Consider the following 72,089-nt stretch of genomic DNA (forward strand, 5'->3'; position numbering starts at 1 on the left):
GGAATGATTCCAAGATACCCGCGTGATCCTAAAAAAAATTAGTGAAATTTGAGAAGAGAAGAGTCCAAACTCTATGTCAGGATGCCTCACCAGAGCGACGAAGGGACTGGGGAGTAAAAAGAATCCTACTCTCTGATATATATAATACTATAAGACTCAAAACATTTTTATAGACTCAACAACGCCAGCGATTCGATCAAGCAGGGGGCTCCTAAGTCGGGGAAGGCTCTGATTACCAACTTGTAACGCCCACGATGCGGCTATATCTCCCACGTGTCGAAGCACGACTTAGAGGCATAACCGCATTGTAAGCAATGTCGCAAGTGGAGTAATCTTCACACAGTCCATGTACTGAATAAGAAAAGAGGTACATAGTTGGCTTACAATCGCCACGTCACACAATAGCACAAAAATAACATTACAACCATCCAGATATAATCAAGGTCCGACTACGGAACCAAAATAAAGACAACCCCAAATGCATAATGTCCCCGATCGCCCCAACTGGGCACCACTACTAATCGTTTAGAAAAGAAACGTAGTATCGTCCTGAGTCCTCATCGAACTCCCACTTGAGCTCAGTTGCATCTCCTGGAACGGTATCATCGGTCCCTACATCTGGTTTTGGAAGTAATCTGTGAGTCACGGGGACTCGGCAATCTCACACCCTCGCGATCAAGACTATTTAAGCTTATAGGTAGGTAAAAGGTATGATGTGGAGCTGCAGCAAGCACTAGCATATATGGTGGCTAACATACGCAAATGAGAGCGAGAAGAGAAGGCAAGGCACGGTCGAGAAACTAAGATCAAGAAGTGATCCTAGAGCAACCTACGTTCAAGCATAACCCGAGACCGTGTTCTCTTCCCGGACTTCACCGAAAAGAGACCATCACGGCTACACACATTGTTGATTCATTTTAATTAAGTTAAGTTTCAGGTTTTCTACAACCGGACATTAACAAATTCCCATCTGCCCATAACCGTGGGCACGGCTTTCGAAAGTTCAAATCCCTGCAGGGGTGTCCCAACTTAGCCCATCACAAGCTCTCACAGTCAACGAAGGATATTCCTTCTCCCAAGACAATCCGATCAGACTCGGAATCCCGGTTACAAGACATCTCGACAATGGTAAAACTAAACCAGCAAAGCCACCCGAATGTGCCGACAAATCCCGATAGGAGCTGCACATATTTCGTTCTCAGGGCACACCGGATGGGCAAGACGTCGGGTTGGCATAGACCCTGGTTGTCCAGGGGGCACCGGACATCGCCCAGTTTGGACCAACACTTAGAGAAGCACTGGCCCGGGGGGGTTAAAATAAAGATGACCCTTGAATCCGCGAAACCCAAGGGAAAAAGGCTAGGTGGCGAATGGTAAAACCAAGGTTGGGCCTTGCTGGATGAGTTTTATTCAAGGCGAACTGTCAAGGGGTTCCCATTATAACCCAACCATGTAAGGAACGCAAAATCAAGGAACATAACACCGGTATGACGGAAACTAGGGCGGCAAGAGTGGAACAAAATACCAGGCATAAGGCCGAGCCTTCCACCCTTTACCAAGTATATAGACGCATTAAAATAGACAAGATATAATAGTGATATCCCAACAATAAACATGTTCCAACAATGAACAAACTCCAATCTTCACCTGCAACTAGCAACGCTATAAGAGGGGCTGAGCAAAGCGGTAACATAGCCAAACAACGGTTTGCTAGGACAAGGTGGGTTAGAGGTTTAACATGGCAATATGGGAGGCAGGGTAAAGCATGTGGTAGGTATCGTAGCATAGGCATAGCAATAGAGCGAGCATCCAGCAAGCAAAGATAGAAGTGATTTCGAGGGTATGGTCATCTTGCCTGCAAAGTTCTCCGAGTTGACGTAAGCTTGATCCTCGTAAACGTTCTCAACGGGTTCCACGATCACGTACTCGTCACCCGGCTCTACACAAAGCAAGAACACAAGCAAAGGGAGACACAATCAACCACGGTGCAATGCGCAAGCAACATGATGCAAAACATGGCATGATATGTGGCATGTGATATGCAATGCATATGCATGCTTTGGAAAGGAAAGATTGAACCAGGCCTCCACTTGGAAAACCAAGAGTGCCGCTGGAAATATGATTTGATTTCGGTCGAAATCGATATAAAGATCACCGGAAACGGATGCACGGTTTGCAAATGGCAAGCAAAACAAATATGGCACCGATCTGCGATTAACAGCAGAAGGCCATCTAAATGCATCAAGAACAACAAGCTACTGCACTCTAACATAACAACAAAACACATGGAAGTGATCCACTCAAGATGCTTGACAAAAGATGAACACTGAGTTACGGCCAATTCACTCAATAGCAGGTTCAAACAAGAATGGCAAAAGTGCAAAAGATATCAGGTTAAAGACTTAGTGAAAAATAACATGTCAGGAATTTAACATCAGGAAGCAATGTTTAGAGTAAGATAACAACATGCTACAGGAACATATCATGGCAAATCAAAGCATGGCATGAAGCTACTCAAAGCATACAACAAAAGTCTCTTACTGACCATAAGCCAAAAGGGCTCAGAAAATACAATGGCAACCATGTGAACATAGCAACTATCGTTAACAGATTCACACTTAGAAGAAAACTGGAACATGGCAAAACAGATTCACGTAGGCATGTTTACGAGTTCGATGCACTCACCACAAGGCATTGCATGACAAACTAAGCATACACCCAGCAAGTAGACATGGCATAGAAGCTAAACATGGTAAGAACAACCTCATAGCATGCACGGATCAACTACAACAACCTCGGCAAAATTGCTTAACCAGTAAACAATCTGCCAGGAACATTTTATAGCAAAAGTAGAGCAAGATTGAGTCATGCTAGGGTGCTCCATAATTGCAAACAAAGACATGGATGGATAGAGCATAACAATATCTCAAAATGATCCTTACTGAACATTCTCAAAAGAGGCATGGATCACTCTATAGCAACAAGAATACATGGCCTAAAAATATTATCAGGGCAATGACTTAGAGAATTCTAAGTCCCTAAAATCAGCAACATCACGAGAGCTACTTTGCATGCTTGTGCTAGTCACCACAAAGATCACAAAAATACATGGAATACACCCCTTTAAAGATGGCATGGCATACTTCAAAACACATGTAGGGCTCAAGATCATAGGAGGCACACATTAAACATGGCAAAAAAAGACAAATGTCCAAATTCTACTAAGAATCTGAAACTAACATTACATAGCACTCTTGCAACAACATTTAGGGCATCAAGATGAACTCAAATGAACATGAAGCAATGGAATGAAATGAAGTACACATCGAGACGAACAATTTGATATGCTACACACCCAAAACGGAGCCACGGATGATGAGTTATGATGCAATGAAAAATGCTAAAAGTTACTGGGATGTAGAAAAACGACCTCCCAGATCTAGGGTTCGTGCACGCGGATCGGAGTTCGACAATGTAACTCGCCGGAGTCGGAGGGGAGCTCACCGGAGAGAGTAGCCGGCCTTGGATCAGGTGGCCGGAGTGGGGAAGGAGGCCGGACTCGAGGAGGCGCGATCGACGAAGGAGCTCGGCGACGCCGGCGGAGGCGGAGGCGCTCTGCGGCCGGCGCACGACGGAGCCGGCGAGGTGGCGGAGGCCGGTGCCAGTGAAGGGCGGCGGCCGGTGCGGGCGAAGGGCGGCGGCGCTGGAGGGCAGGCGGCGGGGCAGAGCGGATCGAGGGCGCGGGCCGGGAGGGCCCGCGACGGGCTTCGGCGGGGCGGCGGGGCGGCGAAGTGGGCGCGGCAGCTTGCCCCGTCAGGGAGCGACACGTGGCGCGGTGAGGGCGGCGGACATGTCCGGCCGGTGGAGAGAAGCGTCCGGCGGCGCGAGGAGAGGGATAGACTAGGGTTTCGCCCAAAAATTTCGGAGGAGACACATATTTATAGGTAGAGGGAGCTAGGAGGCTCCAAATTGAGCACGGTTTGCGGCCACGCGATCGTGATCGAATGACCGAGATGATGAAGGAGGTTTAGGTGGGTTTTGGGCCACTTAGGAGAGGTGTTGGGCTGCAACACACACGAGGCCTTTACGGTTCCTCGGTTAACCGTTGGAGTATCAAACGAAGTCCAAATGGCACGAAACTTGACAGGCGGTCTACCGGTAGTAAACCAAGGCCGCTTGGCAAGTCTCGGTCCAATCCGAGAATGTTTAACACCCGCACACGAAAAGAGGCAAAAGGGGACACTGGAGGGTATAGGAGCGCCGGAATGCAAAACGGACAACGGGGAAAATGCTCGGATGCATGAGACGAACACGTATGCAAATGTGATGCACATGATGACATGATAAGAGATGCATGACAAATACACAAGCAACATGGAGACAAAAACCCAACAACGAGGAATCTCATAACTTAGTGTCGGAAATGGCAAGAGTTGGAATACAAATATGGCATGTTACATATGGGGCGTTACAAATATGGCCTCGGAACACTGAGACCAAAAGGTCGAACGTGAATCATATAGTAGATATGATCAACATAGATATGTTCACCATTGAAAACTACTCCATCTCACGTGATGATCGGACATGGTTTAGTTGATTTGGATCACGTGATCATTTAGATGACTCGAGGGATGTCTATCTAAGTGGGAGTTCTTAAGTAATATGATTAATTGAACTTTAATTTATCATGAACTTAGTCTTGATAGTATTTGCAAATTATGTTGTAGATCAATAGCTCGCGATGTAGCTCCCCGTTTATTTTTTATATGTTCCTAGAGAAAACTAAGTTGAAAGATGATAGTAGCAATGATGCGGACTTGGTCCGTGATCTGAGTATTATCCTCATTGCTGCACAGAAAAATTATGTCCTTGATGCACCGCTAGGTGATAGACCTATTGCAGGAGCAGATGCATACGTTGTGAACGTTTGACAAAGCTCGGTATGATTACTACTTGATAGTTTAGTGCACCATGCTTTACGTCTTAGAACCGGGACTTCAAGAATGTTTTGAATGCCACGGAGCATATGAGATATTCCAAGGGATGAAATTGGTATTTCAGTCGCATGCCCGTGTCAAGAGGTATGAGACCTCTTACAAGTACTTTGCCTACAAGATGGAGGAGAATAGCTCAACCGGTGAGCATGTGCTCAGAATGTCTGAGTACTACAATCACTTGAATCAAGTGGGAGTTAATCTTCCAGATAAGATAGTGATTGATAGAGTTCTCTAGTCACTATCACCAAGTTACTAGAACTTCATGATGAACTATAATATGCAAGGGATGACGAAAACGATTCCTGAGCTCTTTGCGATGTTGAAATCGGTTAAGGTAGAAATCAAGAAAGAGCATCAAGTGTTGATGGTTAACAAGACCACTAGTTTTAAGAAAAGGGGCAAAAGGAAAGAAAGGGAACTTCAAGAAAGAATGGCAAGCAAGTTGCCACTCCCGTGAAGAAGCCCAAAATTGAACCCAACCTTAAACTAAGTGCTTCTACTGCAAAGGAAATGGTCACTGGAAGCGGAACTACCCCAAATACTTGGCGGATAAGAAGGATGGCAAAGTGAACAAAAGTATATTTGATATACATGTTATTGATGTGTACTTTACTAGTGTACATAGTAACCCCAGGGTATTTGATACCGGTTCAGTTGCTATGATTAGTAACTCGAAACAGGAGTTGCAAAATGAACAGAGACTAGTTAAGGGCAAAGTGACGATGTGTGTTGGAAATGATTCCAAGGTTGATAAGATCACCATCGCACACTCCTTTTACCTTCGGGATTAGTGTTGAACCTAAAATAAATGTTATTTGGTGTTTGCGTTGAGCATGAATATGATTGGATCATGTTTATTGCAATATGGTTATTCATTTAAGTCAAAGAATAATTGTTGTTCTGTTTACATGAATAAAACCTTCTATGGTCATACACTTAATATAAATGGTTTATTAAATTTCGATCGTAGTGATACACATATTCATAATATTGATGCCAAAAGATGCAAAGTTGATAATGATAGTGCAACATACTTGTGGCACTGCCGTTTAGGTCATATTGGTGTAAAGCACATGAAGAAACTCCATGCGGATGGACTTTTGGAATCACTTGATTATGAATCATTTGATGCTTGCGAACCATGCCTCATGGGCAAGATGACTAAGACTTCGTTCTCCGGAACAATGGAGCGAGCCACTGACTTATTGGAAATAATACATACCGATGTATGCGGTCCGATGAGTGTTGAGGCTCATGGTTGGTATCATTATTTTCTAACCTTCACAGATGATTTAAGCAGATATGGGTATATCTACTTAATGAAACACAAGTCTGAAACATTTTAAAAAGTTCAAAGAATTTCATAGTGAAGTAGAGAATCATCGTAACAAGAAAATAAAGTTTCTATGATCTGATTGCATAGGCGAATATTTGAGTTGCGATTTTGGTCTTCATTTAAAACAATGTGGAATAGTTTCACAACTCACGCCACCTGGAACACCACAGCATAATGGTGTGCTCGAAGGTCGTAACCGTACTTTATTAGATATGGTGCGATCTATGGTGTCACTTACCAATTTACCACTATCGTTTTGGGGTTATGCATTAGAGACAACTACATTCATGTTAAATAGGGCACCGTGTAAATCCGTTGAGACGACACCGTATGAACTGTGGTTTAGCAAGAAACCTAATTAAGCTGTCATTTCTTAAAATTTGGGGCTGCGATGCTTATGTGAAAAAGCTTCAACCTTATAAGCTTGAACCCAAATCGGAGAAGTGCATCTTCATAGGATACCCAAAAAGAAATTGTTGGGTACACCTTCTATCACAAATCCGAAGGCAAGACATTTGTTGCTAAGAATGGATCCTTTCTAGAGGAGTTTCTCTCAAAAGAAGTGAGTGGGAGGAAAGTAGAACTTGATGAGGTAGTTGTACCTTCTCTCGAGTTGGAGAGTAGTTCATCACAGAAATCAGTTCCAGTGATGCCTACACCAATTAGTGAGGAAGTTAATGATGATGATCATGAAGCTTCAGATCAAGTTACTGCCGAACCTCGTAGGTCAACCAGAGTACGTTCCGCACCAGAGTGGTACGGTAGTCCTATTCTGGAAGTCATGTTACTAGACCATGACGAACCTGCGAACTATGAGGAAGCGATGATGAGCCCAGATTCCACAAAATGGCTTGAGGCCATGAAATCTGAGATGGGATCCATGTATGAATAACAAAGTGTGGACTTTGGTTGACTTGCCCGAAGATTGGCAAGCCATTGAGAATAAATGGATCTTCAAGAGGAAGATGGACGCTGATAGTAGTGCTACTATCTACAAAACTCGAATTGTCGCAAAAGGTTTTCGACAAGTTCAAGGTGTTGGCTACGATGAGATTTTCTCACTCGTAGCGATGCTTAAGTCCGTTCGAATCATGTTAGCAATTGCCACATTTTATGAAATCTGGCAAATGGATGTCAAAACTGCATTCCTTAATGGATTTCTTAAAGAAGAGTTGTATATGATGCAACAAGAAGGTTTTGTCAATCCTAAAGGTGCTAACAAAGTGTGCAAGCTCCAGCGATCCATCTATGGACTGGTGCAAGCATCTCGGAGTTGGAATATATGCTTTGATGAATTGATCAAAGCATATAGTTTTATCCAGACTTGCGGTGAAGCCTGTATTTACAAGAAAGTGAGTGGGAGTAGTACAGCCTTTCTGATAAGTACATGTGAATGACATATTTTTGATCAGAAATGATGTAGAATTTTCTGGAAAGAATAAAGGAGTGTTTGAAAGGAGTTTTTCAAAGAAAGACCTTGGTGAAGCTGCTTGCATATTGAGCATCAAGATCTATAGATATAGATCAAGACGCTTGATAAGTTTTTTCAATGAGTACATACCTTGACAAGTTTTTGAAGTAGTTCAAAATAGAACAGTTAAAGAAGAAGTTCTTGCCTGTGTTGCAAGGTGTGAAGTTGAGTAAAGACTCAAAACCCGACAACGGCAGAAAATAGAAAGAGAATGAAAAGTCATTCCCTATGCCTCGATCATAGATTCTATAAAGCATGTTATGCTGTGTACCAGACCTATTGTGTACCTCACCATGAGTTTGGCAAGAGGGTACAATAGTGATCCAGGAGTGCATCACTAGACATCGGTCACAATTATCCTTAGTGAAATAAGGACATGTTTCTCGATTATGGAGGTGACAAAAAGTTCGTCGTATAGGGTTACGTCGATGCAAGATTTGACACTGATCTGAATGACTCTAAGTCTCAATCTGGATACATATTGAAAGTGGGAGCAATTAGCTCGAGTAGCTCCATGCAGAGCATTGTAGACATAGAAAATTTGCAAAATACATACGGCTCTGAATGTGGCAGACCCTTTGACTAAACTTCTCTCACAAGCAAAACATGATCACACCTTAGTACTCTTTGGGTGTTAATCACATAGCGATGTGAACTAGATTATTGACTCTAGTAAACCCTTTGGGTGTTAGTCACATGGAGATGTGAACTTATCACATAAAGATGTGAGCTATTGGTGTTAAATCACATGATGATGTGAACTAGATTATTGACTCTAGTGCAAGTGGGAGACCGAAGGAAATATGCCCTAGAGGCAATAATAAAGTTGTTATTTATATTTCCTTATATCATGATAAATGTTTATTATTCATGCTAGAATTGTATTAACCGAATACTTAGTACATGTGTGAATACATAGACAAAACAAAGTGTCCCTAGTATGCCTCTACTTGACTAGCTCGTTAATCAAAGATGGTTAAGTTTCCTGACCATAGACATGTGTTGTCATTTGATGAACGGGATCACATCATTAGGAGAATGATGTGATGGACAAGACACATCCGTTAGCTTAGCATAATGATCGTTTAGTTTTATTGCTATTGATTTCTTCATGACTTATACATATTCCTCTCACTATGAGATTATGCAACTCCCGAATACCGGAGGAACACCTTGTGTGCTATCAAACGTCACAACATAACTGGGTGATTATAAAGATGCTCTGCAGGTGTCTCCGGAGGTGTATGTTGGGTTGGCATAGATCAAGATTAGGATTTGTCACTCCGTGTATCAGAGAGGTATCTCTACGCCCTCTCGGTAATGCACATCGCTATAAGCCTTGCAAGAAATGTGACTAATGAGTTAGTTGCGGGATGATGCATTACGGAATGAGTAAAGATACTTGCCGGTAACGAGATTGAACTAGGTATGATGATACCGATGATCGAATCTCGGGCAAGTAACATACCAATGACAAAGGGCATGACGTATGTAGTTATGCGGTTTGACCGATAAAGATCTTCGTAGAATATGTAGGAACCAATATGAGCATCCAGGTTCCGCTATTGGTTATTGACCGAAGATGTGTCTTGGTCATGTCTACATAGTTCTCGAACCCGTAGGGTCCGCACGCTTAACGTTCGATGACGATTTATTTTAGGAGTTGTGTGTTTTGGTGACTGAAGTTTGTTCGTTGTCCCAGATGAGATCACATACATGACGAGGAGTCTCGAAATGATCAAGAGGTAAAGATTGATATATTGGAAGGTAGTACTCGGACAAGGGAAGGGTTCCGGAGTGTATCAGGTACATACCGGAGTACCAGAGGGGTTACAGGAACCCCTCGGAGAAAGATATGGGCCATATGGGCCATAGAAGGGAGGCTAACCAGCCCACAAGGGGCTGGTGCACCTCCCACAAGGGAGGAGGCCGAATTGTACTAGGGAAGGGGGCTCCACCCCCGTTTCCTTCTCCTACTCCCTCTCCTACTCCCTCTCCTTCCCCTTTTCCCCATCTAGTAGAAAGGAAAAAAAGGGGGGCCAAATCCTACTAGGACTGGAGTCCTAGTAGGACCCCCCCCCCTCTCCTTGGCACGCCCCTGGTGGCCGGCCTCCTCCCTCTCCCTCATTTATATATGTGGGCAGGGAACCCCTTGGAGACACAACAATTGTTCCAAGCCGTGTAAGGCGTCTCTCTCCATAGTTTGCTCCTTCGGTCATATTCACGTAGTGCTTAGGCGAAGCCCTGCGCAGATCACATCACCATCACCGTCACCACGCCGTTGTGCTGACAAAACTCTCCTTCGACCCTCTGCTGGATCAAGAGTTCGAGGGACGTCATCGAGCTAAATGTGTGCTGAACTCGGAGGTGGCGTACGTTCGGTACTTGGATCGGTTGGATCGTGAAGACGTTCGACTACATCAACTGTGTTAACATAACGCTTCTGCTTTCGGTCTACAAGGGTACGTGGACACACTCTCGTTTCTATGCATCTCCTAGATAGATCTTGTGTGATCGTAGGAAAATTTTGAAATTGCATGCTACGTTCCCGAACACGCCTGATGTACAAAGAACGGGCAGATCGCCTTCATCTACCTCCAGCCAGTCAGTGTTGACGATCTTCCTCGAAACGCCAGCGACCACCGGCCCAGTCCTCTGCCTCCGCCCTCCCCTCGACCTCAGCGCACCGTCGTGCTTGGCACCGCCCCCCAACCATCCCTTCAACCCCCGCCGACCTCCATATCGGGCGCAAGCAGCTCCTATGCCCCACACCCCTATGATAGACACCGATGCGCCGCTTCCCCGGCGAACGGACGGACTAGGTGCTCTGCGCGCCTAAGCGGGTGATGCTTCTTTTAATAGCGATTCAACTGACCCTGAATTAAAATCCAGGCGGGCTACTGACCTCTAGCCAAGGTGAAATAGTAAATGGGAGGAAACCTTGTGCATTTAGTATCACGAAGAAGATGCAGTAAGAAGCTCTCGACTAGTTTCTTTCATGGGATGAATACGGTGTGAGCAGAGACGTAAGATTTGCACGAGTAAGAGAAGAGGAGTACCTCTTTCTGCTGGCAGTGATGTGTCCTCCTTGTGTTTTTCGAACGATCTTCTTGTGGTTCGTTGGAAACGAGAAGTTGTGGAGGACGGTGGAGCCTTGGACGAACCCATGGCCAAGTTGTTGAGTATGGTGCGGTGGCCATCTGTCGGCGGCGGGGAACCAGATCCGAGGCGGCGAACGACGGCGTAGCGGGAACAACTCCGGTGCGGTGGACGGTTGCGATAGTGGAGCAGCAACGGTGAGGCGCAGGACGGCATAGTCGAAGTGGTTCTGGTACGGCGCACATCGGCGTCGGCGTCGTGGAGGCAGCTCTGCCTCGGCTTCAGCTGCTAATTCCTTAAGGGCGTTGCGGTTGCGTTGGACGACGACGTCGGGGTACCGGCTCCAGCGTGATGGAGGAGGGCGGTGGTGGATTGGGCGCGATGGGGTGGAGGACGGAGGAGGCTGGAGTTTCGCAGCTGGTGGAGAGAGCGTTTTGGCGCCCACGGAGTATGAATGGGGAAACGGAGGGAGGGGGAACTAAGGGGGAACATTGTTTCGGTTTGGGACGCACTTGTTTGAAATTTGGGGAAAGTTACAATCTTTGCCCTCATCTAAAATTTCGGACATATTGCGGGTTGGGGGTAGGACAGTAATCTCAGGTGTCCCAAATGGTGGACGGGATAGATTTCGGCCGAGCGCATGGGTGTTTAGGCGCCCACGGCGTATGAATGCTTCTCGGAGGCGGTTGAGACTGGCGTCTTAGTGAAGTTACAAACCTACCCCGGTTTAGACCATTGGACATCAGGCTGATAGGCTACACGGGCGAGAGTCAGGACAGTAATTTCCTACCACCAAACATTAGTCTCGTGCGGGTGACCAGAGGCTTATTTGGCGCTTCGTTCAATATTTGGGAGCAGAAGCATTAACATTTTTGGTTATCTTAAATTGAACTTTCAGGATTTGTCGAACTTCACAAATCTTGACTCTTGAAAATCCTAAAACTACGATTATTTTGGAATGGAGGGGGTACATTTGAATATACATTGTACACGAGTATATATTAAAAAATATGCAACTTACCTCAATTCATGCATGGTTCCAAATATAATCTCCTTGGTTGCAAAAGAATAGTTGGACATGCGTATGAATATATAGCATGTTCAAACGCACAACAAAGATTGATGCCCCCTTTTAGATCTGATTTACAAATGCCATTATCTCGGATTCAAATAGATGAATGCACATCCTATGAATTCGAATCTTCGAAACCCCCTTTATGTTGAATTCAACATGTATTCTATTTCGTAGCTAGCAATTTGAAATGTATCCATGTAAGTGACAAATGTATAAAGTGCTTCACACTAATAACATGGAGTGCACTAATTAATGTTTATATATGAATTGAAAAAGCAATGCATTGTCTGCATTTCAAACCGCTCTCACTCTATGGATCGATATGAAATAAACACATGCACATGTTAGAATTCAATAGAGCATGGGTGTCTGATAGACCGATTTTCGTTCATACGCAACTTGCAAAATTCACGATCTCATTCAAAAATAATAATGTCATTTATATTTTAATTTAATGCATAGAACCGCCTTTTACACGTAGATACACTATGCCTCGGCCCGTTCTCACACACACGCTATATATCTCTCTATCTAATGCATAAGTGCACACACTTTATATACATCGGCATTTCTCTTTCACACATGCTCACAATCTCTCCCGGGGTGTCGGGGTGTCTCATGCACACACTCTCTATATATCTCCCTCTCTTTTTGACTACTATGCACCACTCTTTTCACTAATCTCAGTTGAAAAACACTATTTCTCTCACATGCACATATACACACACGCACGGTCTCTACTAGCCCTCTATACGCACATATATGTGCCTACGTCGTGTCTCCCGCACGCACATTATCTTTAGGCCTCTCTCGCACACATTGCACCCAGACTAGCGTCACCAAGTTTTGTAATGTGGTTCGTCAGCTGGAGGCAAGGTGGCCTTTGCACGCGGCAGAGGACGAGATCGTAAGTTTTTCTTTCTCTTGTTGAACTTGTTGATTAATTCGTTCACTCAATGTTGGTCTACACATTATGTAGCCCGCACGCGCTGTCGTGATGTACCACAGGACAGAGGGACGGCCATTTAAGTACACACTGTTGGATGAAACTGAAAGGAAAGTATGTGTGGCAGGCCATGATCTGTTGATGAAAAACTTGTTGGACATGCGGTTAATCTAGTCGAATTTGAGACATTGTTGTACTAGACTTAATTTACCTACTACGCATGGATGATTAGTGCTATATTTTATCCAAACTTTGATGAATATCGGCCGGTTTGCATGAACTTTATCCGGTTGATTCATAAAGTGTTTGAAATGTACTCCCTCCGTCCAAAATTACTTGTCACAAAAATGGATAAAAATGGATATACCCATAACAAAAATACATCTAGTACATTCATTCCTCCGACAAGTATTTCCAGACAAAGGGAGTATGAGGGCCCGACAAGTATTTCCAGACAAAGGGAGTATGAGGGCAGCGTTCGATGATGGCCTCCCGCGGCTGTGTTGAGAAAATTTGCGGGTCATCGCTGGAGATGCCCTTAAGGTCCCTACATGGAAATCATTCACCATGTCCATGAGTATCTTTTTAAATCAGCTCCCAGAAGTGTTCATAGAATCATTCACCATGTCCATGAGTACCTTTTTAAATCAGCTCCCAGAAGTGTTAATAGAATATGAAGGGAATCCCATCAGGGCCAAGGGCTCCATCAACATACGAGTCAAAGATGGCATTGCTTAACCTCATTTTCAGTAAAGGGCCTCTAGCATTCTAGGCCTCCTTTGGTTCATAGGATAGGGAAATCATAGGAATATGACATTTTCAAAAAGGGGGCCTCTAGTATTCTAGGCCTCCTTTGGTTCATAAGGTAGGAAAATCATAGGAATATAAAAGTCATAGGAAATGAGATGAGAGGCTTGCAGATCTAATGTAGAAAGCCAGATACAAGAGCAATATTTTGTGATGCACTAACTCTCACAAGAACACAAATGACAACTGAAATTCAGTTGTGCACACTTCGCAGATCACTAGTCACAAACCATTCATAATCATACCTGTCTGAAATTTTCACTGGGCACAATGGGGGGAAAACTTTCAAGTCCTTTGCCACACACACACAAACACACATTTTCATTTGTCGACAAAAACAATATCAGTAAAGAATACAACAATAATGTATCTGTGTCCACAATAGTACAGGAGCCGCTGCCAAAAATCAACCCATCCATATCTGCAAACAGTTACGTCGGACGTCTCCTCATACAAAGGAAAACGGCATTGAGGGCAAGCCATGCATCTGCCGGAAAAAAAACAAGCCCGTGCAGCCAAACTGTGAGAAGGACTACTCGCAAACTGGTGATCAAACCTGACAACCGAGTACGAAATGGCATCAACCAGTCAACTCACCCAGTCCTGAGCCAATGCGGTGTCTTCTTTTAGCTCCTTGCTCAGGTCCAACATTACAGGAGACCACAGAAGAGAAACATCTCAAGAAATGCGGTCAAGCTCCTGTAAATTTACTGAGCAGGCAAAAGGCCGGAGTCAATGAGCGATGACCAGCTATCTGGATGATTTCTTCCGGCTAAGGATCTCCTGCTCTTTGAGGCGCTGTTGAAACCTTGAAAGGCGTGCTTGGAGGCTGACCAAGCCTGCAGCCTTGCGTGACAAAAGAAAGCTCAATTGTGTCACATAGTCGTCAATAAGGCTGCCTGGTTGGTCAACTTCTGCCAGAAGGTTCATCTCCTGAGAAAAAAAAATAATGTGCACTTAGTTTATAGCAGCATGGCATAATTTAATGGTATTGTAAACTACCAATATTCAAGGGGAGGGGGGGCAAATTAGCAAAGGGCACACACTCCCCGTAGGCTGATCCCATATGATTAGGTGTGCAAGTCTAGGATTATTGATATACAAAGGTTAGAAATGTTTTTCCATGTATGAGCACAACATTTGATTTATGCTTTAAGAGTATCCAAGTAATCTGAATACCTGATATCCTAAATGACTAATGGTGTAAGAAGGGAACACCAACACTGAACTGAATGAAATGGGTAAGTTTCATGTACACAAAGAGAGTACTGGCACAAGTCTTGAAACGGTTATTTGCAGACAGAACGGCTACTATCAGCATGCTAACGCACTTAATACTGTCCGAGCATGATTAAAGATAACAGAAGTTCTCAAACATTAAACAACTGTCGGAGGATCAAGAAGACAACCTACTTTCAACTTCAGAAGTTCCGATCAAACCATGGTGATCGTAAGCAGGTGAGTACTGATTACAAGGTATGCCACTAAGACTGTAAGGTTTAATAATTTTTTAAGCCCCTACAGGATTACACAAGTTTGTTTTCTTTTCCGATGAGGGGCTAAGATTAGAGCTAATAAAACTAGTTCTCTCTAGAATGATTGGAATTGTGAGTGCTAGATATGGCACCATCTTTATCATAGGAGTACATTAATGTATGTATCCTTACATCATAAGATGGTAGGAACCTCAGTACCATGGACAAAATAATTTAGCAAGGATCTAAAGAGCATGAATTAAACAATAACAGAAAATTACTCAGCACATGAACTGGAACTTACTTCGCGCACGATCTCCATTGTATTCTCGATTTCCTTCCTGTGAGCTGCAATGAGGGCCTCCTCTTCCTAATATACAAAATAAAGATTTACACCACAAGTTCCATTCAGGATAAATAAGACAGAAATACCAGCAAAATATTGTTTACCTCGAGAATGGCATCTATCTCCACATCATCACATGAACTTTCTTTTTCAGATTGCCTTGAAACCTGAGAAGCTGAAGCAGATGTTGGTCGTTGCTGCTGTTGCAACTGCCTTACCTGCTGCACCTTATATCCAGGCCGACTTGCCTCGATTCCACTATCCTTTTTCATGTAGTTCTGCTTTTCAGACTTGTCTTCCCTTATGACCTTCCTCCTGGGAGGTGAGACTCTCGTAACCTTTTCATCCTCTTGTGCATTTGCTGAATTCTGAATTAACTGTGCTTTACTGTTGTAAACAGTTCGGCCAGAACTGAAATCAACCCTCTCCCTATCATTCAAACCAGATGCACCGTTTTCCTCTTTTCCTCTATTAGAATAACTTGGGATCATACTAAAGTTATTCCTGTCAGGCTCCATCGAAGAGTTGGAGGTAAAATTTTCAGCGCCTCTCCTAGATATATCGACAGGTCTCTTCTCCTGGATCTGGTTGGGTACTTCTTCAGCCTCAACAGATAAAGGATAGGATGGAGCAGATGAAGACTCCCTCATGGAAGGAATAGTTGGTGCAGTAGACTGCTCCTTTCTTGTGTTGCCACCCTTTGAAAGACTTTTAACCCTGTCAATTGATCAGCAAATTTACTGAATTAATAGCCAGAAGCAGTCTAAAATGATGATTTACCACATGTGAATTGGACTTTACGAAGTATGTTTCATGCTATTACCTATCGGCATATCTCAACGTATTTAACGTGTGTTCACATGAACCTGCATTGGGAGAAATGCAAGAAATCATCACCGTCCTAGAGTTGCCAACAAATGAGTCACGGAGAACCTCTGTGAGCTTGCTTCCTCTGAAAGGAATGTGTATCTGATCATTGTCAAGGGCCCGGATGCATTCCTTCAGAGCAAGGAGGCTCTTGTTTATCTCTGCACCTTCAATTCTGATATGATAATAACAGATACATGTCAATAAATTATGTAACTGTACCAGGTTAATGTTTGGAAATATAATAGGCAAATGAATCTGGGGGCAAAAATAACACCTTGTCTGCCTATCATTATCTGTTGTATCAGCGCCACGTTCGCTTCCAGCAAGATCAATAAAAGATATTTTTCCCACTGCCTTTGTGTTTTTAGCTTCATTGGCATCCCTGTCCCTTTGTCTCCTAGTTTCAGTTACTATAATATGCTTCTTCACAGCCAGTTGCAGAATGGCATGTGACCTCGATGACTCTTCATTGGCCCCTGTAGACCCTGTGCTCCTTGCTGCATTTCCCCTCTCAATATATTCCCTGACAACCTGGACATCAGAAACCTCAAATTCCTGCAGACCGACTATGCAAACTTGTTTCTTGCCATCCTCCCTCATCAGTAAGTGTCTACAAAAGAAAAAATGGTGAGAATTTTCAGTTTAACTAAATCCTTCAAAAGTATTGTCCCGATCACAAAATCCAAGTCCAGGGTAGATGTCCACAGAGCAGCAGTAAATCTCATATGATAAATGTTCCAAACTTCAAACAGAAATGTGGCTCTGAGATTCAATTTTTAAACCGAAAGGAACTTGCCATTATTTCAGAAGTAGCAAGCAAATATAGAACACAACAAATGCAACTTAAAAAAAAGACTACCCAACATTTTGACTAAGCATTCCTAAATATGGATTTATCAATGAAATGCTTAATGTTAGTATGTGCATGCATCCATTACCAGCCCCAGGAAAGAAAAAGGTAATAGGCAAGTGCACAACAACCAACCTTCTGTCTGATAGAAGATCATAGAGTTTCCCACCATATATCTCGAAGTAGCTGAGCCACAGCTTAAAATTTTGATTCCGGTAGACAGGTTGATGCAAAAGACGAATCATGTCTTGAGCAGCTCTCAGAGGCAAAGGTTGCATTGTGTATGTCTTCCCACTACCTGCTCATGAACCGGAATTGATTAGGAACATCACAAGGGGAGCTAGTACACAATCTAGACGGCTAAAGAAAAGTGTTTAGTTTCCTTTCAGTTAATCACATCAGAGCTACTGTACAGAAGTCAACCAAAGGGAAAATAGTAGACAGTGAGCTATTTCAGAAGTTTGGGATCCCCAGTTCTCAATACTACAATTATTTGCAAAAGAATTGTGCTCTTTTGCATGAGCCTACTGAAAATTGACCAAAAAAATAGCGTTTGGAAGAGAAACAATACTTTAGACACTATTGAAATCACAGAAACCATGACTCTTTGTGCTTAAAGAAATACAATATGTATGTATAGCTTTCGTCAAAAAACACTATTGCCCAACCTGTTTGTCCATAAGCAAAACATGTCGCTTTTGTTCTCTGGAATATTATTGGTATAATGGGTTCCACTGTCTCACGATACACCTGTCCAGAGAATTCAAAAGGTAAATCAATTTACTGAAAATGTAGTGTACACCACATTGACTATGATGGAGAAAAAGAATAGCATTGTGTAGAAAAATGATGGTACAACTATGTAAACTGGAAATTGGTAGTCCCAAATTTAGCACCAGCTAATTGCCATTCCGAAGTTGGACGGATGATGAAGATGCATAACTGCAGAGTAGCCGAGTAACACAGTGATCAACCATGCTCTGAACAAATTTGCTCAAAATAATTCAAGCAGAGCTGCAGCTGCCAAACAAGTGGGCATGCAAGCACTGGTGTGGCGGGCCAAGGCACACAAATAATGGTGATGAGCAGTAACAGAATGTTGTACAGTCAAGACACATTGGTTGGTGAGCAAGTGATTTGAGCAGAGTTGGAGAACAATATGTGGGAATCAAGCTGACACAATGAAGAGCAACTGAGCAAAGAGAGGTATGGCCATATGGGCATATAGGCTAATAAACTTGTGTCAACAGCCATGTTGCTACTTCAGCAATCGAATATGGGGATAGAGCAGTCAAGGCTGCTTTGGCCAAATCTTACATTCTCTTGGCAAAAAAATAATCCAATGTCTTAGTTATAAATGACAGGGTAATTCGTACTCGCGGGCTGATAGGCTCGCAGCACTTTCCTCATATACCCAAGTTCAGGGGTGTACTGGGGGTGGGGCAGCCTCGGCAGCTGCCCCACGCGAATTTTCAAACTCCGTCTGTTTTTCTTCAACAACTGCCAAATCATCATGTGCTCAAGAAACCCCCATGTGTCAAGCTAACTTGTCACCAATTACCAGTTCTGCCCCAAGTTCAAAACAATAGAAGCAAAAACTGAATTTGATGTATAGAATATGCAGTTTTTAATGCCATAGAAAGAATATTTTTTGAGAATAATTATATTATGAAATGGCACTCAAACAAGAGAAAAAATAATACCTCGTCATTAGAAACATCCTCATCCAGGACAGCGTCAAAACAAAATTCATGCTGCTCCACATAAGCTGTCAAGTCGACCTTCCAGTAGAAATAAGATGTTAATGTACATAAAAGGAAGACCATTAAAACAATTACCAGGAGCACTTCAATTCTTGGAAGTTTATAGTCATGTTAATTTATGGCCATCCCAACAAGGAACTAAACACTACTTTGCAGAAACAAATATAAACACAGCAGATAAACAGGAACTAATAGGATTTCAGTTAATTGTGATATTTTATTACAATTATTTTCTGAATAACCATTTTTAAGCACCCTGAATCTGGAATGTGGATTCAATTCCATTTTTCTGAAGAATCTGCCACTTTGAAGCAGTAGAGTACATCCAACATGCGAGTTAATTCACTATTACAGTAGAACTTGTGACATAACTGAAACAAACTTAACTTTACCTGCCCATCACAAAAAAGAAACAGGTAATGTTATCACAAATGCATGCTAGCATCATTGGGAAGCAACACAACTATCTGGTAGCTATGCTGTAGTGGTTATGAAGAAGGGTTATATCAGTTGGCACTTTCAGATTCAAATAAAAAGGTGAAATAGGATCGCCAGCAAGTGACTAGGATATTGAAATTTACATGAGCATGCTAATCCCTCTTGTGTTCATATGCCAGCCCTCTAATGCGTTACAGACATTCAAAAAGTAAAATAAATTGATTTTTATGGAGTAAACTATTAAAGGTTAAATAAAAATAGAAGTAATAATAATGCAGGCATAATAAAACTTCCTGAAGACAAACAGTGCGTACCTTCAGCTTAGGTTCATAAACTGTCAAAGAAGATGAATCATGCACAGCTACAGCATCATCTTCCTTTCGAGATAACTCTTTTCTGTTCAGGGGCCTCTTTCTTACCTGAATATATTGTTAAACAAAGTCAGGTATATCTGTTTAGTGTTGACAAGTCACAAACAACAACCTAAAGAGATTATCATACCACAACTTTGATCTTCGCTACATTATTTTCTCTAGTATTGATCTCCTTTTCACTCGTCACTGCATTATAGTTATCAGCTGGACCTAGCTGGCTTCCTGTTATCATATCATCCTCATCATCATCAATTTCCTTTGGCATAAAGGGTGAAGGCTCAAATGGTTCTGAATCTACATCCTGTAAGGAAACACAATAAGCTGAAATGGACTGCATGAAGATATTTCCAAACCACATGAATCAACATAAAGTACGTACTGCCATTAACTCACAGATGTTAACTAAGATAGCAAACGGGCACTTTGCAGACAAGACTTCGAGACATACCTCAGAAAGAAGTCCAGTGTCATCCATAGCATGGAGATCCAGAAGACCAGCTCCGAGTTCACCTCTAAGTTCAGGTGAATACAGACCCTCTGCGGAAGTCCCACTGCCAAATTTCTGAGCAGTTGGTGTATAGGGCTCAGAGACTGATGCAGGCAAAGATTCTCCGTTAAAATTCAAGTTTCTCAACAGCATATATAGCCTTTGTTTCTCTTCAACTGACTGTGGTCCATAGCCCTGCCAAATAACAAAATGTAAGGTTGGCAATCGCACATGTTGACAGCATTTTGCATTGGTGAAGGCTATCAATAGGAAAACTATAATTAGTAAAGTCCTCGTGTCATGCAATATTTGAAGCAAACTGTTGTAGTTGAAAAAAGGAGATTTCAACGTGCATGACTAACAACGATTGATGCCAGGGTCAGGGCATTTAAAGAAAATTGATCAGGCTCAAAGTTAACTTCCTAATTCAAATTTGGCATCCATCTGCATAAAAACGAAACATATGTCCTTCATGTTTAGCTTAGCTCCCTAGGAACCTAAACTACCGCATGGGTCAAATGGAAGTCCAAGAAGGACGTAATCCAGTTAGGTCAGTGCAAAAGATGACATCTACAATCTAAATTCGAGACAAAAAAAACTGCAGTTCCTCAGACAACAATTCAAGAATTGTGTATGAACAACTTTTCTCAGATTATTCTATCTATAGGAGCATGAAATTCAAAGGCACCAGGTAAGAGATGTATGCCAGCTTATGACATGTGACCATCATCAAGAACAAAAAAAATAATACCCATTTCACTATCTGTAAAACTATAGGAAAACTATAATTAGTAAAGTCCCTCGTGGCATGCAAAACTTGAACCAAACTGTTGTAGTTGAAAAAAGAAGATTTCATCGCACATGACTAATAACTATTAATTGATGCCAAGGTCAGGGAATTTAAAGAAAACTGATCAGGCTCAAAGTTAACTTCCTAATTTAAATTTGGCATCCATCTGCATAAAAATGAAACATATATCCTTCATGTTTAGCTTAGCTCCCTAGGAACCTAAACTACCACACGGGTCAAATGGAAGTCCAAGAAGGACGTCATCCAGTTAGGTCAGTGCAAAAGATGGCATCTACAATCTGAATTCGAGAAGAAAAAAAGTGCAGTTCCTCATCCAACCAACATCAGACAACAATTCAACAATTGTGTATGAACAACTTTTTTCAGATTATTCTACCCATATGAGCATGAACTTCAAAGGCACTAGGTAAGAGATGTATGCCAGTTTATGACATGTGACCATCATCCAGAACAAAAAAATAATAGCCCATTTCAACTATGCACACCTCTACATCAAATTTGTGAAAACTTCAAGCACTACAAATCCATAGAATATTGGAAATGAAGTAAGCTGATGCACCTATCAGTATAATACTCCCTCCGTTCCTAAATATAAGTCTTTCTAGAGATTGCAACAAGTGACTACACACGGAGAAAATGAGTTAATCTACACTCTAAAATATGTCTACATACATCTGTATGTTGTAGTCCATTTGAAATGTCTAAAAAGACTTATATTTAGGAACGGAGGGAGTAATTAGTAAGAGATGCTAGCTCCCTTTTTTATTGGGTTCACGCCAGTTTGCCCCTGAATCAATCCACACTCCCTCCCCAGCTACATGATGGCCCTTCATCAAACAGATGGAACTTGATGAGCACCATTCCCTGCGTATCGATCTTGCGAACCATGGCCTTTCGCGGGTATACTCTTACTGCACTGATCGGATAATGCAGTTTAAGATATCACAAGCCAGTAGCCAATAAATTCTACCAGAAACCAAGTCAATCCAATCTATTCAGCGCAACCCCTGAATCACAAGGTTCGGTCGATCAATTTCTACAAGCAATCGGAAAGACACGGTACAACACTGGAACGCACCAGACGGCGTCTTCCCAATCCGGCAACCGAAGAACTAGGTTAGATCAAACATTTCGACCGAGAAACCCCACCTGCATGAGCAGACTAGGCAGCATGCCCGCTCCTCCGGCGGCGCCTCCAAGGCCCCCCACGCCGGCGCCACGCTGGTCCCCGGCGGGGCCCGCCGACGAGGCCGCGAGGTGCTGCAGCCCCGCGGACTGCAGCCACCGCGCCATGACGGCGTCGCTCGAGTCCCCCATGTCGGCGGCCTGCGCGGACGCCCCTCCAGCACCCGCGGCGGCGGCGGCGGACCCCGCGCCGCCGCCGGCGAGGCGCTGCGACCTCCGCTGCGGCGCCAACTTGGCGACTGGGTGCGGCGGGATCGGATCGCGCGAGTCCCGCGGCGGCGCGGCGATCCGGCGGGGTAGGGTCCCAGATCTGCGGGGGGGTCGGGAAATGCGGGGCGGCGGATTTGAGGGCGAATTGGGGGAAGAGAGGAGAGGGGAAGCTGGCTGGCTACCTGGCAGCCCTCCTTCGCTTTTTTATTTCCTTTTCTCTCCCTTCTTTTTTTTCGAGGAGCCGATGGGGTTAAAAAGGAGAGGGAAGAGGGGCTGGGAAATGGAGCTTTGTGCAGTTTAAAAAGAGGAGATTTTTTCCATTTGGCAAGCAAATGAAATAAACTTAGTTTTCTTTGCTTGGTCAAGGAATTTGAAGAAAAAAAACAAAGCTATGATGTATAAATGTGTGCATGATATTGATATGTGCATCTTGGAAAGAGGATGGCCGGCTATGTCTTATGTTAATATACAAGAGTGCCATTGGCGGTTGGTGATTAGCATGATAGCAACGTTGATTGTGGTGGTAACACCTAGCATCTTGTAGTGATTGGGACTCGCGACCTGAACAACTCTATAAGGCACAAAATTGCAAACCCTGTTAACGACTTATTATGCGAAAATGCGGTTGTAAAGATAGCAAAAGGCACATTTTCAAAAGTTAATAAACAAAGTTGTATGGTTAAATAGGTAGAATGTTACTTTCATAAACCAAAATGTATATTGTCCCGCTTATCACTAAATCTACTGAGAGTAAAAGATAAGCAACATTTCGGTCTGAGGCTACCTTCGAAAATAATGCTACATAGTATACAAATAATGCTACGAAGTACCTTTGAACGATGATGCATAGTATGAAAAAATGCTATGGAGTACCATCGTTGTCTCGGCACTAACTAAGGTTTTATAACATTGCATGAGATATTTTTTAGAGGAAACATCACTTGCATTTCATTATACCTGACAAATGTCAAGGAATACAGACTCAAATAAGAAATAAGAAAAACATTGTAGTTCTCAAAGTCTTTTAACTCCATGTTATTAGCCAAATAAGAAAAACATCGTTGACCGCACCGTCAGACGAACTGCCATCGTAAAGGAGCGAGTGCAAAGACTGCATCATGTTCTTCAGTAACTAGATGATGTCTCGCATGTTGCTGTAAAAATGTTTGCAATATAATTCGATAAAATTTTGTTACATGGGCATGAATATTTATTAGATTAATAATGTACAAACTAGGGCTAAAATACATATTATTATTGTATGATTATTGAATATAAGTGCCATAGCACAATTAAAACATTTGAGCATTTTTTCATGCATAATTGCGTGTTGTCGTGGGCCTTTTCCCATGCATGGTTGCATGTTGAGATGACATGGTTGCATGTGTGAGATAAATATGTTAGTGGAATCACGTACTTAGTTATATACTACTCCCACTGTTTACAAATATAATGTGTTCTAACTTTTGTCTGAATCGGATGTATGTAGACACATTTTTATGTGCTTGTTCATCCATTTCAGTCTGTATATAGTTCATATTGAAATATTCAAAACATCTTATTTTTGTGAATTGGTGGAGTAGAAGATACCCCACGCGTTGCGGTGGAAAATTTATAAAGTAGCTATGATGCATACGAAAATCATAAGCAAATGCAATCTACATAAGAGGAGGGTATAGGGGGGAAACGAGGATCTCAATATTAACATTAGGACCTCAAAATTCGTGTTGAGCTGTTTTCTACTTGCCTCAGGTTGATTACATAAAACAATATAGTTTCCAATTGTAGCAAGTAGAAACTATCTAAGCACAAGTATCAACGGCGTATGTGGAATATGCAAAATTACAGTTCCAAAGAAAGATAGCAAACATATATCATCAGGATTACACATCTTTTAAGTGCATAAATGACTTAAGAGGCTCCAATGTAGAAAATTTAGCCAAACAACAACAACAACAGCAGCAGCAGCAACAACAACAACAACAACAACAACAACATATAGTATGGCAATTGAGGATACATAAAGGGTGAGTGTAGATTTATCACCCTCTAGTTGCAAGTCAACCAGGAAAAATAAAAACATGCCCCTTGATAATCCACGGAAGTATGCACCCGATACATTAGAATAAGAAAATTGTTATGTTATGCATTGTAAAAAATATAGGACAATATGAGTATAAAAACAGTACACCGCTTCAGCCTTTACGCCATATGTAGTTGCATACAACAAAATCAATAAGTATTGGATTAGCAATCCCCTAAGGCGCGGAACATAGTTTCCAATAATAAGATTAGTCTGGTCTTGTTCCGGCATAACTCCAGAACCCACTCATACAATGAGTAATGTAACATGGGTACATGTCATGTAGGTCTAGACAAACTATTAGTATGAAGCTATTAGCTAGTAAAATTGCAACAGGAAAGTACTATCACCTGAGTAGATCCGTGTTGTGTGTGAGAGCAGGAAGTTACCTTATTTTTTAACCATAGATGAATGGCAACACACTTTGTGCATGTTAGGGCAAGAAAGTTTGCATGCATCAAATCCATGCATGTTTCTTAGTCACTCATTCATACATCAATGTACACAATTATTTGTTAGAAACTTGGAAAATAAAGGACATGTATGCCACGTTTGATTAAAAGCAGGAAGAGAGAGAGTTGCAGTCAATCTTACAAATCCTCGATATTCACAACGAAAATATAGATAAACCAAATTAGGGAGGTTAAACCTTCTAACTCACCGCTCCATCAATGTTACCGGGCATGAGACGGTGGCGGTGGAGCCATGCGAGGTGATGGCTTGTGCATGATGGGCAAGGAGAGCCAATATTTCGTTGTGAGGACCGGGATGGGTAAGGATTCACCCTATGGATATACGAAGGACAAGAGAAGATGCAATAAAGGGGAAGAGATATGCATGAGATTGGAACGGGAAGGGGAGAAGACGGCACAAAATGTTGGTCGTGTATGCTTTCATTAGTTCCCTATATGTGTTGTCTCCCATGGATTTGGTGGGCAAATAATAATGGGATGCATGTATGAAGGAAATATGCCCTAGAGACAATAACAAAGATGTTATTTATATTTCCTTATATCATGATAAATGTTTATTATTCATGCTAGAATTGTATTAACCGGAAACTTGATACATGTGTGGATACATAGACAAAACATCGTGTCCCTAGTAAGCCTCTAAGTTTCCTAACCATAGACATGTGTTGTCATTTGATTAATGGGATCACATCATTAGGAGAATGATGTGATGGACAAGACCCATCTGTTAGCTTAGCATAATGATCGTTAAGTTTTATTGCTATTGCTTTCTTCATGACTTATACATATTCCTTTTGACTATGAGATTATGCAACTCCCGGATAACGGCGGAATACCTTGTGTGCTATCAAACGTCACAACCTAACTGGGTGATTATAAAGATGCTCTAGAGGTATCTCCGAAGGTGTTTGTTGGGTTGGCATAGATCGAGATTAGGATTTGTCACTCCGAGTATCAGAGAGGTATCTCTGGGCCCTCTCGGTAATGCACATTGCTACCTCTTGAGCACTGTGTTGGTTTTTCCTTGAAGAGGAAAGGGTGATGCAGTAAAGTAGTGTAAGTATTTCCCTCGGTTTTTAAGAACCAAGGTATCAATCCAGTAGGAGATCACGCTCGAGTCCCACGCACCTACACAAACAAATAAGAACCTCGCAACCAACATGATAAAAGGGGTTGTCAATCCCTTCACGGTCACTTACGAGAGTGAGATATGATAGATATGATAAGATAATATTTTTGCTATTTTTATGATAAAGAGAAATAAATATGCAAAGTAAAATAAATGGCAATAAAAATAGCTAAGTGTTGGAAGATTAATATGATGGAAGATAGACCCGAGGGCCATAGGTTTCACTAGTGGCTTCTCTCAAGAGCATAAGTATTACGGTGGGTAAACGAATTACTGTCGAGCAATTGATAGAATTGAGCGTAGTTATGAGAATATCTAGGTATGATCATGTATATAGGCATCACGTCCGCGACAAGTAGACCGAAACGATTCTGCATCTACTACTATTACTCCACACATCGACCGCTATCCAGCATGCATCTAGAGTATTAAGTTCATAAGAACAGAGTAATGCTTTAAGTAAGATGACATGATGTAGAGGGATAAACTCATGCAATATGATATAAACCCCATCTTTTTATCCTTGATGGCAATAATACAATACATGTCATTTCCCTTTCTGTCACTGGGATCGAGCACCGCAAGATTGAACCCAAAGCTAAGCACTTCTCCCATTGCAAGAAAGATCAATCTAGTAGGCCAAACCAAACTGATAATTCAAAGAGACTTGCAAAGATAAACCAATCATACATAAAAGGATTCAGAGAAGATTCAAATATTGTTCATAGATAAACTTGATCATAAACCCACAATTCATGGGATCTCTACAAACACACCACAAAAAAGATTACATCGAATAGATCTCCAAGAAGATCGAGGAGAACTTTGTATTGGGATCCAAGAGAGAGAAGAAGCCATCTAGCTAATAGCTATGGACCCGAAGGTCTAAAGTAAACTACTCACACATCACCGGAGAGGACATGGAGTTGATGTAGAGGCCCTTCATGATCAATGCCCCCTCCGGCGGAGCTCCGGAAAAGGCCCCAAGATGGGATCTCTCGGGTACAGAAGGTTGCGGCGGTGGAATTAGGTTTTCGTGGTGCTCCTGGATGTCTGGGGGGTACGTGGATATATATATATATATATATATATATATATATATATATATATATATATATATATATATATATACGTCGGTGGAGCAACGAGGGGCCCACAAGCGTAGAGGGCGCGCCCCCCTGCCTCGTGGCCTCCTCGATTGTTTGTTGACGCCCACTCCAAGTCTCCTGGATTACGTTAGTTGAGAAAATCATGTTCCCGAAGGTTTCATTCCGTTTGGACTCCGTTTGATAATCCTTTTAGGTGTAACTCTAAAATAGGCAAAAAAACATCAATTTGGGTTGGGCCTTCGGTTAGTCCCAAAAATGATATAAAAGTGTAAAATAAAGCCCATTAACATCCAAAATAGATAATATAATAGCATGGAGCAATCAAAAATTATAGATACGTTGGAGACGTATCAAGCATCCCGAAGCTTCATTCCTGCTCGTCCTCGAGTAGATAAATGATAAAAAAAGATTTTTTGATGTGGAATGCTTTCTAACATATTTCTAAATGTAATTTTTCTTTATTGTGGCATGAATGTTCAGATCCGAAAGATTCAAGATAAAAGTTTAATATTGACATAAAAATAGTAATACTTCAAGCATACTAACTAAGCAATTATGTCTTCTCAAAATAACATGGCCAAAGAAAGTTATCCCTACAAAATCATATAGTCTGGCTATGCTCCATCTTCACCATACAAAAAATGTAAATCATGCACAACCCCGATGACAAGCCAAGCAATTGTTTCATACTTTTAATGTTCTCAAACTTTTTCAATATTTACGCAAATACATGAGCGTGAGCCATGGACATAGCACTATATGTGGAATAGAATGGTGGTTGTGGAGAAGACAAAAAAGGAGAAGATAATCTCACATCAACTAGGCGTATCAACGGGCTATGGAAATGCCCATCAATAGATATCAATGTGAGTGAGTAGGGATTGCCATGCAATGGATGCACTAGAGCTATAAGTATATGAAAGCTCAACAAAAGAAACTAAGTGGGTGTGCATCCAACTTGCTTGCTCACGATGACCTAGGGCATTTTGAGGAAGCCCATCATTGGAATATACAAGCCAAGTTCTATAATGAAAAATTCCCACTAGTATATAAAAGTGATATCATAGGAGACTCTCTATCATGAAGATCATGGTGCTACTTTGAAGCACAAGTGTGGAAAAAGGATAGTAGCATTGTCCCTTCTCACTTTTTCTCTCATTTTTTTGGGCCTTATCCTTTTTTTATGGCTTTCTTTTTTTCGTCCGGAGTCTCATCCCGACTTGTGGGGGAATCATAGTCTCCATCATCCTTTCCTCACTTGGGGCAATGCTCTAATGATGATGATCATCACACTTTAGTTACTTACAACTCGATACTTAGAACAAAATATGACTCTATGTCAATGCCTTCGGCGGTGTATTGGGATGTGCAATGATGCATGAGTGACATGTATAAAAATTATGAACGGTGGCTTTGCCACAAATACGATGTCAACTACATGATCATGTAAGCAATATGACAATGATGAAGCGTATAACGAAACGGTGGAAAGTTGCATGGCAATATATCTCGGAATGGCTATGAAAATGCCATAATAGGTAGGTATGATGGCTGTTTTAAGGAAGGTATATGGTGGGTGTATGATACCGGCGAAAAGTGTGCGGTATTAGAGAGGCTAGCAATGGTGGAAGAATGAGAGTGCGTATAATCCATGGACTCAACATTAGTCATAAAGAACTCATATACTTGTTGCAAAAATCTACAAGTTATCAAAGCAAAGTATCACGTGCATGCTCCTAGGGGGATAGATTGGTAGGAAAATACCATCGCTCGTCCCCGACCGCCACTCATAAGGAAGACAATCAATAAATAAATCATGCTCCGACTTCATCACATAACGGTTCACCATATGTGCATGCTACGGGAATCACAAACTTTAACACAAGTATTTCTCAAATTCACAACTACTCAACTAGCATGACTCTAATATCACCATCTCCATAACTCAAAACAATTATCAAGTATCAAACTTCTCATAGGGCCAGTTCTTTTCGGCGATTCTCCCAGAATCGCCCCCCTCCCCAGCTTCTTCCAGAATCGCCACTCCATATTTTTTTACAATCCTATCTAGTTAAGGTCTAATTAGTTAGGATTGTAAAAAACATATGAAGTGGTGATTTTGGGAGAAGCTGGGGAAAGGGGCGATTCTGGTAGAATCGCCCAAAAGAACTGGTCCATAGTATTCAATGCACTTTCTATGAAAGTTTTTATATTATTCCTAGAAACAAATTTCCATGTTGTTCTAAAGGACTCTCAAAATAATATAAGTGAAGCATGAGAGATCAATTATTTCTATAAAATAAAACCACCGCCATGCTTTAAAAGGTATAAGTGAAGCACTAGAGCAAAAACTATATGGCTCAAAAGATATAGTGAAGCACATAGAGTATTCTAATAAATTTCAAATCATGTGAGTCTCTCTCAAAAGGTGTGTACAGTAAGGATGATTGTGGTAAACTAAAAATCAAATACTCAAATCATACAAGAAGCTCCAAGCAAAACACATATCATGTGGTGAATAAAAATATAGCTCCAAGTAAAAGTTACCGATAGACGAAGACGAAAGAGGGGATGCCTTCCGGGGCATCCCCAAGCTTAGGATTTTTGGTGTCCTTGAATTTTACTTTGGGGTGCCATGGGAATCCCTAAGCTTAGTCTCTTTCCACTCCTTGTTTCATAATCCATCAAATCTTTACCCAAAACTTGAAAACTTCACAACACAAAACTTAAATAGAAAATCTCGTGAGCTCCGTTAGCGAAAGAAAACAAAACACCACTTCAAGGTACTGTAATGAACTCATTCTTGATTTATATTGGTGTTAAACCTACTGTATTCCAACTTCTCTATGGTTTATAAACTCTTTTACTAACCATAGATTCATCAAAATAAGCAAACAACACACGAAAAATAGAATCTGTCAAAAACAGAACAGTATGTAGTAATCTGTAGCTAACGCAAACTTTTGGAACCCAAAAAATTCTAAAATAAATTTCTGGACGTGAGGAATTTATCTATTAATCATCTGCAAAAAGAATTAACTAAATATCACTTTCCAAATAAAAATGGCAGCAATTCTTGTCAGCGCTAAAGTTTCTGTTTTTTACAGCAAGATCAAAAAGACTTTCCCCAAGTCTTCCCAACGGTTCTACTTGGCACAAACACTAATTAAACACAAAAAACACAACCAAAACAGAGGCTAGATAAATTATTTATTACTAAACAGGAGAAAAAAGTAAGGAATAAAAATAAAATTGGGTTGCCTCCCAACAAGCGCTATCGTTTAACGCCCCTAGCTAGGCATAAAAGCGAAGATAGATCTAGGTATTGCCATCTTTGGTAGGCAATTCTTAAATAATACACCTATAACCCCTAGAAGTTTCTTTCTTTTTATTAATTATCAAACTCCTAGGCACAAAATCAAGAAAATCATTTGTAGCAAACGGTTCCTTAATGATAGCAAAAAGATTGGGATGAACACTTATTGATTTTAAATCCGCAGTTTCCTTACTAGAGGATTCACTCTTATTTTTAGGAACATAAACAATCTTGGCAATTTTGGTAGGAGGATTTGGAGTATTTTTAACGGAAGAAAAAGCGGACCCCAAGTTGGTGATAATTCCCTCAAGTTTATCGATTCTAGTAGAATCTTGATCTATTCTTTCATTGACTATGGGTTCTTTTTCCTTAAAACTTTTCAGAGTAACTCCCACCTTAGATCCATATTGGGTAATTTGGTTGTGAATCTTTTTATCTAATTTTTCAATCAATTCTACAGTAGCAACTTTATTCTCAATAATTTCAAGCCTTTGCATCACATGTTCCAAAGTTAACATAGTTCCATTAACCAAAAGAGGTGGCGAGCCAAACAAATCTATCACAGCATTATAAGAATCAAAAGTATGGCTACCCAAGAAATTCCCTCCGGTAATGGTATAAAGAATATATCTGTACCAAGGAGTAGCGCCTACATAAAAATTGCGGAGAAGAACGGAAGTAGATTGCTTCCTGGTAGATCTATTTTGAGCATTGCAAATTCTATACCAAGCGTCTTTTAGATTTCCCCCCTCCCTTTGCTTAAAATTAGGAACTTCATTCTTGGGAGACAACGGAGAAGATAGAGGACTAGTCATAACGACAAGGCAAGCAAGAAAGCGATGAACGGAAAAGAGAGGGCGAATAAAATGGCAAGGGTGAAGTGGGGGAGAGGAAAACGAGAGGCAAATGGAAAATAATGTAATGTGAGGGATAAGAGTTTGTGATGGGTACTTGGTATGTCTTGACTTGTGCGTAGACTCCCCGGCAACGGCGCCAGAAATCCTTCTTGCTACCTCTTGAGCACTGCGTTGGTTTTCCCTTGAAGAGGAAAGGGTGATGCAGTAAAGTAGCATAAGTATTTCCCTTAGTTTTTTAGAACCAGGGTATCAATCCAGTAGGAGATCACGCTCGAGTCCCACACACCTACACAAACAAATAAGAACCTCGCAACCAACGCGATAAAGGGGTTGTCAATCCCTTCACGGTCACTTACGAGAGTGAGATCTGATAGATATGATAAGATAATATTTTTGGTATTTTTTATGATAAAGAGAAATAAAGATGTAATGTAAAATAAACGGCAATAGAAATAGCTAAGTGTTGGAAGATTAATATGATGGAAGATAGACCCGGGGGGCATAGGTTTCACTAGTGGCTTCTCTCAAGAGCATAAGTATTATGGTGGGTAAACGAATTACTGTCGAGCAATTGATAGAATTGAGCATAGTTATGAGAATATCTAGGTATGATCATGTATATAGGCATCACGTCCGCGACAAGTAGACCGAAACGATTCTGCATCTACTACTATTACTCCACACATCGATCGCTATCCAGCATGCATCTAGAGTATTAAGTTCATAAGAACAGAGTAATGCTTTAAGTAAGATGACATGATGTAGAGGGATAAACTCATGCAATATGATATAAACCCCATCTTTTTATCCTTGATGGCAATAATACAATACATGTCGTTTCCCTTTCTGTCACTGGGATCGAGCACCACAAGATTGAACCCAAAGCTAAGCACTTCTCCCATTGCAAGAAAGATCAATCTAGTAGGCCAAACCAAACTGATAATTCGAAGAGACTTGCAAAGACAAACCAATCATACATAAAAGAATTCAGAGAAGATTCAAATATTGTTCATAGATAAACTTGATCATAAACCCACAATTCATCGGATCTCGACAAACACACCGCAAAAGAAGATTACATCGAATAGATCTCCAAGAAGATCGAGGAGAACTTTGTATTGAGATCCAAGGAGAGAGAAGAAGCCATCTAGCTAATAACTATGGACCCGAAGGTCTAAAATAAACTACTCGCACATCACCGGAGAGGCCATGGAGTTGATGTAGAGGCCCTCCGTGATCAATGCCCCCTCCGGCGGAGCTCCGAAAAAGGCCCCAATATGGGATCTCTCGGGTACAGAAGGTTGCGGCGGTGGAATTAGGCTTTCGTGGTGCTCCTGGATGTTTGGGGGGTACGTGGATATATATGGGAGGAAGAAGTACGTCGTTGGAGCAACGAGGGGCCCACGAGGGTGGAGGGCGCGCCCAGGGGGTAAGCGCGCCCCCTGCCTCGTGGCCTCCTCGATTGTTTGTTGACGCCCACTCCAAGTCTCCTGGATCACGTTCGTTGAGAAAATCACGTTCCCAAAGGTTTCATTCTGTTTGGACTCCGTTTGATATTCCTTTTCGGCAAAACTCTAAAATAGGCAAAAAAACTGCAATTTGGGCTGGGCCTCCGGTTAGTAGGTTAGTCCCAAAAATGATATAAAAGTGTAAAATAAAGCCCATTAACATCCGAAAAATATAATATAATAGCATGGAGCAGTCAAAAATTATAGATACGTTAGAGACGTATCATACATCACGATAAGCCTTGCAAGCAATGTGACTAATCAGTTAGTTACGGGATGATGTAGTACGGAACGAGTAAAGAGACTTGCCGGTAACGATATTGAACTAGGTATGAAGATACCGACGATCGAATCCCGGGCAAGTAACATACCGATTACAAAGGGAATAACATATGTTGTCATTACGGTACGACTGATGAAGATCTTCATAGAATATGTGGGAACCAATATGAGCATCCAGGTTCCGCTGTTGGTTATTGACCGGAGAGGTGTCTCGGTCATGTCTACATAGTTCTCGAACCCGTAGGGTCCGCACGCTTAATGTTCGATGATGATTTGTATTATATGGGTTATGTGATTTCATGACCGAATGTTGTTCGGAGTCCCGGATGAGATCACGGACATGACTAGGAGTCTCAAAATGGTCGAGAGGTAAATATTAATATATTGGATGATAGTATTCGGACATCGGAAGTGTTCCGGAATGTATCGGGTACATATCGGAGTACCGGGGTGAAGGAAATATGCCCTAGAGGCAATAATAAAGTTGTTATTTATATTTAATTATATCATGATAAATGTTTATTATTAATGCTAGAATTGTATTAAACCAGAAACTTAGTACATGTGTGAGTACATAGACAAACAGAGTGTCACTAGTATGCCTCTACTTGACTAGCTTGTTAATCAAAGATGGTTAAGTTCCCTAACCATAGACACGAGTTGTCATTTGATGAATGGGGACACATCATTAGAGAATGATGTGATTGACTTGACCTATCCGTTAGCTTAGCACTATGATCGTTTAGTTTATTGCTATTGCTTTCTCCATAACTTATACATGTTCCTATGACTATGAGATTATGCAACTCCCGAATACCAGAGGAACACTTAGTGTGCTATCAAACGTCACAACGTAACTGGGTGACTACAAAGATGCTCTACAGGTGTCTCCGATGGTGTTTGTTGAGTTGGCATAGATCAAGATTAGGATTTGTCACTCTGTGTATCGGAGAGGTATCTCTGGGCCCTGTCGGTAGTGCACATCACTATAAAGCCTTGCAAGCAATGTGATTAATGAGTTAGTTGTGGGATGATGCATTACGAAACGAGTAAAGAAACTTGCCGGTAATGAGATTGAACTAGGTATTGAGATACCGATGATCGAATCTCGGGCAAGCAGCATACCGATGACAAAGGGAACAACGTATGTTGTTATGCGATTTGACCGATAAAGATCTTCGTAGAATATATAGGAACCAATATGAGCATCCAGGTTCCGCTATTGGTTATTGACCGGAGATGAGTATCGGTCATGTCTACATAGTTCTCGAACCCGTAGGGTCCGCACGCTTAACGTTCGATGACGATCGGTATTATGAGTTTATGTTTTTGATGTACCTAAGGTAGTTCGGAGTCCCGGATGTGATCACGGACATGACGAGGATTCTCGAAATGGTCGAGACATAAAGATCGATATATTGGAAGGCTATGTTTGGACATCGGAATGGATTTGGATGAGTTCGGGCATTTACCGGAGTACAGGGGGGTTACCGGAACCCCCCGGGGAGTCAATGGGCCTTATTGGGCCTTAGTGGGAGAGAGGAGGAGGCAGCCAGGTGGAGGGCGCCCCCCAAGCCCAATCCGAATTGGGTGGGGGGCGGGCCCCCTTTCTTTCCCTCTCTCTCCCTCTTCCTTCTTCTCCTACTCCTACTAGGAAGGGGGAAACCTACTCCTACTAGGAGTATGACTCCCCCTTGGGCGCGCCCTATGAGGGTCGACCCTCCCCTCCTCCACTCCATTATATATGGGGAAGGGGGGAACCCCATAGACAAACAAGTTGATTGTTTAGCCATGTGCGGTGCCCCCCTCCACAGAATTCCACCTCGGTCATATCGTTGTAGTGCTTAGGCAAAGCCCTGCGTCGGTAACTTCATCATCACCGTCGTCACACCATTGTGTTGACGAAACTCTCCCTCAGCCTCAACTGGATCAAGAGTACGAGGGACGTCACCGAGCTGAACGTGTGCAGATCGCGGAGGTGCCGTGCGTTCGGTACTTGATCGGTTGGATCGTGAAGACGTTCGACTACATCAACCGCGTTTCATAACGCTTCCGCTTTCGGTCTACGAGGGTATGTAGACATACTCTTCCCCTCTCATTAATATGCATCACCTAGATGGATCTTGCGTGTGCGTAGGAATTTTTTTGAAATTACTGCGTTCCCCAACAGTGGCACCCGAGCCAGATCTATGCGTAGATGTTATATGCACGAGTAGAACACAAAGGAGTTGTGGGCGTGGGTATATACATATTGCTTGTCATCACTAGTTGATTCTTGATTCAGCGGTATTGTTGGATGAAGCGGCTCAGACCGACATTACGCGTACGCTTACGCGAGACTGGTTCTACTGACGTGCTTCACACACAGGTGGCTAGTGGGTGTCTGTTTCTCCAATTTTAGTTGAATTGGATTCAATGAACATGGTTCTTTCCGAAGATCAATAAGCAATCACTATGCCGCGTTGTGGTTTTTTATGCATAGATAAGAACGGTTCTTGCTAAGCCCGTAGAAGCCACATAAAACTTGCAACAACAAAGTAGAGGACGTCTAACTTGTTTTTGCACGACATTTTGTCATGTGATATGGTCAAGGCATGATTATATAAATTGTTGTATGAGATGATCATGTTTTGTAACACAGTTATCAGCAACTGGAAGGAGCCATATGGTTGTCGCTTTATTGTATGAAATGCAATCGTCATGTAATTGCTTTACTTTATCACTAAGCGGTAGCGATAGTCGTGGAAGCAATAGTTGGCGAGACGACAACGATGCTACGATGGAGATCAAGGTGTCAAGCCGGTGACGATGGTGATCATGACGGTGCTTTGGAGATGGAGATCAAAGGCACAAGATGATGATGGCCATATCATATCACTTATTTGATTGCATGTGATGTTTATCCTTTATGCGTCTTATTTTGCTTAGTTCGGCGGTAGCATTATAAGATGATCCCTCACTAAATTTCAAGGTACAAGTGTTCTCCCTGAGTATGCACCGTTGCTACAGTTCGTCGTGCCGAGACACCACGTGATGATCGGGTGTGATAAGCTTTATGTTCACATACAACGGGTGCAAGCCAGATTTGCACAAGCAGAATACTCGGGTTAAACTTGACGAGTCTAGCATATGCAGATATGTCCTCAGAACACTGAGACCGAAAGGTCGAGCGTGAATCATATAGTAGATATGATCAACATAGTGATGTTCACCATTGAAACTACTCCATCTCATGTGATGATCAGAAATGGTTTAGTTGATATGGATCACGTGATCACTTAGATATTAGAGGGATGTCTATCTAAGTGGGAGTTCTTAAGTAATATGATTAGTTGAACTTTAATTTATCATGAACTTAGTACCTGATAGTATTTTGCATGTCTATGTTGTTGTAGATAAATGGCCCGTGCTGTTGTTCCGTTGAATTTTATTGCGTTCCTAGAGAAAGCTAAGTTGAAAGATGATGGTAGCAATTACACGGACTGGGTCCGTACCTTGAGGATTATCCTCATTGCTGCACAGAAGAATTACATCCTGAAAGCACCGCTAGGTGACAAGCCTGCTGCAGATGCTGCTGACAACGTTAAGAACGTCTGGCAGAGCAAAGCTGATGACTACTCGATAGTTCAGTGTGCCATGCTTTACGGCTTAGAACTGGGACTTCAACGACGTTTTGAACGTCATGGAGCATATGAGATGTTCCAGGAGTTGAAGTTAATATTCAAGAAAATGCCCAGATTGAGAGATATGAAGTCTCCAATAAGTTCTACAGCTGCAAAATGGAGGAGAATAGTTCTGTCAGTGAACATATACTTAGAATGTTTGGGTACCACAACCACTTGACTTAGCTTGGAGTTAATCTTCCTGATGGTAGTGTCATTAACAGAGTTCTTCAATCACTGCCACCAAGCTACAAGAGCTTCGTGATGAACTATAATATGCAAGGGATGGATAAGACAATTCCCAAGCTCTTCGCAATGCTAAAGGCTACGGAGGTAGAAATCAAGAAGGAGTATCAAGTGTTGATGGTCAACAAGACCACCGGTTTCAAGAAGAAGGGCAAAGGGAAGAAGGGGAACTTCAAAAAGAACAGCAAGCAATTTGCTACTCAAGTAAAGAAGTTCAAGTCTGGACCTAAGCCTGAGACTGAGTGCTTCTACTGCAAAGGGACTGGTCACTGAAAGCGGAACTGCCCCAAGTATTTGGCGGATAAGAAGGATGGCAAAGTGAAAGGTATATTTGATATACATGTTATTGATGTGTACCTTACTAATGCTCGCAGTAGCGCCTGGGTATTTGATACTGGGTATGTTGCTAATATTTGCAACTCGAAACAGGGGCTACGTATTAAGCGAAGATTGGCTAAGGACGAGGTGACGATGCGCGTGGGAAATGGTTCCAAAGTCGATGTGATCGCCGTCGACACGCTACCTCTACATCTACCTTCGGGATTAGTTTTAGACCTGAATAATTGTTATTTGGTGCCAACGTTAAGCATCAACATTATATCTAGAACTTGTTTGATGCGAGATGGTTATTCATTTAAATCAGATAATAATGGTTGTTCTATTTATATGAGTAATATCTTTTATGGTCATGCACCCTTGATGAGTGGTCTATTTTTACTAAATCTTGATAGTAGTGATACACATGTTCATAGTATTGAAACCAAAAGATATAAGTTTAATAATGATAGTGCAACTTATATGTGGCACTGCCGTTTAGCTCATATTGGTATAAAGCGCATGAAGAAACTCCATGCTGATGGGCTTTTGGAATCACTTGATTATGAATCGCTTGATGCTTGCGAACCATGCCTCATGGGCAAGATGACTAAAACTCCGTTCTCTGGAACAATGGAACGAGCAACGGACTTATTGGAAATAATACATACTGATGTATACGGTCCGATGAGTGTTGATGCTTGTGGCGGGTATCGTTATTTTTTGACCTTCACAGATGATTTGAGCATATATGGGTGTATCTACTTGATGAAACATAAGTCTGAAACATTTGAAAAGTTCAAAGAATTTCAGAGTGAAGTGGAAAACCATCATAACAAGAAAATAGAGTTTCTACGATCCGATCATGGAGGAGAATATTTGAGTTACGAGTTTGGTCTTCATTTGAAACAATGCGGAATAGTTTCGCAACTCACGCCACCTGGAACACCACAGCGTAATGATGTGTCCGAACATCATAACCGCACTTTATTAGATATGGTGCGATCTATGATGTCTCTTACTGATTTACCACTATTGTTTTGGGGTTGTGCTTTAGAGACGGTTGTATTCACGTTAAATAGGGCACCATCGAAATCCGTTGAGACGACACCTTATGAACTGTGGTTTGGCAAGAAACCCAAGTTGTCGTTTCTTAAAGTTTGGGGTTGCGATGCTTAGGTGAAAAAGCTTCAACCTGATAAGCTCGAACCCAAATCGGAGAAATGTGTCTTCATAGGATACCCAAAGGAAACTCTTGGGTACACCTTCTATCACAGATCTGAAGGCAAGATATTCTTTGCTAAGAATGGATCCTTTCTAGAGAAGGAGTTTCTCTCTAAAGAAGTGAGTTGGAAGAAATTAGAACTTGATGAGGTAATTGTACCTACTCCCTTATTGGAAAGTAGTTCATCACAGAAATCAGTTCCACTGATTCCTACACCAATTAGTAAGGAAGCAAATGATGATGATCATGAAACTTCTAATCAAGTTACTACCGAACCTCGTAGGTCAACCAGAGTAAGATCCGCACCAGAGTGGTACGGTAATCCTGTTCTGGAGGTCATGTTACTTGACCATGGCAAACATACGAACTATGAGGAAGCGATGATGAGCCCAAATTCCGCAAAATGGCTCGAGGCCATGAAATCTGAGATGGGATCCATGTATGAGAACAAAGTATGGACTTTGGTTGACTTGCCCGATGATCGGCAAGCCATAGAGAATAAATGGATTTTCAAGAAGTAGACTGACACTGATGGTAATGTTACTGTCTACAAAGCTCGACTTGTTACGAAAGGTTTTCGACAAGTTCAAGGAGTTGACTACGATGAGAGCTTCTCACCCATAGCGATGCTTAAGTCCGTCCGAATCATATTAGCAATTGCCACATTTTATGATTATGAAATTTGGCAAATGGATGTCAAAACTGCATTCTTTAATGGATATCTTAAAGAAGAGTTGTATATGATGCAACCAGAAGGTTTTGTCGATCCATAAGGTGTTAACAAAGTGTGTAAGCTCCAGCGATCCATTTATGGACTGGTGCAAGCATCTCGGAGTTGGAATATACGCTTTGATAGTGTGATCAAAGCATATGGTTTTATACACACTTTTGGAGAAGCCTGTATTTACAAGAAAGTGAGTGGGAGATCTGTAGCATTTCTGATATTGTATGTGGATGACATATTGTTAATTGGAAATGATACTGAATTTCTGAATAGCATAAAAGGATACTTGAATAAGAATTTTTCAATGAAAGACCTCGGTGAAGCTGCTTATATATTGGGCATCAAGATCTATAGAGATAGATCAAGATGCTTAATTGGACTTTCACAAAGCACATACCTCGATAAAGTTTTGAAGAAGTTCAAAATGGATCAAGCAAAGAAAGGGTTCTTGCCTATGTTACAATGTGTGAAGTTGAGTCAGACTCAATGCCCAACCACTGCAGAAGATAGAGAGAAAATGAAAGTCATTCCCTATGCTTCAGCCATAGGTTCTATTATGAATGCAATGTTGTGTACCAGACCTGATGTGTGCCTTGCTATCAGTTTAGCAGGGAGGTACCAAAGTAATCCAGGAGTGGATCACTGGACAGCGGTCAAGAATATCCTGAAATACCTGAAAAGGATTAAGGATATGTTTCTCGTTTATGGAGGTGACAAAGAGCTCGTCGTAAATGGTTACGTCGATGCAAGCTTTGACACTGATCCGGATGACTCTAAGTCACAAACCGGATACGTATTTTTAGTAAATGGTGGAGCTATCAGTTGGTGTAGTTCCAAGCAGAGCGTCGTGGCGGGATCTACGTGTGAAGCGGAGTACATAGCTGCTTCAGAAGCAGCAAATGAAGGAGTCTAGATGAAGGAGTTCATATCCGATCTAGGTGTCATACCTAGTGCATCGGGTCAAATGAAAATCTTTTGTGATCATACTGGTGCAATTGCCTTGGCAAAGGAATCCAGATTTCACAAGAGAACCAAGCACATCAAGAGACACTTCAATTCCATCCGCGATCAAGTCAAGGAGGGAGACATAGAAATTTGCAAGATACATACGGATCTTAATGTTGCAGACCCTTTGACTAAGCCTCTCTCACGAGCAAAACATGATCAGCACCAAGACTCCATGGGTGTTAGAATCATTACTATGTAATCTAGATTATTGACTCTAGTGCAAGTGGGAGACTGAAGGAAATATGCCCTAGAGGTAATAATAAAGTTGATATTTATATTCTCTTATATCATGATAAATGTTTATTATTCATGCTAGAATTGTATTAAACCGGAAACTTAGTACATGTGTTGTGAGTACATAGACAAACCGAGTGTCACTAGTATGCCTCTACTTGACTAGCTCATTAATCAAAGATGGCTAAGTTTCCTAACCATAGACATGAGTTTTCATTTGATGAACGGGATCACATCATTAGAGAATGATGTGGTTGACTTGACCCATCCGTTAGCTTAGCACTATGATCGTTTAGTTTATTGCTATTCCTTTCTCCATAACTTATACATGTTCCTATGACTATGAGATTATGCAACTCCTGAATACCGGAGGAACACTTAGTGTGCTATCAAACGTCACAACGTAACTGGGTGACTACAAATATGCTCTGCAGGTGTTTCCGATGGTGTTTGTTGAGTTGTCATAGATTAAGATTAGGATTTTTCACTTCGTGTATCGGAGAGGTATCTCTGGGCCCTCTCGGTAATGCACATCACTATAAAGCCTTACAAGCACTGTGACTAATGAGTTAGTTGCGGGATGATGCATTACGGAACGAGTAAAGAAACTTGCCGGTAATGAGATTGAACTTGGTATTGAGATACCGACGATCGAATCTCGGGCAAGTAGCATACCGATGACAAAGGGAACAACATATGTTGTTATGCAGTTTGACAGATAAAGATCTTCATAGAATATGTAGGAACCAATATGAGCATCTAGGTTCTGCTATTGGTTATTGACCGAAGATGAGTCTCGGTCATGTCTACATAGTTCTCGAACTCGCAGGGTCCGCACGCTTAACGTTCGATGACGATCGGTATTATGAGTTTATGTGTTTTGATGTACCGAAGGTAGTTCGGAGTCTCGGATGTGATCACAGACATGACGAGGAGTCTCGAAATGGTCGAGACATAAAGATCGATATATTGGAAGGTTATGTTTGGACATCGGAATGGTTCCGGATGAGTTTGGGCATTTACTAGAGTACCGGGGGGTTACCGGAACCCCCCGGGGAGTCAGTGGGACTTATTGGGCCTTAGTGGGAGAGAGAGGAGGAGGAAGCCAGGTGGAGGGCGCCCCCCAAGCCCAATCTGAATTGGGTGGGGGGCCGTCCCCCCTTTCGTTCCCTCTCTCTCCCTCTTCCTTCTTCTCCTACTCCTACTAGGAAGGGGGGAAACCTACTCCTACTGGGAGTAGGACTCCCCCCTTGGGCGCGCCCTATGAGGGCCGGCCCTCTCCTCCTCCACTCCTTTATATACGGGGGAGGGGGGCACCCCTTAGACACACAAGTTGATTGTTTAGCCATATGCGGTGCCCCCTCCATAGAATTCCACCTCGGTCATATCGTTGTAGTGCTTAGGCGAAGCCCTGCGTCGGTAACTTCACCATCACCGTCATCACGCCGTCGTGCTGACGGAAATCTCCCTCGGCCTCAACTGGATCAAGAGTACGAGGGACGTCACCAAGATGAACGTGTGCAGATCGCGGAGGTGCCGTGCGTTCGGTACTTGATCGGTTGGATCGTGAAGACGTTCGACTACATCAACCGTGTTTCATAACGCTTCCGCTTTCGGTCTACGAGGGTACGTAGACATACTCTTCCCCTCTTGTTACTATGCATCACCCAGATGGATCTTGCGTGTGCGTATGATTTTTTTTAATTACTGTGTTCCCCAACACGGGGGGGGGGGGGGGGGGTTACCGAAACCCCGCGAGGGAAGATATGGGCCATAGGAGGGAGGCACACCAGCCCACAAAGGGGTGGCGCACCCCCCATAGGTAAGGAGGCCGAATTAGACTAGGAGAGGGGGCGGCGCCCCCCTTTCCTTCTCCCCCCTCTCTCTCTGTTCCGCTTTCCCCCCTCCGTTAAAAGGAAAGGGGGGGGGGGGTGAATCCTACTCGAAGCCCAAGTAGGATTCCTCCTACTTGGGCGCGCCTAGGGCCGACCTCCTCCCCCTCCCTCCTTTATATACGTGGGGGTGCCTACAACACACATCAATTGTTCCAAGCTGTGTGCGGCGCCTCCTCCATAGTTTACGCCTCCGGTCATATTCACGTAGTGCTTAGGCAAAGCCGTGCGCGGATCACTTCACCATCACCATCACCACGCCGTCGTGCTGATGAAACTCCCCCTCGACACTTTGCTGGATCAAGAGTTCGAGGGACGTCATCGAGCTGAACGTGTGCAGAACTCGGAGGTGCCATACGTTCGGTGCTTGATCGGTCGGAACAAGAAGAAGTTTGACTACATCAACCGCGTTAACAAACGCTTCCACTTTCGGTCTACGAGGGTGCGTGGACACAATCTCCCCTTCTCGTTGCTATGCATCTCTGACGGTGTCCTGGACTAGGGGGTACTCACCGCGTCATCTCCTGATCTATTAGATTGGGCCGAGGACCCCCATGGCCGTATACTCATGGGCCAGTTCGGACAGCTGCCGCATACAAGGAATATTCCACAAGACTTGGCGATCAAGACAAGGACTCCTCCCCACCAGCGTATTCGGCTAGGACTCTTGTTATCCTAGGCCTCTGGTGCATTATATAAACCGAGGCCAGGCTAGTCGATAGATTATATACAACAATCATACCATAGGCTAGCTTCTAGGGTTTAGCCTCCTTGATCTCGTGATAGATCTACTCTTGTACTACCCATATCATCAATATTAATCAAGCAGGACGTAGGGTTTTACCTCCATCAAGAGGGCCCGAACCTGGGTAAAACAGCGTGTCCCCTGCCTCCTGTTACCATTCACCTTAGACGCACAGTTCGGGACCCCCTACCCGAGATCCGCCGGTTTTGACACCGACATTGGTGCTTTCATTGAGAGTTCTGCTGTGTGATCGACAAAAGGATCGATGGCTCGCCTGCAGATCAACTGCGACTTCGGCATCTTCGTCACCAGCTCGACTGGTCACCTTGGTTCGACCAAGAATTGCGCCCCGTGTTCGGATCACCATGTTCGGACGAGGGCCTTCATCAAACATCAACTCCGATCTCTATCAAGATCACGGAGGAATCATCTATGGAGCTCAGGGGCTCAACGTCAACATTGCCCTCAAGCGACCGTGCTATTTTTCCAAACAGCAAACGCGTATCCGCCACCACCGCCTGCTCGAGCATCGCTTTAACGATCGCTTCGGTGGAATTGTGCGGAATCGAGTCTACAACAACCCTGGAAAATTTCGTCGAGTTCCGATGGAGGAATCTCTGGCAATCTATGATATACCGGAGCCCTGTCAAATCTGGACGGGAATCTGGATGAGTTTAGGGCGTGGTGGACGTCCTTTGAAAGATCCAACCATTGATCGGCTGCGGAATTCCTATATCTACCATCTCTCAAAATTTCAGCTCGATCCGACCGTCCAAACTCTGGGAACCTTCCGATTAGTGCATCACTTTTCGGATCTGTTTTCTGCGCGAAAACGAATCCGACCCGAGTTCGTCTTTTTTATGAACAGGATTTCGGACATCCCTTTTGAAGGAAGTTTTGTATGGGGTATTGTGTTTCGTTCCCGAACACATCTCACTAACTTTAAGATCTTTTGAACATGATCTTCAACATCATGCTGGTGTCAAATCAGTCCGGCAATATTACTCCATGGCTGCCGACCTGCGCTACACACGTCTTCACTTTAGCCGAGCTCAACTTCTTCGGATCATCATCTCGGCAAGCCGAAAAAGAGTCCGGCATCGCGAAGGATAAATCATCATCAACATCGCCGCCCCACGGATTACACGGAGTGGGCATACCGGCATCGCCGCACGGTCGCTTCATCAAGCCGGCATCAACCACGTCACGACCTGCATCGACAGGGCCGCACTATTGCTTCTTCAAGCTGGTGTCCGTCACGCCGACCTGCTTCGACTCATCGGCTGACGTCGAGGCTTCGACATCTCGGCTGGACCGGGGGCTTCGCCATCTCTTCATCAACCTACTCCGGACACTTCGGCGTCACTAACCGACCAGCTCCGTCACGTTAGCTGGGCCGAGGGCTTTGCCTCGGCGAGTCAACCTTTACCAGCATTGCCATGCCATCGTTTTATCACCCATCAGGCAATGGGTGTGCGGAGCGAGTCCCAATTTTGGGAATCACCTTCCTTCGGATTGCTACAACAAATAAACCAGGTGCTATTAATCCCAGTATTTTTTGCTTGTTTGGGTTCATTTTTCCCAAGGAATTATTACTCTGGTTTGTCCATGATATGTACACAGGTCTATCAAATGGTGACCGCATTAATGACGGTCGCGTGGTGGTTCGATCAGTTTCCGTACATAGTCCGGCGAACGCCACATCCGAAGCTCGGACCGACCTGTGAATTCAGGCTTTGCCATGCCTTTACTACATCACGCCGACGCCCTGCATCGACATTGACTGCGGCGCCAGGCCATATTTCTTCTATTCCTCACTTTGCATAAATTATTTATTATGCAACACATTTTTTAATTATTATTATTACTATTATCTCCGGTTTGCACTATTTTTTGTGCACAGGAAAATGATCCGGGGACTTCGGGGTCAATCTGCCGGTCTGCATTGACCGTGCTATGTCACCACTTCGGCGTGCCGAGCTCTCTGCTCCGCCACCTCAGGACCAGCTTGGGGGATGGAACCTTGCCCCGCATCAAGCTCGGACCGCGTCATCAATACCGAACACATTAACCAGCTAAGTCGCTTTCATGCTCAAAGCTTTAATTTCTAACTTGTGTTCGGTTCGACCAAGCATTATACTTTTTTTGGAAAAAAGTTGCTTGTAAAAAATTTCCTTGTCCAAACTTTGTTTGTGACACACAAATTCAAGGACCCAATTCACTTGGGGGCTTCATTTATGAAGCTTTTTCTCTTGCATATGATTATACTTGTACGGCTTCGTTCCTTGTTTGTGTATTATGCCACAATATGCACCATATTGACTTAAGCGATTTGCAAGCTGGGTTGCCTCGCTCCTGTGTTTACCCCTACGTTCCCGATTGTTCGGCTAGGGAGTAAAGGGAGCACCTCTGCGATTGTCACGATCGGGTCAACCGAGCCGGACCTCAGACTGGGTGAAGCCGAAAGCTAGCGCTCTTATAGTTTTCAATGATGGTCGGCACACACCGGAACTCATGAGTACAAAAAATCTATTGCACAAGTCTCATAATAACAATGAGCACCGAAGAAAGGTATCGATGGGGGTACTATTTTCTTCGAAGATGCTTCTTACACTTCATGGTAATATAGCATAAGTTCCCTGAGCGCGCTTTGTCTGTTACAGCCTTATGGCCTGATTGCCTGGTTATTGGAAACACCGTCGATATTCTCGATCGATGGAGTACATAACACTTTTCGGTCCTTGACCGAAGAGGGAGAAGCTGACGGTCGGTTAAGACGCGTTTAAAGTTCGGTTGAACATAGATATGATATAAGTACTTCGGTACATGCAATCATTCTTCTACCCAAGTCACTTGGGGGCTCTTAAGTTTATTTGAGCCGTTTTATAATAAGTGTTCTTCTTCTTAGTCGTTGCAAAGTTTTATTATTATTTATCACTCCTTTTTCGACACGAGTGTGCGGTCACTAGTCGGGGAGCCTAATTCTCTCTCAAAACCGCTAGAGTTTAGTTTGCTAAACCGGCCTGATGAGAAGTACTCCGCCCTCGGGACAGGAGGTTGAAGCCGTAGGCTGACCCGCTCGAAGTCTTGAGATAGGATGTATCATGTTAAAGCACGACAGAAGCACTTCTTTTTTCTCAGACCAACTTTCGGATTGGCACCGAACACTTGATATTGTTCGGACGTCATGTTTTTACTGACGTTTCTTGGTTTTCCAAGCTTTTTGGCACTTTTAAAACTATTTGTGCTTCTCCAGCATTAGTCTCGCAGTGCAACGCCGGACACCTTTAGGGATTCGGCAAAAACATTCTCAGATATTGCTATATATGCATCGGTTTCGAATTGTGTCTTCGGTCAATAGTTGGGTTGCCCGGCTCCTGCACTTGCTTCCTACGTTCCATTTTGTTTGGCTAGGCGTGCAAAGGGAGAACCACTGCGATTGTGCTTCCAGCTCACATGGTTAAGCACCTCAGTGGAGAAAGCCGAAAACTGACTTTCACAATAAGCGTAAACTGGTCAGCGATTCGATGACTATGTTAAATGATGGGCCGTTCATAACATTGGCCGAAGTGTTTACGGCTTGACCCCGACTGTCGCCGAACACTACCGGGGGCTATTAACTGGCCTCCCAAACTAAATCCTCAATATTTTGCTCTTACATTAGAACTGAGGTTTAATGATCATGCTTAGCATGACAACCCAAAGAAAGAAACCGATAGCGGGACTATTTTCTTTGGAAGACATTTCTTCTGTTAAACAGTGATATAACTCTCTGCGTACCTTTGTTTATAAAACCGTATGGCCAGATTGCCTTGTTTGTTATAAATCTTTGCCCTAAAAGGCTTTATAAAGTAGGACAAACACTCCTCGGCTACTAGCCGAGGAGGTGGAAGCCGATGGTCGGTCAAACAAAGTTTTGTACAATGCGGATCCGAGCATTAATGACGTAAATTACTTGGATACATAGAGTCATTACACATAATTTGTGATTTTACTATGGATATTGATCCTTAATTCGGCCACCCATGCCCGCATTAAGGCTCGGGAGCTATTGGGCTTCGGGCTTATTATTTACAAATATTAAAGGGGCACATCGATCCCCTGATCTGGTGTTGCCACCCGACCAGTGTCTCGGGGGCTACTGCATTGCTTGTCCAATGCAGAAAATTTTATGTGCAATATAGTTTCCGAGGAGATTTTGATCCTCAGGTTGGTCAGCCGCACCCAACCTGAGCCTCGAGGACTGAGCACACCGCTTTTAGTGTCCCGAAGTATTCTGCCGAGTTTGGACTTGATCCTCAGGCCGATTTTGCAAATCAACCTGAGTCTCAGCGGCTACTAGGATCAGCAGTCTTACGTCATCCTTCAGGTGCATCTCGGGTTTTAGACCGATACACACCTTGAGGGCTACTGGCTATATATCTCGGCAGAGAATAAATTGCACCAATAAAAAATATTCACAAAAATCGGCCCACATTCGGGGTGGTGCACCACCTCGGAAGCAGTCCGGCATAAAGCTCGGGCGCTAGTGGCTGGCTCCATAGAGGGCATTTCCGACATTAAGCTCGGCTAAACTCCTTCAAACTTTTTTGAACCAAGGTGATATGACACCTCGGATATAGTCCGGCGTTGGAGCTCGGATACATAGTCCGGCGTTGGAGCTCGGATACATTTCGGCGTTAGAGCTGGGAAGCGGTCCGGCATTGGTGCTCGGCTGCAAAAGATACCTCGAATGCAGTCCGGCGTTGGAGCTCGGACGCAAGAGGATGCTGCCGCCCGGGAACAACTTCAAACCCGAGGTGTGGCATAAAAATAACAAGGCATTGATAAAGGCCAGAAACTTAAAGGGGCTGCTCGGATACCCGACGTGTAAACTCGCCGAATGCATTTCGGCGATCCTCAAGATCGAAGATGAGAAGATTTGTTGAACCAGTTTTCAAGACCGTCAACCGAAGATGAAGAACAGTTCGGAAGAATCGTGGAGCATCCCTAACTTGAAGACCGGTTCAAGGGGCTACTGACGGTGTCCTGGACTAGGGGGTACTCACCACGTCATCTCCCGATCTATTAGATTGGGCCGAGGACCCCCATGGCCGTATACTCATGGGCCAGTTCGGACAGCTGCCGCATACAAGGAATATTCCACAAGACTTGGCGATCAAGACAAGGACTCCTCCCCACCGGCGTATTCAGCTAGGACTCTTGTTATCCTAGGCCTCTGGTGCATTATATAAACCGAGGCCAGGCTAGTCGATAGATGATATATACAACAATCATACCATAGGCTAGCTTCTAGGGTTTAGCCTCCTTGATCTCGTGGTAGATCTACTCTTGTACTACCCATATCATCAATATTAATCAAGCATGACGTAGGGTTTTACCTCCATCAAGAGGGCCCGAACCTGGGTAAAACATCGTGTCCCCTACCTCCTGTTACCATCCACCTTAGACGCACAGTTCGGGACCCCCTACCCGAGATCCGCCAGTTTTGACACTGACAATCTCCTAGATAGAACTTGCATGATCGTAGGAATTTTTTTGAAATTGCATGCTACGTTCCCCAACAGTGGCATCCGAGCCAGGTCTATGCATAGATGATATGCACGAGTAGAACACAAAGAGTTGTGGGCGGTGATCATCATACTGCTTACCACCAATGTCTTATTTTGATTCAACATTATTGTTGGATGAAGCGGCCTGGACTAACCTTACATGACCACGTTCATGAGACCGGTTCCACCGACAGACACGCAACTAGTTTTGCATAATGGTGGTTGGCGGGTGTCTGTTTCTCCAACTTTAGTTGAATCAGATTTGACTGCGGCCGGTCCTTGTTGAAGGTTAAAATAGCAAACTTGATAAATCACCGTTGTGGTTTTGATGCATAGGTAAGAATGGTTCTTACTTGAAGCCCGTAGCAGCTACGTAAAACTTGCAACAACAAAGTAGAGGACGTTTAGCTTGTTTTTGCAGGGCATGTTGTGATGTGATATGGTCAAGACATGATGTGATATACATTATTGTATGAGATGATGTGTTTTTTAAAAGTTATCGACAACTGGCAGGAGCCTTATGGTTGTCCCTTTATTGTATGAAATGCAAACGCCATGTAATTGCTTTACTTTATCACTATGCGTTAGTGATAGTTGTAGAAGCAATAGTTGGCGAGACGACCACGACGTTACGGTGGAGATCAAGGTGTCAAGCCGGTGACCATGGAAATCATGACGGTGCTTTGGAGATGGAGATTAAAGGCACAAGATGATGATGGCCATATCATGTCACATATTTTGATTGCATGTGACGTTTATCTTGTATGCATCTTATTTTGCTTAGTACGACGATAGCATTATAAGATGACCCCTCACTAAAATTTGAAGGTATAAGTGTTCTCCCTGAGTATGCACCGTTGCGATAGTTCGTCGCGCCGAGACACCACGTGATGATCGGGTGTGATAAGCTCTACGTTCACATCCAACGGATGCAAGACAGTTTTGCACATGCGGAATACTCGGGTTAAACTTGACGAGTCTAGCATGTACAGACATGGCCTCAGAACACTGGAGACTGAAAGGTCGAACGTGAATCATATAGTAGATATGATCAACATAGAGATGTTCACCATTGATAACTACTCCATCTCACGTGATGATCAGACATGGTTTAGTTGATATGGACCACGTGATCATGTAGATGACTCAAGGGATGTCTATCTAAGTGGGAGTTCTTAAGTAATATGATTAATTGTACTTAATTTATCATGAACTTAGTCCTGATAGTTTTTGCATATCTATGTTGTAGATCAATGGACCGTGCTACCGTTCCCTTGAATTTTAATGCGTTCCTAGAGAAAGATAAGTTGAAAGATGATGGTAGCAACTACATAGACTGGGTCCGTAACTTGAGGATTATCCTCATTGCTGCACAGAAGAATTATGTCCTTGATGCACCGCTAGGTGACAAGCCCCCTCCCGCTAATGTTGACGCGTTGAACGTCTGGCAGACGCGGTCTGATGACTACTCTATAGTTCAGTGTGCCATGCTCTACGGCTTAGAATCGGGACTTCAAAAACGTTTTGAACGTCATGGACCATATGAGATGTTCGAAGAATTGAAGTTAATATTTCAAGCAAATGCTCGAGTTGAGAGATATGAAGTCTCCAACAAGTTCTATAGCTGCAAGATGGAGGAGAACAATTCTGTCAATGAACACATACTCAGAATGTCTAGGTATCATAACCACTTGACTCACCTGGGAGTTAATCTTCCAGATGATAGTGTTATTGACAAAGTTCTTCAATCACTGCCACCAAGCTACAAAGGCTTTGTGATGAACTATAATATGCAAGGGATGGATAAGACAATTCCCGAGCTCTTCGCTATGCTCAAAGCTACAGAGGTAGAAATCAAGAAAGAGCATCAAGTGTTGATGGTTAACAAGACCACTAGTTTCAAGGAAAAGGGCAAGGGAAAGAAGGGTAACTTCAAGAAGAATGGCAAGCAAGTTGTCACTCCCGGGAAGAAGCCCAAGTCTGGACCCAAGCCTGAAACTAAGTGCTTCTACTGCAAAGAGACTCGTCACTGGAAGCGGAACTGCCCCAAGTATTTGGCGGATAAGAAGGATGGCAAAGTGAACAAAGGTATATTTGATATACATGTTATTGATGTGTACCTTACTAATGCTCGTAGTAGCGCCTGGGTATTTGATACTGGTTCTGTTGCTCATATTTGCAACTCGAAACAAGGGCTAAGGATTAAACGAAGATTGGCTAATGACGAGGTGATGATGGGCGTCAGAAATGGTTCCAAGGTCGATGTGATTGCCGTCGGCACGCTACCTCTACATCTACCTTCAGGATTTGTTTTAGACCCGAATAATTGTTATTTGGTGCCAGCGTTGAGCATGAATATTATATCTGGATCTTGTTTGATGCGAGACAGTTATTCATTTAAATCAGATAATAATGGTTGTTCTATTTATATGAGTAATATCTCTTATGGTCATGCACCCTTGAAGAGTGGTCTATTTTTGTTAAATCTCGATCATGGTGATACACATATTCATAGTATTGATGCCAAAATATGCAAAGTTGATAATGATAGTGCATCATATTTGTGGCACTGCCGTTTAGGTCATATTGGTGTAAAGCGTATGAAGAAACTCCATACGGATGGACTTTTGGAATCACTTGATTATGAATCATTTGATGCTTGCGAACCATGCCTCATGGGCAAGATGACTAAAACTCCGTTCTCTGGAACAATCGAGCGAGCTACTGACTTATTGGTAATAATACATACCGATGTATGCGGTCCGATGTGATAGAGGCAAAGGTGTCCCGATGTTTCGATGAGATGGTGGCTATCGTTTCTGTGGGAGTCGACCTTGACGATCCGACTACGAACGTGGGAGACGTCGCGCCTTAGCAATCGCTAAACCAACTTCCGAGGGGTTATTGACCACGCTGGAGCATGATCAACCTGACCACGAGGGTCTGTTTCCTGCAAGCAAACGAAGAACAAGCAAGAAACTGAGATTGCAATCTGGATATTGCGAATATAGGATGAAAGCTTTATTGATCAAGGTGGGGTTCTGTGACGTCTTGGTCTGGTCGTTGGACACAAACGAAGTATGAGAAGTTGCAGCTATGGCGAACTTTTAATCTAAACAAAACCCAAAGTCTAAACGACGCCCTAAGGGCTGTATATATGGAGGAAGAGGGGGGGGGGGATTTCGTGGCCCTTGAGGGTGGGGTCCGAAACCAACCCTAACTCTTGTTTCCCCACACATACGGACTCTAAAAATAGCCTATACTTAAGTATTTCGAAATTACATGGGCCTGGCCCAATAATAAGGTGACGCAGCACCTAGAATAGCCTATGGACGAATATTATGAAGTGGCATCTTGTATATTTCGTCCAAGGCTTCATGCACTCCTTATGGTGGCTTCAAAGTCCTGAAATCATCACTTGTAACTCCGTTCTTGATCCCCGTGCACATGCCATCAACTCCATGCGTGTTCTTGCTCCAATGTTCATCCTTCTCCAAGCTAGGCCCTTCATTTGTAAGCAAAACAAATGTATCCAATTTAGACGCATCATATTCTCATGAACATTAGAATCATTACCAAGAAACGAAAGTACCTGGTAATTTAATTGGCGTGCGCGAGCTCTAGTAATTGGTCCAGTATATGTAACAATAGGGGATGTGGATGTAACAATGGTATTGATGTCCTCATCACGATGAGTGTTGAGGCTCGCGGCGGGTGTCGTTATTTTCAGACCTTCACAGATGATTTGAGGAGATATGGGTATATCTACTTAATAAAACACAAGTCTAAAACATTTGAAAAGTTCAAAGAATTTTGGAGTGACTGGAGAATCATCATAACAAGAAAAAAGTTTCTATGATCTGATCGCGGAGGCGAATATTTGAGTTACGAGTTTGGCCTTCATTTTAAACAATGTGGAATAGTTTCACAACTCACGCCACCTGGAACACCATAGCGTAATGGTGTGTCCGAACATCGTAATCGTACTTTATTGGATATGGTGCGATCTATGATGTCTCTTACCGATTTAACGCTATCGTTTTGGGGTTATGCATTAGAGACAGTTGCGTTCACGTTAAATATGACACCATCTAAATCCGTTGAGACGACACAGTATGAACTGTAGTTTGGCAAGAAACCTAAGCTGTTGTTTCTTAAAGTTTGGGGTTGCGATGCTTATGTGAAAAAGCTTCAGCCCGATAAGCTCGAACCCAAATCAGAGAAGTGCGTCTTCATAGGATACCCAAAAGAAATTGTTGGGTACACCTTCTATCACAGATCCGAAGGCAAGATTTTTGTTGCTAAGAATGGATCCTTTCTAGAGAAGGAGTTTCTCTCGAAAAAAGTGAGTGGGTGGAAAGTAGAACTTGATGAGGTAATTGTACCTTCTCTCGAATTGGAAAGTAGCTCATCACAGAAAATCGTTCTCGTGATGCCGACACCAACTAGTGAGGAAGCTAATGATAATGATCATGAAACTTCGGATCAAGTTACTACCAAACCTCGTAGCTCAACCAGAGCACGTTCCGCACTAGAGTGGTACGGTAATCCTATTCTGGAAATCATGTTAATAGACCATGACGAACCTATGAACTATGAGGAAGCGATGATGAGCCTAGATTTCGCGAAATGGCTTGAGGCCATGAAATCTGAGATGTGATCCATGTATGAGAACAAAGTATGGACTTTGGTTGACTTGCCCGATGATCGGCAAGGCATAGAGAATAAATGGATCTTAAAGAAGAAGACTGACGCTGATGGTAATGTTACTGTCTACAAAGCTCGACTTGTCGCGAAAGGTTTCCGACAAGTTCAAGGAGTTGACTACGACGAGACTTTCTCACCCGTAGCGATGCTTAAATCTGTCCGAATCATGTTAGCAACTGCCGCATTTTATGATTTTGAAATCTGGCAAATGGACGTCAAAATTGCATTCCTTAATGGATTTCTTAAAGAAGAGTTGTATATGATGCAACCAGAAGGTTTTGTCGATCCTAAAGGTGCTAACAAAGTGTGCAAGCTCCAGCGATCCATTTATGGACTGGTGCAAGCATCTCGGAGTTGGAATATAGGCTTTGATAGTGTGATGAAAGCATATGGTTTTATACAGACTTTCGAAGAAACCTGTATTTATAAAAAAGTGAGTGGGAGCTCTGTAGCATTTCTAATATTATATGTGGATGACATATTGTTGATTGGAAATGATATAGAATTTCTGGATAGCACAAAAGGATACTTGAATAAGAGTTTTTCAATGAAAGACCTCGGTGAAGTTGCTTATATATTGGGCATCAAGATCTATAGAGATAGATCAAGACGCTTAATTGGACTTTCACAAAGCACATACCTTGATAAAGTTTTGAAGAAGTTCAAAATGGATCAGTCAAAGAAAGGGTTCTTGCCTGTGTTATAAGGTGTGAAGTTGAGTCAGACTCAATGCCTGACCACTGCAGAAGACAGAGAGAAAATGAAAGTCATTCTCTATGCTTCAGCCATAGGTTCTATCATGTATGCAATGTTGTGTACCTGACATGATGTGTGCCTTGCTATAAGTCTAGCAGGGAGGTACCAAAGTAATCCATGAGTGGATCACTGGACATTGGTCAAGAAGATCCTGAAGTACCTAAAAATGACTAAGGACATGATTCTCATTTATGGAGGTGACAAAGAGCTCATCGTAAATGGTTACGTCGATGCTAGATTTGACACTGATCCGAATGACTCTAAGTCTCAAACCGGATATGTATTTATATTGAATGGTGGAGCTGTCAGTTGATGCGGTTCCAAGCAAAGCATCGTGGAGGGATCTACGTGTGAAGCGGAGTACATAGCTGCTTCGGAAGCAGCAAATGAAGGAGTCTGGATGAATGACTTCATATCCGATCTAGGTGTAATACCTAGTGCATCGGGTCCAATGAAAATCTTTTGTGACAATACTAGAGCAATTGCCTTGGCGAAAGAATCCAGATTTCACAAAAGAACCAAACACATCAAGAGACGCTTCAACTCCATCCGTGATCAAGTCAAGGAGGGAGACATAGAGATTTGCAAAATACATACGGATCTGAATGTGGTAGACCCGTTGACTAAGCCTCTTCCATAAGCAAAACATGATCATCACCAAGACTCCATGAGTGTTAGAATCATCACAATGTAATCTAGATTATTGACTCTAGTGCAATTGGGAGACTGAAGGAAATATGCCCTAGAGGCAATAATAAAGTTGTTATTTATATTTCCTTATATCATGATAAATGTTTATTATTCATGCTAGAATTGTATTAACCGGAAACTTGATACATGCGTGGATACATAGACAAAACACTGTGTCCCTAGTAAGCCTCTACTAGACTAGCTCGTTGATCAAAGATGGTTAAGTTTCCTAACCATAGACATGTGTTGTTATTTGATTAACGGGATCACATCATTAAGAGAATTATGTAATGGACAAGACCCATCCGTCAGCTTAGCATAATGATCATTAAGTTTTATTGTTATTGCTTTCTTCATGACTTATACATATTCCTTTTGACTATGAGATTATGCAACTCCCGGATATCGGAGGAATACCTTGTGTGCTATCAATCGTCACAACGTAACTGGGTGATTATAAAGATGCTCTACAGGTATCTCCGAGGGTGTTTTTTGGGTTGGCATAGATCGAGATTAGGATTTGTCACTCCGAGTATCGGAGAGGTATCTTTGGGCCCTCTCGGTAATGCACATCATGATAAGCTTTGCAAGCAATGTGACTAATGAGTTAGTTACGGGATGATGCAGTACGAAACGAGTAAAGAGACTTGCCGGTAACGAGATTGAACTAGGTATGAAGATACCGACGATCGAATCTCGGGCAAGTAACATACCGATGACAAAGGGAATAACGTATGTTGCCATTATGGTACGACCGATAAAGATCTTCGTATAATATGTGGGAACCAATATGAGCATCTAGGTTCCGTTGTTGGTTATTGACCGGAGAGGTGTCTCGGTCATGTCTACATAGTTCTCGAACGCGTAGGGTCCGCACGCTTAACGTTCGATGACGATTTGTTTTATATGAGTTATGTGATTTGGTGACCGAATGTTGGTCGTAGTCCCAGATGTGATCACGGACATGATGAGGAGTCTCGAAATGGTCGAGAGGTAAAGATTGATATATTGGATGATAGTATTCGGACACCGGAAGTGTTCCGAAATGTATCAGGTACATATCGGAGTACCGGAGGGGTTATCGGAACCCCTCAGGGGAAGATATGGGCCATAGGGGTCATAAGAGGGAGGCACACTAGCCCACAAAAGGGGTGGCGCGCCCCCCACAGGGAAGGAGGCCTAATTGGACTAGGAGAGGGGGCGGCGCCCCCTTTCCTTCTCCCCTCTCTCTCTTTCCCCCTTTCCCCCTCCGGTAAAAGGAAAGGAGCCCAAGTAGGATTCCTCCTACTTGGGCGCGCCTAGGGCCGGCCTCCTCCCCCTCCCTCCTTTATATACGTGGGGGGGGGGGGGGGCTACAACGCACATCAATTGTTCCAAGCCGTGTGCGGCGCCCCCTCCACACTTTACGCCTCCGGTCATATTCACGTAGTGCTTAGGCGAAGCCCTGCACGGATCACTTCACCATCACCGTCACCACGTCGTCGTGCTGACGAAACTCTCCCTCGACACTTTGCTGGATCAAGAGTTCGAGGGACGTCATCGAGCTGAATGTGTGTGAACTCAGATGTGCCGTACGTTCGATGCTTGATCGGTCGGAACGAGAAGAAGTTCGACTACATCAACTGCATTAACAAACGCTTCCGCTTTCGGTCTACGAGGGTACGTGGACACAATCTTCCCTTCTTGTTACTATGCATCTCCTAGATAGATCTTGCGTGATCGTATGATTTTTTTTGAAATTGCATGCTACGTTCCCCAACAATATAGGCTAGAGTAATGGTTTGCATATGCTTGCTAGTTTACTCGCGAAGGAAACCACGTGCAGTGAACTAGAAAGACTCCGCTCAAAATAAAAAGTAAGCCGGCAAGAACACTCACGTGGATGGGCCGCTGATGTGGATAGGTTGCACAAGATGAATAGGATAGTGGGATGAGTCTCTTAGGAATATAGGATAGGATAACACATACACCATATGCTACATAAACCGCAAATATAAACCCGCCAGGCGAGGAGGACATCAACTGGGGACGTGTCCCATGAATAAGTTAATGAGGATGCGTCGCGGAACCACCAACATGAAGCAAGAACATCCATACGAGGTTCGATGAAGATAGGGGACACTCCTGTACCACCTTGACGCTTGCCCATATTCAACACTAGGTTCAATTATTCTAGCTGCCACCATCGGCACCAATACAATATCCAATAGATGTGGCTGAATCAGATCCATGGGACCATTGCCCCCGCGAGCCTGCTGCCAGCGTCGAAGCGAACATCATAGGTCCAAGAGACTTATTCAACTGGTGCGACATTGTCTCCATCTTAGCATCGCCGTTGGGACGACCGAATTAGAGATATATGTGAAAAAGGAGAACTTATCGGGTAAAACACGGGTTATGTGGCCCAACCCATCAGTATTAAATTCTTTTTTTGATGCATGTGTACTTTGCCAAATCAGATTATCCTTTTATTGAAGACGATATCATGTAATGTACAAGTCATGATTTTATCAATCCTTAAATGATTCATGCGTTCATTTTTATAGGTAGTGTGTACGCGTAGGTGTTTTCTTTAGAGAGAAACGCATGTGTTGGTGGTCAAATTAAGTTTAGTAAAAAAATCAAGACAACAATTTAGTGGTCCTATTGTTTTTGATATAACTCATCATTCATGCCTAATGGTAATTTAGTCGTTCTAAATTGATGACATTTTACTAAGAGCCTGGCCAAGCTCTGTACGGTGAACTAATCATGAACTTTTACATGTTAGGTCACTCATCTGTTATTGGATGATTAGGATGACAGTGGTATCACAACTCAGCAGAGTTCAAGTCATAGACTTACACTAATGCTCGCATTTTTTTGAATTTATTCCCGTCATTCCAGTGATGTGTGTTCAATGGAAGGAGACGACCTCATCGGCTACGAATACGTCTATAACGACTTTGTCAATCTCAAGATTATATGCCGGCTAAGTCTTTCGAAGGTGCTCATAAAAACATGATGTGTATGTGTTCGTTCATATGAGTGAGTACTATGTTAAAAAAATTGGTCAAAACTAACCACAAACTAACCATGAAATTTTACGTGCCAGGTTGGTCGTTCTAATCTGATGCATGACATAGGCTGCTAGGCCTGCTGCTGGTGTAAGATCATCAGCGAACCAAATACGCTCATTCCATGTACCATACGATCTAACAGCACGGCCCCCGCCATGGCAGTTGGCCAGCAGCAAGGACCGGCCTGTGCGCCTGCCATCACAGCTCGGAGAGGACAGCTACCTGGCACCAAACGAGTCCCTGCGAAGCCGTCACCGCTTTGCATCGCCAGCACCAAACGAGACATCATATGCCGTGACGGACGACCCTTCAACGGGAATCAGTGTCGATCTCTGCGGGACTGTGGCCCGGCCATGGCGACCAAGGTACAGCTAGCGCAAGTGTCGGCGGGAGTTCCAGCGCCACGGAACGTTGGGTGTGTGCCGTCAAGGCGGAGGATCTCACTGACGACCTTCGATGCGTATCCGACTCGGACCGTACTTCTTCTCCAACAGTGTTTGCGGCGAGTGGCGACGACAGGCTCGAAGGCGTTGTGCCGACTGCTATGCGCGCCTTCTCCAGTGCCTTGTGCCCGTCGTTCTTCTCTTCTGCCGTCTCTTGGCTCGGTCATGTTGCTTTGGATCTTGAAACGGAGGTAAAAACGTTGCCTCATTTCATTAATAAAGAAAAAGAAAGGGAACCCTATCACCGTAAGAAAGAAAGAAAGTAACTCTCGGGCTCTGCCCCCGCGTCGCTCCGGCCCCAGGGGCGGCACGGGCGGCGACCCCAGCCACCGAGGCGCTCGGCCCCTTGATCCCCTCCGCCCCCTCGCCGTCGCCGGTGCCTCCCGCGGGCAAAGCTCGTGCGGAGCGGGCGGCGGCGGGGTCTCCTCTCGCGCTGGCGGGCGCTGTAGAATGGGGATCTCGTGGCGTTGGGCAGCGGCTGGCGTCGGCGAGCAGCCTTGTGCCCTGGCGTGGAGGCGGTGGTCCTGCTGCGGCTTGGCGACCTGCAGTGGTTCGGCGGTGGCAGCGGGGCTCGGACGGCTTGATGGGGCGGCGGGCCCCGATCTGACGGAGTGGATCCGGATGGTGGAGGTGCTCTGGCGGCTCTTGGCAGCATAGATCCGGCGGTTGGGGCTGCGGCCGGAGGCTCCTGGCTCTTCGGCGGCGCCGCCCCTGCTGCTATTGTGGCTGTGGTAGATGTGCTCGGGTTTCGGCCTGGCAACTCTGCTCGGTGAGATGGGGTGGGGTGGCGGCCCCCCTCCCTGCCTGGTGCTGCGGTGGTGGCCGGCTTGCTAGCCCGGCGTGGCTGGCGGCGTGGTGGAGGCTGCCGGGGCGGCGGCCCCGGATTTGGTGGAAGCGGCTTCGGCTGGGGGGTGGTGCGCGCGTCTGGGCGTGGTGGATCGTGGGATCCCACGACCAGTGCGAGGTTGGCCTTGACAGGATGGGGTTTGTTGGTTGCGTTAATGCGGGCAGGTGATGGTTGAGCATCTCCGGGAGAAATCCTGTGTCCGGCCTTTGCCGGATCGGGCGACGGCGACGTCCGTGGGCGTCGTGCTCTTTCTTGGAAGTGTTGCTGTTGTGTGGTGCTCCTCCTCCCTCCCCGCGGCCTTGGCTTCGGAGGGAAACCTCAGATCTTCAGGATCGGGTGATGAAGGCGCCTTCACGTCTTCTTCCTCCTTGGGGGCATCATCTCAGAGCCGGCCACAACTTGGAGACCAGTGGATGGCGGCATCTTCGCCGTGTGGGTTGCGGCATCTTCGCCGCGTGGTTTGCGGCATCTTCGCCGCGTAGTTTGCTGAGGCGGCCATTTCGGGGGCGTGGATTTCTGTTTGGCAACGATGATGGCTTCGAGAGGAGCTTTGGTCGCGGCTCAGGCTTCGATAGTCGGATCTTCCCGGCGTGTCCGAGGTGCTCTTCCGCTGGTTGCTTGGTTGCTTTGAAGTCGGAGCTGTGGTGGAGTGTGTCCAGGCGGTGACGATGACAGGCGCTCGGTGGTTGGTTTCGGAGGGCACGGGCGGCGCAAGTCCTGCATATTTCCCTTGTGATGATCATCGTCAAAGTCGGAGCTGTCGGTTGTTCACGCGTGTGGCCTTCTGTTGGCATGTGCCATCATGGTTTTCTGTGGAGCTGTTTGTAGCTCTATGATCCCATGTCGGTGGCCAGGTTGGCCGGTAGTGCCCATGTCATGTGGGTTGAGTTGTATCGGTTTTAGCTCGGCTTTCCGTCAATTAACCGGGCAATTCTCTTCTTCTTAATCAATGAAAATGACAAATCTTTTGCCTTGTTTCAAAAAAAAAGTTGCCGAACGGAAAACCGAGCAAAAAATCATTACAACATGCCAACATAGAACACACAGGGCGATCTGTCCACCCGCACAAGAAACACATAGGCCACTGAGGAAAAAAGCGTCGTCGAGGTTGCAGCCCGATGTCATCGTCGTTACACTTCCGCAAGGCCGACTCCGGCTCCACCATCGATGACCACCGAAGAAGCCCACACCGCAAAAAAGCATCAAGGCCTGCGCCGACCAATGCCAAATAGTCAGCCACACGCATCGGCGACCAGACAACTCCGACTCGCCGAGCCAGCGCCAGAGCCGACCATCCGTCTCGTCTCATCATCACCGCAAGGGCCCCTGCTCAGCAACTCCGACTTCAGAAAGACAAAGAGGGGCACGACAAGCCCTCGAACACACCGGGAGAGACCGACTACCAAGACCCATCAGCAAGCCTGCTCCGCTCGAAACTGCCATCGTGTCAGACAAGAAGCCGCGTGAACATCCACATCGACGGACGGGTACCAGCCGACCTGAAAGTGCAACCAATCCCCAGGTGGTTTTGGTAATTCATAACAAATATAGCTCACTGAACTAATATCCATTCAAGTTTAATATTTTAGAAAGTTCAATGAATGGCATGACATGAACTAGAGATGTGGACCCCTCAAAATGCTAAGGACACATGTTGGCAAAAGCTCAAGGCTCTTCATTTATATTTTAGTGATCCAAGATCACATCGAGTCCATAGGAAAGCCAATACTATTAAAAGGGATGATGTGTTGCTTAATGGTCTACTTGCTCAAAATGCTTAGTGATATTGCTCCAAAGCCCCCAACCACTCTCATTCCAAATATGTCCAAAACCCAAAGTCAAACTCGGCCCCATCGAATTCTTCTATCTGGCACCACCGAGTTCATTTGACATAGCCACTGCCAGAAACCCTAACACCTCGGTCACACTGATACGGATCTCGGTCTCACCAAGATGGTCATGCAAACTCTCTATTTCCCTTTTGTAACATTTCGCTCTCACCGAAATGAGCAATCGGTCACACCGAGTTTGCTTGACCAACTTTTTGTTTGCTCTTTGTTGAAATCGGTCTCACTGAGTTCACGCAATCGGCGCACCGAAATGAGGTTTTGCCCTAGCCCTAGCACATCGATCCCACCGAGTTGTTCTAGTCGGTCCCACCGAGATTCCTAACGTTCACATTTTGAACTGAATCGGTCTCACCGAGTTTTTCTATTTGGGTTGACCGAGTTGGGTCAAATGTGTGTAACGGTTGGATTTTGTGTGAAGATTATATATACCCCTCCACCCTCTTCTCCATAAGAGAGAGAGAGTCATCAGAACATGTCTACACTTACAGCTTACATTTTCTGAGAGAGAACCATCTCCTCATGTGTTGAGATCAAGATATTCCAATCCTACCACAAGAATCTTGATTTCTAGCCTTCCCCAAGTTGCTTTCCACTCAAATCATCTTTCCACCATATCCAAATCTGTGTGAGAGAGTTGAGTGTTGGGGAGCTGAAGGAAATATGCCCTAGAGGCAATAATGAAGTTATTATTTATTTCCTTATATCATGATAAAAGTTTATTATTCATGCTAGAATTGTATTAACCGGAAACATAATACATGTGTGAATACATAGACAAACAGAGTGTCACTAGTATGCCTCTACTTGACTAACTCGTTAATCAAAGATGGTTATGTTTCCTAACCATGGACAAAGAGTTGTTATTTGATTAACGGGATCACATCATTAGTTGAATGATCTAATTGACATGACCCATTCCATTAGCTTAGCACCCGATCATTTAGTATGTTGCTATTGCTTTCTTCATGACTTATACATGTTCCTATGACTATGAGATTATGCAACTCCCGTTTGCCAGAGGAACACTTTGTGTGCTACCAAACGTCACAACGTAACTGGGTGATTATAAAGGAGCTCTATAGGTGTCTCCAAAGGTACATGTTGGGTTGGCGTATTTCGAGATTAGGATTTGTCACTCCGATTGTCGGAGAGGTATCTCTGGGCCCTCTCGGTAATGCACATTACTTAAGCCTTGCAAGCATTGCAACTAATGAGTTAGTTGCGGGATGACGTATTACAGAACGAGTAAAGAGACTTGCCGGTAACGAGATTGAACTAGGTATTGAGATACCGACGATCGAATCTCGGGCAAGTAACATACCGATGACAAAGGGAACGACGTATGTTGTTATGCGGTCTGACCGATAAAGATCTTCGTAGAATATGTAGGAGCCAATATGAGCATCCAGGTTCCGCTATTGGTTATTGACCGGAGACGTGTCTCGGTCATGTCTACATTGTTCTCGAACCCGTAGGGTCCGCACGCTTAAGGTTTCGATGACAGTTATATTATGAGTTTATGAGTTTTGATGTACCGAAGTTAGTTCGGAGTCCCGGATGTGATCACGGACATGACGAGGAGTCTCAAAATGGTCGAGACATAAAGATTGATATATTAGACGGCTATATTCGGACACCGGAAGTGTTCCGGGTGATTTCGGAGAAAACCGGAGAGCCGGAGGGTTACCAGAACCCCCCCGGGAGAAGTAATGGGCCATATGGGCCTTAGTGGAGAAAGAGAGGGGCAGCCAAAGGTGGGCCGCGCGCCTCCTCCCCCCTGGTCCAAATTGGACTAGGAGAGGGGGGCGGCGCCCCCCTTTCCCTCTCCCTCCCCACTTCCTTCCCCCTCCTAGTAGGAGTCCTACTCCTACTAGGAGGAGGACTCCTCCTTGGCGCGCCTATAGGGCCGGCCGGCCTCCTCCCCTTGCTCCTTTATATATGGGGGCAGGGGGCACCCCTAGAGACACAAGTTGATCCATGTGATCATATTCTTAGCCGTGTGCGGTGCCCCCTTCCACCATAGTCCTCAATAATATTGTAGCGGTGCTTAGGCGAAGCCCTGCGACGGTAGTACATCAAGATCGTCACCACGCCGTCGTGCTGACGGAACTCTTCCCCGACACTTTGCTGGATCGGAGTCCGGGGATCATCATCGAGCTGAACGTGTGCTAGAACTCGGAGGTGCCGTGGTTTCGGTGCTTGATCGGTCGGGCCGTGGAGATGTACGACTACATCAACCAAGTTAACGCTTCCGTTGTTGATCTACAAGGGTACGTAGATCACACTCTCCCCTCTCGTTGCTATGCATCACCATGATCTTGCGTGTGCATAGGAATTTTTTTGAAATTACTACGTTCCCCAACAGTGGCATCCGAGCCTAGGTTTTATATGTTGATGTTATATGCACGAGTAGAACACAAGTGAGTTGTGGGCGATATAAGTCATACTGCTTACCGGCATGTCATACTTTGGTTCGGCGGTATTGTTGGACAAAGCGGCCCGGACCGACATTACGCGTACGCTTACGCGAGACCGGTTCTCCCGACGTGCTTTGCACATAGGTGGCTTGCGGGTGACAGTTTCTCCAACTTTAGTTGAACCGAGTGTGGCTACGCCCGGTCCTTGCGAAGGTTAAAATAGCACCAACTTGACAAACTATCATTGTGGTTTTGATGCGTAGGTAAGATTGGTTCTTGCTTAAGCCCGTAGCAGCCACGTAAAACTTGCAACAACAAAGTAGAGGACGTCTAACTTGTTTTTGCAGGGCATGTTGTGATGTGATGGTCAAGACATGATGCTAAATTTTATTGTATGAGATTATCATGTTTTGTAACCGAGTTATCGGCAACTGGCAGGAGCCATATGGTTGTCGCTTTATTGTATGCAATGCAATCGCGCTGTAATGCTTTACTTTATCACTAAGCGGTAGCGATAGTCGTGGAAGCATAAGATTGGCGAGACGACAACGATGCTACGATGGAGATCAAGGTGTCGCGCCGGTAACGATGGTGATCACGACGGTGCTTCGGAGATGGAGATCACAAGCACAAGATGATGATGGCCATATCATATCACTTATATTGATTGCATGTGATGTTTATCTTTTTATGCATCTTATCTTGCTTTGATTGACGGTAGCATTATAAGATGATCTCTCACTAAATTATTAAGAAGTGTTCTCCCTGAGTATGCACCGTTGCGAAAGTTCTTCGTGCTGAGACACCACGTGATGATCGGGTGTGATAGGATCTACGTTCAAATACAACGGGTGCAAAATAGTTGCACAAGCGGAATACTCAGGTTATACTTGACGAGCCAAGCATATACAGATATGGCCTCGGAACACGGAGACCGAAAGGTCAAGCGTGAATCATATAGTAGATATGATCAACATAGTGATGTTCACCAATGAAACTACTCCATCTCATGTGATGATCGGACATGGTTTAGTTGATTTGGATCACGTAATCACTTAGAGGATTAGAGGGATGTCTATCTAAGTGGGAGTTCTTTAAGTAATATGATTAATTGAACCTAAATTTATCATGAACTTAGTACCTGATAGTATCTTGCTTGTTTATGTATGATTGTAGATAAATGGCCCGTGTTGTTGTTCCATTGAATTTTAATGCGTTCCTTGAGAAAGCAAAGTTGAAAGATGATGGTAGCAATTACACAGACTGGGTCCGTAACTTGAGGATTATCCTCATTGCTGCACAGAAGAATTACGTCCTGGAAGCACCGCTGGGTGCCAGGCCTGCTGCTGGAGCAACACCAGATGTTGTGAACGTCTGGCAGAGCAAAGCTGATGACTACTCGATAGTTCAGTGTGCCATGCTTTACGGCTTAGAACCGGGACTTCAACGACGTTTTGAACGTCATGGAGCATATGAGATGTTCCAGGAGTTGAAGTTAATATTTCAAGCAAATGCCCGGATTGAGAGATATGAAGTCTCCAATAAGTTCTATAGCTGCAAGATGGAGGAGAACAGTTCTGTCAGTGAGCATATACTCAAAATTTCTGGGTATAATAATCACTTGATTCAAATGGGAGTTAATCTTCGAGATGATTGCGTCATTGACAGAATTCTCCAATCACTGCCACCAAGCTACAAGAGCTTCGTGATGAACTATAATATGCAAGGGATGAATAAGACTATTCCCAAGCTCTTCGCAATGCTGAAAGCTGCGGAGGTAGAAATCAAAAAGGAGCATCAAGTGTTGATGGTCAACAAGACCACTAGTTTCAAGAAAAAGGGCAAAGGGAAGAAGAAGGGTAACTTCAAGAAGAACAGCAAGCAAGTTGCTGCTCAAGAGAAGAAACCCAAGTCTGGACCTAAGCCTGAAACTAAGTGCTTCTACTGCAAGCAGACTGGTCACTGGAAGCGGAACTGCCCCAAGTATTTTGCGGATAAGAAGGATGGCAAGGTGAACAAAGGTATAGGTGATATACATGTTATTGATGTGTACCTTACTAATGCTCGCAGTAGCACCTGGGTATTTGATACTGGTTCCGTTGCTAATATTTGCAACTCGAAACAGGGACTACGAATTAAGCGAAGATTGGCTAAGGACGAGGTGATGATGCGCGTGGGAAACGGTTCCAAAGTCGATGTGATCGCGGTCGGCACGCTACCTCTACATCTACCTTCGGGATTAATATTAGACCTAAATAATTGTTATTTGGTGCTAGCGTTAAGCATGAACATTATATCTGGATCTTGTTTGATGCGAGACGGTTATTCATTTAAATCAGAGAATAATGGTTGTTCTATTTATATGAGTAATATCTTTTATGGTCATGCACCATTGAAGAGTGGTCTATTCTTATTGAATCTCGACAGTAGTAACACACATATTCATAATGTTGAAGCCAAAAAATGCAGAGTTGATAATGATAGTGCAACTTATTTGTGGCACTGCCGTTTAGGTCATATCGGTGTAAAGCGCATGAAGAAACTCCATACTGATGGACTTCTGGAACCACTTGATTATGAATCACTTGGTACTTGCGAACCGTGCCTCATGGGCAAGATGACTAAAACGCCGTTCTCCGGTACTATGGAGAGAGCAACAGATTTGTTGGAAATCATACATACAGATGTATGTGGTCTGATGAATATTGAGGCTCGTAGCGGATATCGTTATTTTCTCACCTTCACAGATGACTTAAGCAGATATGGGTATATCTACTTAATGAAACATAAGTCTGAAACGTTTGAAAAGTTCAAAGAATTTCAGAGTGAAGTTGAAAATCATCATAACAAGAAAATATAGTTTCTACGATCTGATCGTGGAGGAGAATGTTTGAATTACGAGTTTGGTGTACATTTGAAACAATGCGGAATAGTTTCACAACTCACGCCACCCGGAACACCACAGCGTAATGGTGTGTCCGAACGTCGTAATCATACTTTACTAGATATGGTGCGATCTATGATGTCTCTTACTGATTTACCGCTATCGTTTTGGGGTTATGCTTTGGAGACGGCCGCATTCACGTTAAATAGGGCACCATCAAGATCCGTTGAGACGACGCCTTATGAACTATGGTTTGGCAAGAAACCAAAGTTGTCGTTTCTGAAAGTTTGGGGCTGCGATGCTTATGTGAAAAAGCTTCAACCTGATAAGCTCAAACCCAAATCGGAGAAATGTGTCTTCATAGGATATCCAAAGGAGACTATTGGATACACCTTCTATCACAGATCCGAAGGCAAGACTTTTGTTGCTAAGTTCGGAAACTTTCTAGAGAAGGAGTTTCTCTCGAAAGAAGTGAGTGGGAGGAAAGTAGAACTTGACGAGGTAACTGTACCTTCTCCCTTATTGGAAAGTAGTGCATCACAGAAAACTGTTTCTGTGACACCTACACCAATTAGTGAGGAAGCTAATGACAATGATCATGAAACTTCAGAACAAGATACTACTGAACCTCGTAGATCAACCAGAGTGAGATCCGCGCCAGAGTGGTACGGTAATCCAGTTCTGGAAGTCATGCTACTAGATCATGATGAACCTACGAACTATGACGAAGCGATGGTGAGCCCAGATTCCGCAAAATGGCTTGAAGCCATGAAATCTGAGATGGGATCCATGTATGAGAACAAAGTGTGGACTTTGGTTGACTTGCCCAATGATCGCCAAGCAATTGAGAATAAATGGATCTTCAAGAAGAAGACTGACGCCGACGGTAATATTTCGGTCTACAAAGCTCGACTTGTCACAAAAGGGTTTCGGCAAGTTCAAGGGGTTGACTACGATGAGACCTTCTCACCCGTAGCGATGCTTAAGTCTGTCCGAATCATGTTAGCAATTGCCGCATTATGATTATGAAATTTGGCAGATGGATGTCAAAACTGCATTCCTGAATGGATTTCTGGAAGAAGAGTTGTATATGATACAACCGGAAGGTTTTGTCGATCCAAAGGGAGCTAACAAAGAGTGCAAGCTCCAGCGATCCATTTATGGACTGGTGCAAGCCTCTCGGAGTTGGAATAAACGCTTTGATAGTGTGATCAAAGCATTTGGTTTTATACAGACTTTTGGAGAAGTCTGTATTTACAAGAAAGTGAGTGGGAGCTCTGTAGCATTTTTAATATTATATGTGGATGACATATTACTGATCGGAAATGATATAGAATTTCTGGATAGCATAAAGGGATACTTGAATAAGAGTTTTTCAATGAAAGACCTCGGTGAAGCTGCTTACATATTAGGCATAAAGATCTATAGAGATAGATCAAGACGTTTAATTGGACTTTCACAAAGCACATACCTTGACAAGATTTTGAAGAAGTTCAAAATGGATCAAGCAAAGAAAGGGTTCTTTCCTGTGTTACAAGGTGTGAAGTTGAGTCAGACTCAATGCCCGACCACTGCAGAAGATAGAGAGAAAATGAAAGATGTTCCCTATGCTTCAGCCATAGGCTCTATCATGTATGCAATGCTGTGTACCAAACCTGATGTGTGCCTTGCTATAAGTCTACCAGGGAGGTACCAAAGTAATCCAGGAGTGGATCACTGGACAGCGGTCAAGAACATCCTGAAGTATCTGAAAAGGACTAAGGATATGTTTCTCGTATATGGAGGTGACAAAGAGCTCATCGTAAACGGTTACGTTGATGCAAGCTTTGACACTGATCCGGACGATTCTAAATCACAAACCGGATACGTGTTTACATTAAACGGTGGAGCTGTCACTTGGTGCAGTTCTAAACAAAGCGTCGTGGCGGGATCTACGTGTGAAGCGGAATACATAGCTGCTTCGGAAGCAGCAAATGAAGGAGTCTGGATGAAGGAGTTCATATCCGATCTAGGTGTCATACCTAGTGCATCGGGTCCAATGAAAATCTTTTGTGACAATACTGGTGCAATTGCCTTGGCGAAGGAATCCAGATTTCACAAGAGAACCAAGCACATCAAGAGACGCTTCAATTCCATCCGGGATCTAGTCCAGGTGGGAGACATAGAGATTTGCAAGATACATACGGATCTGAATATTGCAGACCCGTTGACTAAGCCTCTTCCACGAGCAAAACATGATCAGCACCAAGGCTCCATGGGTGTTAGAATCATTACTGTGTAATCTAGATTATTGATTCTAGTGCAAGTGGGACACTGAAGGAAATATGCCCTAGAGGCAATAATGAAGTTATTATTTATTTCCTTATATCATGATAAAAGTTTATTATTCATGCTAGAATTGTATTAACCGGAAACATAATACATGTGTGAATACATAGACAAACAGAGTGTCACTAGTATGCCTCTACTTGACTAACTCGTTAATCAAAGATGTTTATGTTTCCTAACCATGGACAAAGAGTTGTTATTTGATTAACGGGATCACATCATTAGTTGAATGATCTGATTGACATGACCCATTCCATTAGCTTAGCACCCGATCGTTTAGTATGTTGCTATTGCTTTCTTCATGACTTATGCATGTTCCTATGACTATGAGATTATGCAACTCCCGTTTGCCAGAGGAACACTTTGTGTGCTACCAAACGTCACAACGTAACTGGGTGATTATAAAGGAGCTCTATAGGTGTCTCCAAAGGTACATGTTGGGTTGGCGTATTTCGAGATTAGGATTTGTCACTCCGATTGTCGGAGAGGTATCTCTGGGCCCTCTCGGTAATGCACATTAATTAAGCCTTGCAAGCATTGCAACTAATGAGTTAGTTGCGGGATGATGTATTACAGAATGAGTAAAGAGACTTGCCGGTAACGAGATTGAACTAGGTATTGAGATACCGACGATCGAATCTCGGGCAAGTAACATACCGATGACAAAGGGAACGACGTATGTTGTTATGCGGTCTGACCGATAAAGATCTTCGTAGAATATGTAGGAGCCAATATGAGCATCCAGGTTCCGCTATTGGTTATTTACCGGAGACGTGTCTCGGTCATGTCTACATTGTTCTCGAACCCGTAGGGTCCGCACGCTTAAGGTTTCGATGACAGTTATATTATGAGTTTATGAGTTTTGATGTACCAAAGTTAGTTCGGAGTCCCAGATGTGATCACGGACATGACGAGGAGTCTCAAAATGGACGGCTATATTCGGACACCGGAAGTGTTCCGGGTGATTTCGGAGAAAACCGGAGAGCCGGAGGGTTACCGGAACCCCCCCGGGAGAAGTAATGGGCCATATGGGCCTTAGTGGAGAAAGAGAGGGGCAGCCAAAGGTGGGCCGCGCGCCTCCTCCCCCCTGGTCTGAATTGGACTAGGAGAGGGGGGCGGCGCCCCCCTTTCCCTCTCCCTCCCCACTTCCTTCCCCCTCCTAGTAGGAGTCCTACTCCTACTAGGAGGAGGACTCCTCCTTGGCGCGCCTATAGGGCCGGCCGGCCTCCTCCCCTTGCTCCTTTATATATGGGGGCAGGGGGCACCCCTAGAGACACAAGTTGATCCATGTGATCATATTCTTAGCCGTGTGCGGTGCCCCCTTCCACCATAGTCCTCGATAATATTGTAGCGGTGCTTAGGCGAAGCCCTGCGACGGTAGTACATCAAGATCGTCACCACGCCGTCGTGCTGACGGAACTCTTCCCCAACACTTTGCTGGATCGGAGTCCGGGGATCATCATCGAGCTGAACGTGTGCTAGAACTCGGAGGTGCCGTGGTTTCGGTGCTTGATCGGTCGGGCCGTGGAGACGTACGACTACATCAACCAAGTTAACGCTTCCGTTCTCGATCTACAAGGGTACGTAGATCACACTCTCCCCTCTCGTTGCTATGCATCACCATGATCTTGCGTGTGCGTAGGAATTTTTTTGAAATTACTACATTCCCCAACAGGAGCATCATTTGAAGCACAAGAGCAAGGAGTTCATCATCAACACAACATCTATTACCTTTTGGAGAGTGGTGTCTCCTAGATTGGTTAGGTGTCGCTTGGGAGCCCCCGACAAGATTGTGGAGTTGAACGAAGAAATTTGTAAGGGAAAGGAGATCGCCTACTTCATGAAGATCTACCCGAGTGAGGCAAGTCCTTCGTGGGCGATGGTTATGGTGGGATAAACAAGGTTGCTTCTTCGTGGACCCTTCATGGGTGGAGCCCTCCGTGGAGTCGCGGAACCGTTACCTTTCATTTCATGGGTTTAAGTCTCCATCAACGTGGATGTACGACAGCACCACCTATCGAAACCACGCCAAAAATCTCCGTGTCATCTTCGCGTTTGCACTCTCCAAACCCTTCCCTTTACCTTCATATGCAATGTTTTACTTTTGCTGCTACACTCTTAGAATTGCATATGTAGGTTGATTGTTTGACTTGTGCTAATTGCTAAAATCTGCTCATAACTAAAATTGGAAAAATGTTATATTTTATTTGGCCAAGTAGTCTAATCACCCCCTCTAGACCTACTTTCGATCCTATAACTGGTATCAGAGTTTTACTCTCCATTTGCCTTGATTTCCATAGCTATGGTGATCATAGCATTGGTTTCACAATCTAGGAGAGTATGGCGTCTAGCAAGAAAAATTACCACCGTAGAGGTCCTTACTTTGATGGTACTAATTTTGCTAGTTGGAAGCATAAGATGAAAATGCAAAATCTTGGTCAAAAACCCGTCATTTGGGTTATTGTGCGCATTGATTTGCAAGGTGATTTCTCCGAGGATGGAAAAGAACCAGATCGTGAAGCGTCCGTGAAAGAAATGAAGATGTTGCAATACAATGCTCAAGCTTGCGATATTCTCTTCAACGGATTGTGTCTCAAAGAATTCAACAAAATCAGCCGCCTTGAGAATGCAAAGAAAATTTGGGATACTTTGGTTGATATGCAAAAAGGTACCGAGCCCGTCAAGGAATCCAAATTGGATGTGCTTCAAAGTCAACTTGACAAGTTTAAGATGAAGGATGGTGAAGGAGTCGCTGAGATGTACTCTAGACTTGCTCTCATCACAAATGAGATTGCCGGCTTAGGAATCGAAAAGATGATGGACAAATTCATCATCAAGAAGATCCTAAGAGCCTTGGATGGAAAATATGATACCTAATATGTCTCCAACGTATCTATAATTTTTTATTATCCCATGCTATTATATTATCTATTTTGGATGTTTTATATGCATTAATACGCTATTTTATACTCCCTCTGTAAACTTATATAAGAGCGTTTAGATCACTACTTTAGTGATCTAAACGCTCTTATATTAGTTTACGGAGGGAGTATGATTTTTGGGACTAACCTATTAACCTAGAGCCTAGGGCCAGTCCCTGTTTTTTTCTTCTTGTTTTAGAGTTTCATAGAAAAAGAATACCAAACGAAGTCCAAACGGAATGAAACTTTCGTGATGATATTTCTTGGACCAGAAGACATCTAGA

General features: G+C 43.7%; 2 protein-coding genes across 3 annotated transcripts; one reads left to right on the top strand and one right to left on the bottom strand.

Annotated features, from left to right (window-relative positions):
• Positions 1–13,949: 13,949 nt before the first annotated feature.
• Positions 13,950–22,769, bottom strand: LOC125550059 (kinesin-like protein KIN-13A). Of its 2 annotated transcripts, XR_007301529.2 has the most exons (13): positions 22,298–22,769; positions 20,299–20,532; positions 19,978–20,151; positions 19,791–19,895; positions 18,979–19,056; positions 17,944–18,025; positions 17,411–17,573; positions 16,700–17,035; positions 16,379–16,597; positions 15,660–16,272; positions 15,514–15,579; positions 14,332–14,667; positions 13,950–14,221 (listed from the first exon to the last, which is right to left on the bottom strand). XR_007301529.2 is itself a non-coding variant. In XM_048713000.2 (12 exons), the coding sequence occupies exons 1-12, from the start codon at positions 22,463–22,465 to the stop codon at positions 14,485–14,487; spliced, it is 2,421 nt and encodes an 806-aa protein (XP_048568957.1). In that variant the 5' UTR covers positions 22,466–22,769; the 3' UTR covers positions 13,950–14,484. The 2 variants fall into 2 exon arrangements, 1 of the variants encoding a protein (XP_048568957.1); XM_048713000.2 differs by having other exon boundaries at positions 13,950–14,667.
• On the top strand, positions 22,464–58,490 carry LOC147990265 (uncharacterized). The gene is made up of 3 exons (XM_087537776.1): positions 22,464–22,576; positions 50,153–51,167; positions 58,182–58,490. Exons 1-3 carry the CDS (start codon positions 22,464–22,466, stop codon positions 58,488–58,490), a joined length of 1,437 nt encoding a protein of 478 aa, XP_087393902.1.
• Positions 58,491–72,089: the final 13,599 nt, after the last annotated feature.

This window comes from Triticum urartu, chromosome 1A, assembly GCF_056163025.1.
Source record: "Triticum urartu cultivar PI428250 chromosome 1A, HENAU_Tu73, whole genome shotgun sequence".
In the NCBI taxonomy this organism is placed as follows: domain Eukaryota; kingdom Viridiplantae; phylum Streptophyta; class Magnoliopsida; order Poales; family Poaceae; genus Triticum; species Triticum urartu.

Coding starts and splice junctions, on each gene's coding strand:
- LOC125550059 (XM_048713000.2), bottom strand. CDS start 22,465: ATGGGGGACTCGAGCGACGCCGTCATGGCGCGGTGGCTGCAGTCCGCG. Junction 17,574..17,943: donor TTTTGCTTATGGACAAACAG/GTTGGGCAATAG, acceptor GTTCATGAGCAG/GTAGTGGGAAGACATACACA. Junction 17,036..17,410: donor GATCTTCTATCAGACAGAAG/GTTGGTTGTTGT, acceptor TTTCTTTTGTAG/ACACTTACTGATGAGGGAGG.
- LOC147990265 (XM_087537776.1), top strand. CDS start 22,464: ATGTCGGCGGCCTGCGCGGACGCCCCTCCAGCACCCGCGGCGGCGGCG. Junction 22,577..50,152: donor GGCGCCAACTTGGCGACTGG/GTGCGGCGGGAT, acceptor TCTATGTTGTAG/ATCAATGGACCGTGCTACCG. Junction 51,168..58,181: donor GAAATGGTTCCAAGGTCGAT/GTGATTGCCGTC, acceptor TGCATGACATAG/GCTGCTAGGCCTGCTGCTGG.